Source organism: Nyctereutes procyonoides, unplaced genomic scaffold (genome assembly GCF_905146905.1).
Source record: "Nyctereutes procyonoides isolate TBG_1078 unplaced genomic scaffold, NYPRO_anot_genome, whole genome shotgun sequence".
Taxonomy (NCBI): Eukaryota; Metazoa; Chordata; class Mammalia; order Carnivora; family Canidae; genus Nyctereutes; species Nyctereutes procyonoides.
Genome location: NW_026575135.1, coordinates 34,474,851 through 34,546,939, shown reverse-complemented (window position 1 = coordinate 34,546,939; position 72,089 = coordinate 34,474,851).

Below are 72,089 nucleotides of genomic sequence, written 5' to 3'. Positions count from 1 at the left end.
TGCTTCTCCCTCTGCCTGTATCTGCGCCATTCTCTCTCTCTCTGTGTGTGTCTCTCATAATAAATAAATAAAATCTTAAAAAAAAAAAAAAGGACATGATCTTTTTATAAGCCTCAGGTGACGATACTACTGAAATAGGATTTTCTTCACTTTGCCAGACTATCTGAATGATTCTCTTTCTTGGAGCATTTTAAAGACAGATAGTGACCTGAGGTTTGGATTTTTCAACCAAGTTATAAATCTCTCCATTGATCCATCTTCTTCCTTCCCGTTCTCCCCATCCACATAGCCCAATCCTGTTTCCCTTCTTATTCTTCATTTCCTCTTGGTACCATAATCTACACAATTCCTCAAAGTAGAAACCTGGCCTCATTCCTCAACAACTCAACCTCCACCCCAATAACAAATTCTGCCAATTCGGCCTTAGAAGTATCCTTAGGACCCGTCACTTCCTCGGGGTTCATCTGGCGTTACCCTCTCTCAGGCTCTCTTCAACGAACTCCCCTTGGACTTTCATGGGCTCCTGTATAGTCTTGCTGCCTATCTCCCCCACCACAAACCCACTTTATACTGTGCTCCCTGAGTATTCTTTCTAAAATACAGATATATCTTCATGTAACTGTTGTGTCTCCCACTTCTGCCACCAACCTGCGTTTATATACAATCCATGGGTCCCTGTAGCCTGGAGAATAATCTCCAAATTTCTTAGTGTTCCATCTGAGGCTCCCTATGAATTCATCCTTGGCTGCTTTTCATCTTCATCTCCTGCCGCCCATGAACCTTCAGACCCTTTCAAACTCAGTCAGTGGATGATTCGCACTCATAAGCCTCTGTGCCCCCACAACATACTGTTCACCCTCAGCCTAGAATTGTATTCTCCTTTTCTGTATGGAAAACTTCTATTTATTATTCAAGTCTTAGTCTGTCCATTTATTCAATAAACATTTATAGAGCACATAAATGCTCCAAAGTTCTTCTCAGCAATGGGAGTACAAAGGTAAAGAAAGAGTTCTCGCTCTCAAGGAGTTCTGTCTCACAGAACTGTGAAGCCCTGGGCAGGATTAATCACTCTATTCCTCATGCTATCCAAGTACTTTATACATAACTTTTAGTGAGGCCTTTATCACATTATAGCCTAGATCTATGCTTTTGTTACATTTTCCTCATCAGATAATAAATATGCCTCGAAACCAGGGAATATCTTATACTCTTACAATCTCAGAATCCACTCCAGAGCCTAAAATCCAATAAATAATGTCTGCTATAAGAATGAAAGTATGAACTATGTAAAATGGAATAGCTTAATCTCAGATTGATTTCAGCAGGACCCCTATTACCAAGTCCAGGTCAAACTGTTTATTTAAATCCTAAGTCTGGTGAAAGAAGGAGTAGAAAAGACAGATGATTCATGTATTTTAGAAATGATTACATTTTATATTCCAAACATTTTTTTCTTCTCCCCTCTGCCCATTATTCGGTTCTTAGGATTGTGGAGGGACTGGTCAAGGAAGAGATAATCATCTTCAAATGTGGCCAGATAAGAGGTATAGGCCCTGAGAGAAACATTAACCTAATGTTTATTATTGGATCATATGTCTTAAAAGACTGCTAAGATTCATGTAAGTAGGGACTGTCTAGAATTCCTATTATAGTTACTTTTAATAATAATGTCAATCATCTCAGCAGGATTTTTTTTTATCCCAAACCATAGTAATTATAATTTACTTGACTATGAGACTGCATTCTTCTGATGTGTTAAAACCAGATTAATCATAGCAACATTCAAAAGGTAGCCTGAAATTTTCTAAGGCTTTTTCCCCCAGGATTTCAAAATGTATTAGCAGTGTCTCTTTTTTTTAAAAAAAGTACTTAGATTTGCTATAGAATTAGGAGACCAGAAATAAATCCATATATCCATGGTCAGTTGATTTTCAACAAGGATGCTAAGACTACTCAATGGGAAAAGAATAGTCTCTTCAACAAATCATGCTGGACATTACATGCAAAAGAATGAAGGTTGAACTCTACCTCACACCATACACAAAAATTATCTCAAAGTAGACCAAAGACATACAAGTTAAAACAAAACAAAACTAAAAAACAACAACAACAACAAAGAACATAGGGATAAATCTACATGACCTTCGATTTGGCGAAAGATTCTTACTTATGACACTAAGAGCATGAGCAACAAAACTAAAAATAGGTAGAATGGATTTAATCAAAATTTAAACCTTTTATATGTCAAAGAACACTTTTTGTGCATCAGGAAAATGAAGATAATTCACAGAATGAAGATAATTGCAACTTATTTATGTGATAAGGATAAAGTATGTAGAATATAAGAATTTTTATAAGACAGCAACAAAATGTCAAACAAACCAATTTAAGAAATGGCCAAAGGACTTGAGTAGATATTTCTCTCAATAGAAATAGACGTACAAGTGGCCAAAAAGGACATGCAAAGATGCTCAATAACATTAGTCATTAGGAAGTGCACGTGAAAACCATAACAAGATACCATTTTATGCCCACAAGCGTGGCTATGTTTCAAAATAAAAAAGCACAGGAGTTGGTAAAGGTTACGTAGAGAAGTTGGAACCCTCATACGTGGCCAGTGGAAATGTAAAATGGTACAGCTGCTGTAGAAAATTATTGGTGGTTCCTAAATAAGTGCACTAATCAGGATTCTCTACAGAAAGAGAACCAATACATTTGTTTTAAAGAATTGGCCCACACAATTATGGAGGCTGAGAAGTCCAATGATCTGCCATCTGTAAGCTGGAGACCCAGGAAAGTGCCTCGTCTAATTCATTCTGAGTCTGGGGCCCAAGAACAACGGGAGCCGATGATGTTGATTCCAGTCCAGATTTGAAAGCCTCAGAACCAGAAGCACAGAAAGTAAAAAGCAATCAATGTGCCAGGATACTTAAGGATATTCATGAACATAAAATATATGTATATGTGTATGGATGTATAGGTTGGATGATCCCACCCATATTGAGGAGTACAACCACTTTACTGACTTCACCAATTCAAATGCTAATTTCATCCAGAAACACCCTTAGAGACACATTCAGAAGTAATACGTAGACAAATACCTGGGCACCCTGTGGTCCAGTCGAGTTGACACATAAAATTAACCATCACAATAAGTTCAACACAAAATTATCATAATACTGAGCAATTTCACTCCTGATACTAAACCAAAAGAATTGAAAACAGGTGTTCAAACAAAACCTTTTACAAGAATATTCATACAGCACTATTCACAATAGCCAAAAGATAGAAACAACCCAAATGTCCACCAGCTGATGAGTAGACAAACAGTTGGCCTATCCACCCAACTGGATAGTATTCAGTCATAGAAAGGATTGGAGTACTGATACATACTATGGCATGTGGGATGACCCTTGAAAACATGATCTGAAAGAAACCAGACACAAAAGGCCACATTTTGTACGATTCCATTCATATGGAATGTCCAGAATAGGCAAATCCATAGAGACAAAAAAGAAAAAAAATAGATTAGTGGTTGCCAGGGTTTGGAGGCAGAAAGGAGAACAGTGACTGCTTCTTGGGCCTGGGGTTTCCTTGGGGTGCAAAAAATGTCCTGGAACTAGACAGAAGTGATGATTGCACAATACAGTGAATGTACTAACTGTCACTAATGGTACATGTGATGTTATGTGTATTTTACTGCAATTTTTTAAAAAAGGGAAAGATTTCCCAGCAATGGATTTAAGGCCTGCAATTCCCAGTTCAGCTTGATGCTGGTGTAGAAAGATTCTTTGCCTTTGGATCTAAAAGTTAGTCCTCCCCACACACACACCTTTTGCCAGCTTTATGGCAACTCACTTCTCCCATGTATAATAAATCTAAGAATAGCTAATAATAGTGTATGCCAGGAATTTTTTTTTTTTTACTTCTTAAATATTTGGAAAACTCCTGCTCTGTGGCAACCTCTGTATTAGACACTGGAGACACCGTGGTGAGCAAGACAAATGAGAAATTTACTATCAAAGAACTTAAATTATGGAAAAGAGACAGGCAATAAATGAAACATAATTTCACAAGCATCCGTGGTTACAAGGAAAATGAAATAGAGTGCGGTGACAGAGCACGATAGGGGAAGAGGGGCAACCCAGTTAGTTGAGAGCCTGAATTCATGAAGGAGTAGGGCTGGCAGAAGAGCCTTCCAAGCAGAGGAAACTGCATGTGCAAGAGCCTAAGATGGGTAGGCCAGGGCTTATTCAGAAATGACCAGAGTGGCCAAAGCAGAGTAGGTGGGAGCCGTGGGCATTAATAAGATCCAGTAAAAGCTGTTAGTCATTGGGAAGCCATCATGAGGTTTTTAGGCACAGGAAACCATGATCTGATCGGTGCTTTAAACAGATCCTGGCTCCAGCCACTGCGCTCTGGGAGGATGCTTTGTAGGACACAGAGCAGAAGTAAGGAGGCAGTTATGTTAGAGCCCCCATGAGAGGCAATGGTGACCCAGAGCTGTGAGGGAGCAGCAGAGATGGGGGTAAAAAAACCACCCTAGATTCCTCAGTCTGTCCCCTGCCTCCCATCTTTAGCCACTTTTGCCTTTTGGATACCACCTAAAATGCCTGGCCCTAAACCCAGATTTAGGACCCTGCCCCAGCATGACTTTGCAGCCAGCACCTTCTCAGGACTGACTGTGTCCTTGTCTCCTCACCCGGGCTGAGAGACAGAGGTCTGAGAACACCCATGACACAACAACAACCAAAAATCCAAGAAAGAACAATAGCCTGAGATTTCTGCTACTTTCCAGAATGTGGGCTCCATTACAAGTACATTTATCTAGACACTTCCTGTTTATAAAAGGAGGTCCTGCAGTTCAAAGCGGGTCTTGCTTTAGGGACAGGCCATATGTGTTCCTGCACACATGAGAGCCAATGCTTCTGGCTCTGTCATGGCTCCATGCAAGATGGTCCCTGGAGGGCACAACGTCTTACCTTGGACAGTAGTATATTAATCCCCTTGTCAATGGTGAACCCCAGACCGGATGCCCAGAGTCTGTTGTTTCTGCTGTTCACCCTTGAGGACTAGCTAAGGAACTGGACCAGAGACAGAGAAAGTGGACAGAGAATCCAAATTAGACAAAGAATTTGGATGAAGGGAAAAGGACACCTGCCTGTCAAGACATGCCTTGGAAACCAGAAACTTCTGTAGGGAAGGCCCAAGGTCCTAAAGGAAGATGCCTCACACAGAGTCCACATTTAAAGAAAAGTAGAACTTTTGTGTACCAAGAAATCGAAAGCCTAAAAAATAAGATTGAGGAGCTTTTGTGAGAGGAGAGAAAGCCGGCAGTGCTAGGAGGCTTTGATTATAACTATTTCATGGGTGTAACAGTTGAAAAGGAAGAGAGGCCAAAAAGCTGGGGAGCTTCAGTTGACTCTTGCAGAAGGTTCAGGGGTGTGGCAGTCAGAAGCTTGTCCAGGCTCAAGGGCCTTCCCCTAAGTTTTCCTAATTTATTAGCAAGTGATCAGGCCCCACATGCAGGCTACTGAGCAAAAGAAGCAGTAATCTCAGTAAAATTGTCCTACTAGAATAGAATTTACCGGCAGGTTAACCTGACATACATAGCTAATGGGGTGCATAATCATGACTGTGCTTTGGGCTAATTAGGCATAAATGGTAAATAGTTTACATAATTAAGTGTAATTGGTGTGACTATTATATAACTAAATACATTTTAGCTTTTCTTTCCTTGCCTTAAGTTTTCCAGGATGCACATTGCTCTCAGTAGGCCGAGTGTCCCTGACACTCACACTGAATGATCACCATCCCAAGAAACGAACCCCCAAACCAATGGGTGTGTGAATGTCACAGTTGCGCCTCTGCTCCTCCTAAGTCTTGAGGTCTCCCTGGTCCTCCAGCGAGGGTCCTTCTTGGGTAGAACAGTCATTTGGAGCTTTATCATGCAGAAAGAGAAAGAAAAATGACACAGAGTCTAGGGCTGAGAATTGGGGAAAAGTTTGCAGGGGAAATGACAGAAGTGCTACGAAAGGGAGTCAGGCAACACATGAAAGAAGCATTCTTTTAGAAGTATTCCTGTGATTCACTTGATGATCTTACCTGCATCAAGAAATGCAGGTAAGATCATCAAGTTATTTTGAAATTTTTTTGATTGCTGGATATTACTATTAGTTTTTTACCGTGATAGAGTGCTGAAACTGGATCGTGTGGATCATGAGATTAGAAGTATGTTCATCATTATCATTATCAATGACACAAATATATTTTAAAGCTCTCAAATATCACTCCATAATCACTTAAATTCTGTTTTCTGTAATTCCCATACTATTTGTCAGGGCTGAGGACCCCTGTGCTGTGTCCAATTCTACTCTGCCAGTCTCAATCAATTAAAGATTTTCCTTTTTTTACAAATGTGGAAGGTCTTGTGCACATAAAAGAATATTTGCAACTATTTGGTTGATTATAACTGCTAAAATCATAAGTACTAAAACCTAGGTTTTCTCATGTCTTTAGGCTCATTTTATAAATTGAGTCAATCTATTTAAAAAACTCATAATCCTATTTAAAAAACTCAAAAAACTAGTAATTCTACCTTAAAAGAAAAATATAATGTATGCCTTTACTTTGTGTTGTGTTTAATTATAAATTTAACAGATTAAATCCCACTAAAGGGTACAACTCATGCATAAATTAATTAAAATGTCTTAAACATTTTGTGACAGTTTTTGATTTGTCAGGTTCACTAGGCCACCAGTCTTCCAGGTAATTAGTCAAACATTAATCTAGGTGTTGCTGGGAAAGGATTTTGTAGATGTAATTAGCATCCTTATTCTGTTCAGTGTAAACCAAGGAGATTATTCTGAATGAGCCTGACTTTGTCAGTTAGAAGAAGGCCTTAAAAGCAAGGGCTGAGGTTTTCACAGGAAGAAAAAAATCCATTCTCTGGATGAAGCTTTGGCCGGTGTTTATGAAGTTACAGCCCGCTCAGGTCGCAATCTTCTCCCCTCATGACCTGCCTTGCAGTCTTTGGATTTGCTCAGCCAGCCCCTACAATTGCATACGCCAGGTTCCCTGTGATAAACCACACACACGCATACACACACTCAGCACACACTTCCTACTAGGTCTGCTTTTCAGATGGACTTTAACTAATACAATAATGCATTGCAAATTTGAGATAGCCGAAATTCTCACAAACTTCAAATACCTGACAGGGCAGGCTTACAAACCCCACCAGCAAAATTTCTATTAATTTGATAAGTTTTTAAAGTCAGAAAAAAGTTAGGTTTTCTTAAATATGAGATGCTTTTTCCAAAACTAATCACGGTCTTACGTTTTTTTAATTTAAAAAATTACAAATCGGGATCCCTGGGTGGCGCAGCGGTTTGGCGCCTGCCTTTGGCCCAGGGCGTGATCCTGGAGACCCAGGATCGAATCCCACATCGGGCTCCCGGTGCATGGAGCCTGCTTCTCCCTCTGCCTGTGTCTCTGCGCCTCTCTCTCTCTGTGACTATCATAAATAAATAAAAATAAAAAATAAAAAAATAAAAAATTACAAATCTAATAATAACATTGCAAATTAAAACCGCAAAGCAATATGCCAGTTACTCGAAACTGTCAAATTTCCTTATTTCAAAAAACTAAAAATAACAAGACAATGGATTGAGAATTGTTTTAAATTTTTACCTAAAAGCACACAAAAAAATAACTGTAGGTTTAATTAACTTCGTTGTGTGTGTGCATATATATGTGTGTGTTTGTATATGTATGTGTATAAATATGTATATATGTGTGTGTGTGTATGTATATATTTGTGTAAGTTGCCAAAGCTATAATGTCACTTACCTAACTCTCTAAAGGTCATAAAAGTAAAATTGAATTTGAATCAGGGTAAATAGCTTTATAATTCAGACAAATGGTACACACAACTGACAGTAATCTCATTCAGACTCAAATGCATTCAACAGATTTAATTTCACAAATGTGTCAGAGAGAGTTTTAAAGACAAACACTTAAGAGATGTATCTGAATGTGAATTTTGGTTTAACCTAATTAGGTAAATCCTGCTTGAACCTTCCTTGTTTTGACAGAGGGGAAATGGTTGAAATGTTGGAGGTGTCTGAAGTGAAGAGAAGAGGATGTCAATAAGAAAATACAGGGGCAGCAAGTAGAGGACAGAATTTAAGGAATGGATCCAATGGTGGACATGTTTCTGTCAAAGCCTTCATGAAAACTATAATCCAGGCGAGAGCTGGAGGAATGGAGAGCAAGAAGGATAGTTAAGGAAATTTCTTATAGAAAAAGTGGCAAAGCTTGACTAGGCCTAGGAAAATTCTAGTGTGATTTGATAAGCAATGTTTTAGGTCAATGAATTGACTCTAAATCCTACCTATATTTCATCTTTAAAAAAAAAACTAGATATGGGGTGCCTGGATGGCTCAGGCAGTTAGGTGTCCAATTCTCGATCTCAGCTCAGGTCATAATCACAGGGTTCTAAGATCGAGCCCCTTGTAGGGCTCTCAGCATGGAGCCTGCTTGAGATTCTTTCCTTCTCCCTCTGCCCCCACCACACTCTCCCCCACTGTCTTGCTCTCTCTCTTAGGAAAAAAAAAAAGAATTATATATTATGAAGTTAAGGACTTTTTTAAGCAAAATTTGACCAAATGAAATAATTTTTCAATTTTTATTTTTAATTAATTAATTCTCATTTCTCCTTAAAAAAAGACAGAGGGAAGAAGGAAAGAGAAAGAAGAAAAGAAAAAGAGAAGAGTAAAAGAAAGAGAAGGAAACTTCCAAAGGTGAGGAAGAAGGGTCTGAGGTCGTGGAGGCCAGGAGTCTGCTTCAGGAGAGGTGAGGCCACCGGAACTCCAACAAGGGAAAATGAAGAGAGGCCTAGGTTTAAAGACTCTAATGGAATTTGGGGTGAAATTTGAGAATGCAGATGTAGAGACCAGTGGGAATGAGAGCAAAGATGTAAGAAAATTGGAGAAGAGAGAAAGGGGAGCATCTTCAAAAGTGTCATTAGATTTCCTTTAATTTCCTTTGAACAATTCAAATAAAGCATAGAACTACATTTTAATGACTTTTGCTTGCAGGACTGTGAGTCTAGCTGCACCAGCATGCTGAGTCTGGGTCCCTGGCTGGCGTGGGATTGATTTTGATCACATATTTTGGAAAGGGATTCACTAAATTCTTAGAACAGAAATGAGGAAGAAGACTGTGCTGCTTGCAAAACTACAGAGATATCAGCTACTTTTCCAACAGAGTCAGTCTGTTCTACAAGGCTCATCTTTTTCCTTTTATTCAGGGATAAGAAACCTATCTGCCTTTTGTAGATTTATATACTTTCCAGGCACTACATTATGTGTGTTTCAAAGGAAATTTATAATACTGGTGGCAGTGTCCATTTATTCAGTAATTCATTTGGCAGACATCTGTTAGGAAGCTACTATGTGCTCCGCACTGTGCTAGCTTCTGAGATCAGGGAGATAAAACACAAATTCTTCCTTGGAGAAACATGCAGCCTGCTGGACTGTGAATTCATTCCTCCAATCTTTTTGGAAAGTAATTCACCAACAACTATTAAAAAGCATTCAGGCGCACCTGGGTGGCTCAGTGGCTGAGCATCTGCCTTTGACTCAGTCAGGATCCCAGAGGCCTGAGATCCAGTTCCACATCCAGCTCCCCACGGGGAGCATACTTGTCCTTCTGCCGATGTCTCTGCCTCTGTGTGTGTGTGTCTCTCATGAATAAGTAAAATCTTTAAAACAATTTTTTAAAAGCATCCACATTTCACTTTCCCTAGTAAATCCATTCCCAGAAATTTAACCAAATGAAATAATTTTTTAGCTTTTCTTTTTAATTAATTTCCATGTAATTTAAAATTTTAAGTTTTGATAGCTTTAGTCAGATGTCAGTTCAAATCCTGTTTCTGCCACTTATTAGACTGTTGCTTAGCTTCCCACGGGCAGTGCTACTTATAATACAAAGATAATAATTCTAGACACTTCGGGTCACTATAGGTATTTCCTGAGACAGCATGCGTATCATTCATCACTGTGCCTAGGATATATGGCAGATGCCTAATAAACAAACCTGTCTCCCTTTAAGTGGTAACCACAGAAGGGTTACAACTACAAAGACATCTATAAACTTGTGAACATGCTGAGAAAATAGGCACTCAAACCATTCTGCTAAGGTGGTATGGTTATTGGATTGGCTTTTGTTTTCCCTAGAATGTTCTTCTGCAGATGAAACTCTGAGCTCCAAGTTCCAAATTATATTCATTTATTTCATTGTGTTGGGGAATGTGATGGTTTTTCTTTTTCCAAAGGCAAGACACTTTCTGAAGCATAATGAGAAAGAGCAATACTTCTTGGTTTCCATGCATAATTGGGGTTGGGTATTCAGCAGCACTACATGAGCCATGCATTTATTCACAACTCAATAAACATTTATTGAAGATCTATGATGGGCCAGACACTGGGCCAGGAACTCAGCATTCAGAATGAAATGACGTGATTCTTGCCCTCAAGGGGTCTATTTCTGGCCTTTACGGACAAATAAATCTATTATTACGGAACAAGTAAATCCTACCACAGAGTTATGCCCAGTGTTACCACAGGAGCCTGGAGGAGTGGCTTCTACAGCAGACGGATGAGGGAGGGCTTCCCAAGGTGGTGCTTAAACTGAGCTTCGAAGGATGATGAGTAGTTAAATAAAAAAACAGAGGAGCCATGCCAGGAAGAAAAAAAAAAAAGTATATGCAGAGAAACAGCATGAGTGACCATGGGTGCCAGAAACAATCATTCCACACTTAACATTTACATTGTGTTCTTCTGGAATTGTTCTTTAGATGAATTTAAACCGGTTCTCTCAATTACTAAGTTTTCTCACAAGACAAGAAAGAAGCCTTAACTCTGAAACTACCTCAAAATCTTCACCAATCTGCTTCTTGATTGTGGCCTCTCTCCAAGGAATACAGAACAATAGCAATGATTCAGGGGAGCAGGGAGACAGACATCTCCTAAAACAGTCATTTTCCTGGCCAAGTTCATCTGGCATAAGATGAGCTTTGCTAGAGGAACCAGCAGCACGGAACTTTTACCCATGATGCATCTGCACACTCTTCCCCTTAGCGACTGCTCACCTCCTACCACGAACTTTTCAGTTACATTAAAGACAAGAAATGGGCATGGGCAAGTTGAGTGTTTTTTATTGCCAAATGGTGTGTTTTATTATAATTGACACAGAGCTCTCCGATCCATAGACATAGTGAATGGAGTCACATCGGGCACAGGATTTAGTTCTGAAGTTTAGATAGAAGGCACAGGAGTGTGCTCAAAGTATTCTTGAACATCCCATAAGTCAGCCACAAAGAATAATGGGCATGTTTTGCATTGACAACCCTGTTTAGTATTGTGTGTGCATAAATGTATAATACATACAATTGTGTGTATATAAATGTATAATGTATGTAGCAAATGGCATACATGCAAAATCAAATTTAAGGTATTCTCATATAAATTATTTAAAAGAGCACTTGTGTAGTAGAACTTAAAAACATAACCATGTGATGGGTCCCTACCTTATAAATCAATACTTAATGCCAGGCCAGGAGCCTAAGATTTTTACAGGCCTAAGGAATTTATTCTAGAAGAGAGAGTACTGGACTTAGGATCAGAAGACCTGGGATCAGGTCCTGCTACTGTCACTTATTGATAAAGAGGGCCTAAGGATTTATAAATCTAAGCCTTTATAGGGTTTGTCCAAGGTAGTCTTGGAAAATATTCATGTCTGTGTTTGACATTTGATGTGTTGGTACCATGTACCCGATATGGTAGTAAAAGATCCATGACTTCTCTCCCTTTCTATACTTAATAAAATTCAACCAGGGACCTCTTTATTTCCCCTGGGTACCTTCACTCATTTTCTCCTTCACTACTCAATAAATGTTTAGACTATTTTTAGAGCAGACTATTTTAAAACTGTACCAAGATTTTTAAACAGAATTAAAGAGGCTTCCCCACAACTTCATGTATGGAATGAAAGATAGCCACAGGAATCATAATGTATACTATATATTGCCCACGGATTATTTTTCAGAAAGCCAGTCTCATTCAGCACTGACTGACTGAGTTTCAAAATTAGGGAACAGAGCAAACAGCCAAGTTTTCAGCCTATCTGCTAAACTGATACTAAAAGGAGAATCAACATTATCCCACTGGTTCCTGCCCTGGGGTTCCCGGAGGTTATGTGTATGATCGTCACTGTCACTGGTCCCCTCACCTGGGAAATCCTCGAGACTTAGGAAAATCAGATACCTACCTTTTTATCTTGAGCTCTGTACACTCTGACGGAGACAGTCCTTTTCCTATGAATGGCTAAATTTCATTTTTTAAAGATGGTCCGTTCGTAAACTAGACTCCACTAGGGATTTCGAAGGTATCACGGGACTGTTTTCCAAATAATTCAGGCTCAATAAAACTGCCAAGTATGCTTTGTCATTGGATTTTTTTTCAAATATAAGTAATTTAATCCATATGTTGCTCATTCATAAAAATTTCTACAATGCAGTTTAAGATTTTTAAAAGCCACTTGTTTTCCCAGGAGATACTGGGGCCTACTTAATACTTTTCTTGAAATTATTTTTAAATCAAATTTCCAAACAGGCAGCTCCCTTTTCCTTATGAAATCTGAATCCTGAAATTTTAGGCTGGGTTGGAAAACAGATTCCAAATGTTTTTCCTGTTATTTTGTTTGTAGACTACTTGTCCTAAGCTCCATTTCAGTGGGAACTCCGACTCAGTTTTGTATGGAATTTCGTCTCTTTTAGGGAAAAAAGGACTATTAAAGAATGTAAGTAATATTAGTTAGATTCCACTGCACAGTTTTTTTAGAAGCAAGTAAAACCCTGCATCCCAAGAGCTAGTGGAAAGATCCTAAATTTCCTTCCTCATGTAGAAACTGTGTTTTCCCAGGGAACTAAGGTTTCATTTAGAAAATTACTTTTTCAGGGTTCTTATTATTTTACTGCCCTGGAAGGTTAACTTAAGTCCTGCAGACATGAAGTGACATCTTTTTCTCAATAAGAAGAGTCCTTCCCCTGTGCATGTGGTTCAAGTTCTAACCTCCGCAAACTTGTTCCACTCCCAGGCAAGGGCCCCACCCACCATGCCAAGTCACGGGCTCTGCCTTTTTCTCTGGTTTTCAGCGTATGTCTTCAGAATGATAAGATCTGCGTCAAGAACAGCCTAGAAAGCCCCCCCCCCACACACACACACACTTCTCCCTGTCTCATAGTCACCCTCCACTTTTCTTTGGTCCGAAACCAACTGTGAATTCCTGTCTGTATTGCTAAGTGCTACGAAAGCTGAGAACTTAAGAGGCTGCAAATATTTTGTCTTTGTTTTGCTTGTCATTTTGAAGTAAAGCTGGTTTTTTCCCTGCTTTGGGGGAAAAAAAACTCTACCACACAAATGGAAGAGGCCTGTGAGAGTTCCCATTTAAAAGAAAAAAAGAGAAAAGGCGCCTGGGTGGTTCAGTCAGTTCAGCATCCGACCCTTGGTTTTGGCTCAGGTCATGAACTCAGGGTTGTGAGATCGAGCCCCCATGGGGGGCTCTGTGCTCAGTGAGGAATCTACCTGTCCTTCTCCCTCTGCTCCTCCCCAACTCTTACTCTCTCTCTCAAATAAATAAAATCCTTAAAAAAAGATAAAAAGGGAAATGAAATTATATATCTAATGAATGAACACTGCTGGGAGGAGGTGACTTTTTGTTGGGTGCATCTAATGATTCACCGGTGTTGATATTCATTGTATATAGTTTTATTTAATTCTCATCCTCATTTCCCTTTATTTTGGAGCTAATGCTGGCTGCATGTCTAGTTTTGAGAGCAATAAAATAGAATCAGCCAAACACACTCATTTTTCATCCTTTTCCAGGACTTTTGTTTTTTTCTGTAGCAGCAACGTACACCAGCTTTTCCTGTATATTGCTCTTTTGCCAGAGAATGCTGTATGTTAAATAAAATGTTCGATAAAACCTTAAAAAAAAAAAAGGAATTCTGGAGGCCAACTGCCTGTATTAAAATCCCAGCACCAGCACTCACTATGTGACCTCAGACAAGTCATATTAGGCCCTCTATACCTCTGCTTCCTCAACTGTAAAATGGGCATGACAACAGTGCTTACCTAAAAAAGATTATTGTGAGCAATGAATGAAATGAAGGAGTTAGGACTGGGCCTGGCATATAGTCAAACATTCAAAAACCATCAGCTTTACCAGAATCTCTTCTGTCTCACTAGCTTCCCACTCAGTTAGCAGTTACTCTTCAGAGAATTCCCAAACGCTTGTTTAAAGAGACGTGTGTTCTACGCGTGCTTCTACTACCTGCCGTTTATTCCACAAATACCCATAGAGCTCTTGTTATGTGGCAGGCCCTGTGATAAACACTGGGGTATTATTTCGTCCCCATAAAAATATAGACTCAAGACTCATTTTCCTCAACTGGTAACAAAGAAAGCCAAATGCTCTCCTCCGCCCCTTCCCAGCTTCTATTTGAATCAGAGTGCTGAGGCTGGAGAACTAAATTTGTCCCAAAGGATTCTCACACACCAGAGAACCATTAAATTAAAAAGCACTGGTGCTTCGGAGAGAAAAAGACTGGAAAATATCACTACTTTGCATTAACAGCGTCTACCCAGCAGACCCAGGCTCCTGACCCAGCTAAGGAGCCCCTTTTGCGTGGAAAGAGCCCATGCCACTGAATGAGAGCAAGTGATGCGTTCCCCTCCAGGTGCCCTGGGACTGACGTGTGCTGCTCATTAGTAGTAAATGGTAGCTACGTGTGGAAATCCCAGCACACTGGAAAGAGAATACAACCCTCAGGAACCATAAATCACCTGCATTGATTCTGAAATTGACTGAGATGTGGCTAGAGAGTTGTTTGTTCAGAATTTAATTTGATTCACCAGCCATTGGACAGGCCTTTATTTGGTGTTAAACTGCTACATTTCCAGCTACTGAAGCTGACTCAGGTGTTCTTGAGTTTTTGTCTTCTTCTTCTTCTTCTTCTTCTTTTTTTTTTTTAATCCCTCCCCAGAACTGCAGGCAAAGAGAGCCGAATACATTTCTTTCAAACTTGCTCCTGCGTGTGTCGAAACGCGCTCAGGTCAAGGCTGAGCTCCACTGATCGAGCGGCGCGGTAAGCCGCCGCGCCTCCTGCCTGGGCCAATTCACAGCTGGGTGCAGCTGGATGTGGGTGAGGTTTGGCAGAGGTTTGGCATCTTCCAGTGGTGACCTTTCTATTCCTTTATAAGGACCAAGGCACGGTGGAAAATGCAGACCGGTATATTTATAGCCATTGGATGCAATTCCAGTTGGCAAGCTAAAAAAGAAAGAAAGAAAAACACAATAGGAGCCCTTTATTGCCAGCACTCCATGAACTAGCCATCTGAAACCCTGACCTCCGAATTTCTTATCCTCTGCTTTGTACTTCTTTGAGTCTCCTTCCGTATTAGCAGCTCACTGTACCCAGCCTAGCCTGTGCCATCCCATGGTCATGCTCCATCTCCAAGGTCGTGGTGTTCTTCCTCTCCATCCACAACCTTCCCCTTCTCCCAGTTCCTCATGCTGGCATAGGCCATTCTTCTCCTGCTCCTTTATTCACTCCGTCATGCCTCAACAGTCCATTGGCAGGCTTCTGGTTACATTTGACCTCCTCACTTAGCTTCTGCTCTGAGGTCAGCCACATCCGGGCAACCTTCATGCATTCATGCCTTTAAAGTGCTTCTGTGCCCAAAGAGTAATGGCTATGCCCACCCACCCGCACCCCCCACGCTAGCCATCTGTAGAATGTGTTTCATTTCTGGGCCTCTGCTGCAGGACTTAGAGGGAGGTCTTGAATTAACTATTGCTAATTACGATGTGCCCATGTACCAGTCCTTCTAGACTCCTGCCCACAGCCATCTCCTTCCAGAATAATGGTCTCAGTCAGATGTGGCAGCTCCTATCTGCAAATTCCCGCAGTTCTTTTCTCAAGGACCGTTTACCTCGCTACCCTCCTTTGTGTTTCCATTGTCTAAGTGATCTCATCTTCCCTGCAAGATTATAACTCCCTAAATGCAGGAATTACGTTTTATTCATCTCAATAATATTCCTTCTTTTGCCTTTTGCCATAGTAGTTGTGTTTTGTTGGATTAATTTGCACGGAGCAAACTCACTTGTCAATACTGGTAATTATCTGCCTTCACATATCAGACATTCATAAAGTAGTGTCTTTACACGTTATATTTGTAGCAAGTATTTCTAAACATCTCTGTGCCGTTATGGCAAAATCATGTAGCTTGAATAAGCTACAATTGAGGAAAACCCCAACCCAATAAGAAAGAGGAATAGCAGTCCTTCAGCAAGGAAAGGGGAAATCGAAGAGAGTAAGAGGATGGAGAGCAGAAATGTGAAGATACAGAGTCCCCCAAGGTTTGACTAGTTTATATAATTAGAAACAAGAAACCTTAGATAAATTGGGGAAGAAGATAACAAAGAATAAATCCTAACTTACTAAGGTTATGCCATGTACTACAACCTTCACAAAGAAGACATGATCCAACATGGAGTCACCTAGCAGTGGTGTGTAGGTGGTGGCTTCATGGAATTGGAAAGAGAGAGAGAGCCTGAATTAGTATCCCAGCCACCCTTTGCTCTCTAAGAATGGAAGAGACATATACATTCCCTCATGCCAAGAGACAGCCAGAGATACAAGCTGGGAGACCATAATCCAAAGGGTGCAGTGAACTAGAGCAGAATCTTCTAGGTGAAATGGGAGATGTGAAAACAACACAGAGAAGTGAAGAAAATTCAACCATAGGAGGTCACTGAGCCCTACCAATTTAAGAGAATTGCTATGAGGACATCAACTGTAGACACAGGCTGAGGGCCCAACATCCAGATCTAGAAGACATATACTGCACTATGAAATCAGAGCTGCATTCCTTTCTTTCCTACAAGTCTTGATTGCTTCCCCATCTATACTCTCTTCCTTATTCCCTTCCACTGTTTCCAGAGACTGGATCCCACAGTTATCCTCATTCCCTCCAGGACCATTCATGGTCCTCTCTTTGTTACAGTTTTCCTCTTGATCATCTAACATGCCCTCACCTTTCCTATCCTGAATAAAGCTCTCTCGAGCCACAACTATTTTGGTTGGGTGTCTCGTTTTCACTTCCAAAATCACTGTTAAGAGCCTTCTACTTACTACCTGCTGACTCTACATCACAGTCTCTAAACTCCTTATTAACTAAAATTTAGTTTATATCCTAACTATTCTACTTGGAAAAACCTTTCTCTTGATTCTCATCAATGACCCACCCTTCCCTTCCTAAAACATCAAATACTTGAATCATGACATTTGCCTTTCTAGAAATGCCAGTGCCTTAAGGGTAAAGTTCTGATTCTTTACTTTAGCATTCACCTTCCATGACCCTAATCTATCTTTCTATATCTAAGATTCCCATAAGGACAAAATTAAAATAAAGAATTCCATGACCATGGAAGCATAGAAGGCTTTGCTTACTATTCCTTTCTTAGAGATTCTTAATGCATATTATGATATTAAAGTCTCTGTGAGGAGTTCCACAAGAGGGGAAAAAATTGCCTACTTCTTAGTAATATCCATGAAACACTTAATTTTATTATTATTCAACTTTTTACTATACAAATCATAGCTCAAGTTGTTTTTAAGGTACTAGAAAATACACATTGGGCTATATACTTGTATCTTTCCCAAAACCTGTTCTAGGACTTGGATATAGTGTGTGCTCACTATGATCTGGAAAGCTAGGTTATGTCCAAAGGAGGCATTAATTTTTCTTGCTTTTAAAAGAAATTAATTTACACCACATCTGTATGAAATGAACAGGAAAGCAATGAACTATAAAATCTCTATGACACCAGTATTTTCTTTTACTCTCTCAAAGGCCTCATTTCTCCATAGGACTTAAAGAAGGAAGAAGGGGGCATATTTTTAACCACTCACTAGAGCCAGGAACCAAGCGTCAGCCAAGTATATGATCACATGTAAGGTTCATAACCCTATGAACTACACAAGATTATATACATTTTTACTGATGATAGACCAAGGCTCAGAGTCACCCACCAATGTATTCAAATTCAGGTATGCTGATTCCAAAAACCTTTGCTCTTTGCACAAAACTGAAGCTTTCACAAATAATGAGGTGAAAAGGGACATGCAGAATGTTCATGATGAAAACAAGGGAAGGAAGCCAAGATAAGAAAAGCATTTGTCCAGTGGCCTGCGTGATAAGTCTTTGCCAAGAACATTATAAGAAGAAGACACTGTAGCTACTAGCTGCCAAGTCCCAGTCTAGGCCATGGAGAACCAAAAAAGAAGGAAGACTAAGGAAATGATGATGGGCTCGTATTGCGTCAGGTGTTGCAAAGCTACCTGCCCTGGGGAAAACATAAACTGTAAACTGTTTTCCTTGCCTTGACTTAATGCTGATCACCTGGTATCATGAAAAGTCAACCAGACTATGCCAAGCAGATTGTCTCCTACAGAAGATGAGGAAAGAAGAAATGGAATTTCTATTACAGCCACAGACTGTGCTTTATACTTTTTCCCACATGTGTTTCCCAAGCTTGCTAACAATTAAATCATGAGTAGTCATTGAATGCTATTTGAAGAATGAATGAATGAATGAATGAATATAGGTTTTGCCAGAGAATTATTTAAATTCCCTACCTCCCCTTAATTAGTTACACTAGCCTCACTATCTATGAGGAACAAGGCATTTATAAGTAAAATTATTTTGAAATTTGTATTGTGAGAACATAGCAACATTCCTGTGGGTAGTTTAGTACATCAGTCATCAAATGTCAATATTTTCTACACATATGACTATGATATTTTGATGTTGCTTTATCATAAACGCCTAATGTCCACTCAACAGTACTATGCATTTCTAACCTCAAAAGCAAATCCAAGTGTATCTTGCCAATCTACATTGATTGCAAGCTCCACCGATGGAGAAACCGCTCCCTCTGCATGACACTGATAATGCTCCTTAGATGTTACAGCATGAGTAAAAGCAGAACAATGAGAAGAACATAGCTGGGTGGCAGTACTTCACTGGACATTCAGATGATACGGTCAGAAATAAAATAAGAACCCCTTTGTTCTTGGTGTTTTTCTGCAGAGGATTCTTGGACCCTCCATGAAAACCCAATTCTACAAGACTTTTTCTGCAAAATTACTGGCAGATAGGAACTTCTCAGCTAGCACATGTCAAAGCCTCTGCCAGGAATGTAAGCTGTACAATAATTTTTTTATGTCTTTAGACACCTAGAACAGAAACCTTAAACACCCAAGTGTCAAAATAAGACAGATAACCCAATAAATTTGCTAGAGCAGGGACAGGGAAAACAAACAGAGCCTTCTGTTATACGGATGTCTTTTAACTCTCTCCGACCACTAGCCTGAAATCTTAGCCTGCCACACGTCTTTCCTGTCGAGCTGTTTATTTAGACTCCCGTAAAGCCTCTCGGCACCCATTTTTAATTTTCAGCTTGCTTCTTGTCAGCCTTCTGAAAAGCTTAGCAAGATCCACTGTTTAACAAAAACAGACACAAATCAGGGAGGGAGGAGATGGATGGCGAGAGGTGGTGGGTGCAGGCGCCTCCCAGCAAGTATGAGAGAACCACGTTCCTGGTCCCATTTGTTTGTGACTGGGTACAAGGGTTGCCAATCGAGGTCATGCAATCTTGCTTGCCTGGGTTTGACTCTGACCATCCTTCATTTGGCACATTCTGCATTCATTCATGAAACACTCTGTAAGTGTCCTTAGGTAACGTTGGTAAGAAAAGGAATCTTCATTTCGTTCTGGTAGTTTCCTGTGCTTGCTTAGAGGGTTTAAGGAAGCTGCAAGCAATCATCTTGTCCTTCTAAAGAGGAAAGATAAGAGGCTTGAATTCAAAGATCATCATCAAGTGGTGTTATTTTTTTTCAACATCAACGATACCAGGTAATGTTCCATATAAAGTGCTATGCCTAGACCTATAGGTAGAAGAAACATACTTTGTGAACCAAAAATTAGAAATTCAGAGTCTCACATGAAATAACTATGGCAGGTTCCAATTCAAGAGGCAGTTAGGGAGATGGAGTGTGGGTGCTTCTAGTCCTGGAATTCACAGGCAGTTTGATGACTTAAGAGGAACAGTGGTAAAGACTCTTTAGAGTGGACTGCTTGCTTTGCAAAAGCAAGATTTATGGTCTCGGTAGTTGTGGGAAATAGGAAATATTTCTACCTCTTCACTGTCTCTAGACTCCCACTCCCATGTAGTTGGAAGCAATCTCCATTTCGTAGGAGGGCATAGGCTCAGTTTATACTTCTCTGATAGTATCCATTCATTTCTACAGTGCATAGTAATTTATCCTAGAATAATTTATAATTAAATTTATCCTAATAGTAATTTATCCTAGAGATTTTATTTTTTAAAAGATTTTATTTATTTATTTATTCATGAGAGACACACACAGAGAGAGGCAGAGACACTGACAGAGGGGAAAAACAGGCTCCATGCAGGGAGCCCGCCGTGGGACTCGACCCCGGTACTCTGGAATCACACCCTGAGCCAAAGGCAGATGCCCAACCACTGAGCCACTCGGGCATCTCTCCTAGAGATTTCCTTAAAATTGTAAGGTTTTAGGACACTGGTAGACAAGAGGTTCTTAGAAAAAAAAAAAGTAAATTGCACCCATGATCCCATTGCATGTGTATGTGAATGTAGGCATGTATATGCACATAAAGGATGAGGTGAAAGTCTTAGGTCATCTCCAAAATATAATCTCAATCTCACCCTCCCCTCAGAGTTAGCCACTATTGGCATTTGAGGGCATTCTTTTCCTGGATTTTTCTTGTGCTTGTATAAGAATATATATGTACATGTACACATATATGTATATATCATATACAAACAACCACATATATGTGCATTTCTTTTGCACAAAAGTGGAATCCTGATATACCTATTGACATACAACTTATTTTTATAATAGCATTTTTATGTATATCTTGTATGTATATATATCTTATCAAATCAGTATATACTGTTTTATGTGTTCTTCCTAATGGTTGCTTAGTATGCCTAACTAAATATATAATTTTTATTTAACCAGTCCCACAACTGAGCTCATTGCTAATCTGTGGCATTAGAAACAAGGCTGGAAGGATGCCTGCGTGGCTCAGCAGTTGAGCATCTGCCTTTGGCTCAGGGCGTGATCCTGGGGTCCTAGGATCAAGTCCCACACCAGGCTCCCCACAGGGAGCCTCCTTGTCTCTCTGCCTATGTCTCTGTCTCTCTATATATGTCTCTCATGAATAAAGAGATTAATAAGATCCCTTAAAAATAAAATAAAATAATAAAATAAACAAGGCTGCAATTACCATCCTTTTACATATATTTTCACTGATTTGTGTAATTATTTCTAAAATATAGATACCCAGAAAAAGTAAATGCTGATAACTGGGCCTGGTCTTTAGTTACTAATTTATCAAAAGAAAGAATTTGAGGTTGAGGGAGAAGGGATCATAGGCAACAGAAACACAGAGTCTGGAAGACAAATATTGGAAGGGTTCATTCAAACACTATAGAGAGAAAAGGAAGTCTGAGTCTCTGACATCAGGTATCTGGTTCCATTGGCAAGGATCTCAAGAGATCTGTGTCCAGCTTTCCTGGGTGATAACTTTAATTTTAGGTAATAATTAGGTAAATTTAATAGTATCTAATTCTTATAACTGACTCAGATTTTATGCTCACTAAGCAGCATTCTGAATACAATATGATTTCCCAAAGATCTAACTTGAGAGAGAGTTGAATATAGGAAAAATGTAGATAATAAGCTCTCTGCCAGTCTATGTTTTGGGTTCATATAAATCTGCTCCTGAGAAATGGATCCTCCCAGCATGCTCATAAAGCTAGTTTTTGAATCTATAGAATTACCAACCTGTGGGGTTTTTTGAAAGACATCCTGTCATTTATGTGATCAACATCTCATCTCCATTATGTATGTGCACTTTCAAACTTGGATAGACAGTAAGTTTGTAGAAAGCAAGACCCACCCTTATATGAGTTTGTCATCCCTACATCTAGAGGACAATGGCAGAGTGGACATCAGTTACCATGTTAATTTCTCAATGTTCTTAACGTTGAGTTCTCCTTATTCAGCCTCTTAACCACAACATCAACACTACCTGCACCTGACGCCACTGTCTTCAGTCTCACTCTCCTTAAAAGCACACAAAAATATCATCCTGTTGTTTATCGAGCAAAATACAATTCTCTAAGGGCTGGCATTTAACACCCAAGATCTGGACTCATCATGACTTTGCAGTTCAATTTCTCGCTATACCTTTTCATATCCATCTCCAGGTCTCTGCTTATGTTATTTTCTTCACCTGAAATACCTTTTCATTCCCACCGCCCTCTCCTTGAGAAATCTAAAATATAGATTATAGGAATAGAAATCCAATACACTTGTAAGATAGAAGATATAAATATTTCCCTGATAGACAGGGGCTTCCATGGTAAAACTACAGTTGATAAGGCAAAGTTAGGGGAGAGATCTGGACTCACCAGTCAGGTGGGCCTGTTTGCCCCTCATCCATCCCTGGCTTTTATTCTGAGCTGTCATGCCCGCCAAAGAATAAGATTTAAAGGAAATTGTTTCCCTAAATGGTCATGCTTGTGTATCCATATTATTATTTTTTATAAAAGTCAACTTGGCATTATATTTCAACCTTTTTTGGATGAGGAAAAGAAAAGAAAGCTTGTGAAACTCAGAAGTTAAATCTGTATTGTCAGATTGATATTAAACTGCCTCTTATGACTGAATCAAAAGAGAATTCTTCATGGGGGGGATCTTTGTTCTTTCTAAAGTTGACCAATATGACATTTGTTTTCTTTTAGAACTTGGTTACCTGACTATATATATATATACATATATATATATTTAAACCTTGGTTACCTGATACCAACACCAAGCAATCATTTATAAAGTTGGTTTAGAAAATCTTCGGTCAAAAACTCCATGGTTTTTATAATACTCATTATAAACTTAACTTTTTTCCTTCACCTTGTGAAAAACAGAAAATTTTAAAAATTGTTAAATATTACTCTAAGTCAATTCAAGATCTAGAGCACCTTTCTCAGGATTCTTATTTCACTTTATTATAATATATGGAACACACAATGCTTTCCAAGTTCCAAGGATAAATCTTTGTCTAAAAGTTGCCCTGACTTGCTGTATACCTTGCTGCTAAAGAACAGAAAAAGTCCCAACCATGAACCCCCCTCAAATGAAATATAGACTTATGTTTGAATGTCTTTGCTACCAATCAGTTCTGCCACAAAAAAAGAAAAAAAAGAAAAAAAAAGAAAAGATCCAGAACACTTCTCTCCTCTGAATCAGATGTCCAATCCTCTCAGTGGTGTTCCCACCTTCGGAGTTGGGATACCCAAATCTGCTAGGTATATATATTTAAAAAGATAAAAATTTCACAGAGGACTGAAACCCATGTGGTAGGAATAAGTAATGAATAATAAACTTTTTAGACAAAAATAAATGGGCAACATAATAATAACCATTTTAGGTTTCTTGATGTCTGGAAATATCTCATTTTAGAAGTAAAAATTGGGCCAAATCTAGAGAAAAGAGCTGGTCCTGAGTTTGGCAAGTATCCAGTATATATGTACAATAAATATTTGATCAAACAGAACCCAACCCAAAGACTCAAGCATTAATCTGAATTAAGAATTTCTTTTACAAATAAAAGTCCACCTACCAATTTCAGAGGACATCCTGTGGTCATTACCTTATTATACCAGTCTTGAGGAAATAGCATTGCAAAAAAATCAAATTAACCAGGATCAAAGAGAACTAGATTTTATATCCACCCAGTATGACTTCCTTAGGTAAGTCACTCAGTCATTTTGATTCAGTCTTCTTATTTATGAAATGTGGAGGGACACTTGAGTGGCTCAGTCAGTTAAGCTGCTGCCTTTGCCTCAGGTCATGATCTCAGGTTCCTGGAATCGAGCCCTGCATAGGGCTGTCTGCTCAATGGGGAGCCTGCTGAGCTGAGAACCCTTTCCCTCTGCCTCTCTCCACCAGCAACCCCCCCTCGTGCTCTCTTCTCAATTAAATAAATAAAATATTTTAAAAATAAAAAATATATGGATAATAGCTTTGCCTCCCTGTGTCAGAGGACAAATGAGAGTATTAAATGAGAAGGACAAACATTATATGGTCTCATTCATTTGGGGAATATAAAAAATAGTGAAAGGGAATAAAGGGGAAAGGAGAGAAAATGAGTGGGAAATATCAGAGAGGGAGATAGAACATGAGAGACTCCTAACTCTGGGAAACTAACAAGGGGTAGGGGAAAGGGAGGTGGGCGAGGGTGGGGGTGACAGGGGGATGGCCACTGAGGGGGGCACTTGATGGGATGAGCACTGGGTGATATGCTATATGTTGGCATATTGAACTCCAATAAAAAAATACAAAAAAGAGATTTTATTCAAAAGTACTGACACTTGATGGGATGAGCACTAGGTGTTATACTATATGTTGGCAAATCGACCTTCAATACAAAAAATAAAAAATAACAAAAAAAAAGAGTATTAAATGAGGTAATACATGTGACTGCTCTGTGACTATAATACATTACTGTTGTTATCACAATACCAATTTCTTTTCAGCCCCAAATCCTTTCGTGTGTTCTACGTTGTTAGGCAGGTACTATATGGGCAGAGCAACTATATGTCCTAGATTTTCCTGGGTAACCTAACCTTCAACAGTTCTTTTCCACCATCATCACGAGTACGCTTCTCAACTCACGTGTCCTTAGATTGGAAATCATAGCCACTCAATCTTTAGTGAGATGTGTAAATATGCATCATATAATTAGAAGTCTACATGCAGATAATATTCTAATAGTAATCTCCTTCTGAAAGACATAGAATGCTCAATATTTTTGTAAGTCTTTTATAAGAAAACTGGCCAAATGCAAAAATAAAGAATGAAATAAGGGCCCATCTCAAGAGAAGAAAGGGAAAACAGCTATTAGAGGTGTCTGTTGCCAACCCAGGTCCAACTTACCATCTGAAATTAGATGAAACTAACAAAATTCCTATACTTTTGACTATGGTATGAAGCCATGAGAGCCACTTCAACAAGAGATAGATATGAATTATGACTAGTTTAGAAGAAAATGCCTTTCAGAGCAAGCCTTTGGCAGCTGTGGAAGCTGGATTAGAAAGGAGTTAATTTAAGTGCACAAATAAATAGAATCTATATACATGGGTATTAGAAATGTCATTTTTGACATTTAAAAAGAATAGATCTTGACCTCGGCTGGAATATGTATGTCTGAGCCTCCCATCTCGTGCCTAGCATTACTAACTGGTGCATTATTGCTTGGACACTAAATGAAGAGAAATGGCATTCCGTCACTGGATCAACGCATTACTTCAGAAATCCCAATTTTAACACAAGGAGTATGTTGACAGTAGATGAAGCATACATGGAAAACCTCACAAAGTGCAGCTGGTAAATCACCCAGCAAGCCAATTCTATTTCAATGCTTATGAAACCCCTGAGGAAAAATCCAAAACATCTTTTTAAAATCAGAGTTGAAAGTAAAGTGCCCTCTTCCAGCAGCAAGAGCCAGGGGAAGGAGATGGCAAAACCTGGGGTTTTTTTCCCTCCACTTGGGGATCCATGTCTGGAATGAGGGCTTATGTCTGCAACCAGGTTGATACTAAAACACTGGGCAGATTTATATAACAAATGTTCAAGGAGGTGGAAGATCCCAGTGAGAAACTGATATGGTCTAGCTGACCCCTGCAATGTCTAATTCAGGCAGCCTGAATACTGGTACTTTCAACGGCTTCCATCTCGAATTCCAGTCTGATTTGGCTGTTGGGTCTCAGTTCTCACTGTGCTTCTATCCAGGGCTCAGCCATAGCCACAGGGACTACATACATGCACCATGAGATTTTTTTAAAAAAAACCTTTCTTGTCTTGAATTTGATAAGCTGAATTTGAAACATCTAGGAAATAATCACTTCCCAAAAGGTGATGAGGGGGAGGGGGCAACCATATTAAAATGACTATGATTTTTTTTTTTAGGGCCACATCTAAGATCAGCAATTAGCAAAATTTTCCTGTAAAAGCCTGCATAGTGCCTTCAACTTTGCTATTGTAACACAAAAACAGTCATAGATAATACTAAACAAGTAACACTGGCTGTGTCCTAGTAACATTTTATTTATGGAAATATATGAATTTCACATAACTTTTTATGTGTTAGACAATATTATTTTTCTTTGGAGTTTTTCCAACGTAATAATAATGTAAACCTTCTTAACTAATAAACCACATAAAAGCAGACAGCAAGACACATTTGGCCCTATAGGCCAATTTGCCGGTCCTTGGCTTCGAAGCTTTGAAGGAAAGAGAGCACTAACAGACACTTCTAGAAGACCCCAGAGGAAGTTAGCTGTGGGTGCAGCCCCATCCTCAAAGATTAAAGGCCAATCAGGTATGCTAGTCACTAGTGTTGTCTGGGATGGTTTCCTGGTCTGCTCCTAGGCCCCGGGTAGCATTGTCCTTTCCCACACCCTTGTAGTCAGGGTGGTCATATGGCTTACCTCCGCCTAGGAAATATGAAAAGAGGCATGTTCCCTTCCAGGCAAAAGGTTAAGGAGCAAAAATTATGATTTACCATATTCCCTTCTCAAGGTTAGAGCAATTATGAGCGGGCAAAGCAACAACTATTGACCCGTAATACAAGGAGACTGAGCAAGAAATTGAATTCTGTTTATTAAGCCACTGATATTTTGAGATGATTTGTTATCATTGTTTAGTCCAGCCCGTACCACGTGCAACCAGCTTATTCTATACTATGATCAGGGGATACCTAGGGTTCCTTAAAACGAAACATTTATACCCACTTTGGCAGAAAGACAGCACTTTGGCAACTGAAAATTAGTTAGCAGATATATCATGGATATATTATCCCTATGTGTTTTGTTTGGACTGTGGAGAAAACTGTAAAATGCAGTAGATAATTTTTTAATACTATTCAACGCAGATGAAAGTGTGGTAAGACAGGTCATCTCCTATTCTGTTAGTGGGAAAACAAAGTTCTGTAACCTTTTTTTTTTTAAAGATTTTATTTACTTATTCATGAGAGACACAAAGAGAGAGTCAGAGACATAGGCAGAGAGAGAAGGCAGGGAGTCTGATGCAGGACTCGATCCCAGGATCCCAGCATCATGACCTGAGCTGAAGGCACACTCAACCACTGAGCCACCCAGGTGCCCCCTCTTCTGTAAGCTTTCAAGGAAGCTGTTTTCCTATACTCATTGATGTCTTTTACAATTTTATAAACTCTTTGACTATGAATTCTACTATTAGGAATCTATCCTAAAAAAATAATCAAGAATAATCAATAATAACAGGTAAATACTTATGAATAATGAGATCTGTTTTTGTTAAAATAATGAAAGAAAGAAAAAATCCTGGAAAAATCCTGTCCAACCTTATGGGAAATCCCAAAAAGTATGCTATATTCATATAATGAAAAAATTACAGAACAATTTAGAGTAAGTTTATGAAGAATTTTAATCACAAAAACAGATTATATATTATATATAGTACAAATAATATACAAATATACAAATATACAAATAATATAATTCAGTGATTTATACATATGTTACATATGATACTTGTAGAGAGAGACAAAGAGGATTGACATGAAATACACCAAAATGTGGTAGGATTACAAATTGTTATTATTTTATTCCATTGACATTTTTACATTTTCCAATTTTTATACAAGGAGTATATATTACTCTCATAATCAAAAAAGCAATAAAATGTATTTTTAAAGTATTCCCAAGCCAGCCAGCTTTGACTCTGCCTTAGAGAGCACCAACTTCTTTTCCTCCTTCCACAAGCTATGAAATGCCCAAGTAGTCTGTTTATTGAAGAAGCCCCCCCTTCCTAAAACTTTTACTATGGGCCCCAAATTAAGTTGTAAGCATAAAACCAGCCAAAAAAAAAAAACATGACTCATAGAGATCCACACTGAGAAAAAAGGACTTATGCTTATTCTTGATCCTGGCTTATATTAATTCGAACCTTATTACTATTTAATTTAATTTATTATCTTAATTCTTGTAAACGACTTGCTTCCAGAGGGTTTCTTGGGCCTTTTACACGTACCTTTTCAGCCTTACCGTCTCTAATGCTAGCTCGCAAATCTCAGTGGCTTACCAAATAATTCCTGTTCGCTTCATAGCCTCATCAGCTATTGGGTGAGCAGCCTCCTGTTTGATGATTCCAGCACCCTGGGTTCTTCCACAGTGTGAGACCACCATGTGCCAAGGCTTCTTCGGAGGTCTTTGTTGGAATCTGTGAATTCAGCTGGCCAACAAGTGAACAGAGAAAGTTAGAAGAAAATGGCATACAATCACTCTACCTTCATTCCATTTGCAAAATACAGCCACATAATCTCATGTAACCACAGGGTGGCTGGGGAATGTAGACTTTCTGTATGTCTAAGAAGAGGGGATGGGGTTGAAGGACATCAAGCCTCTCTCTGCTGTACTCACCACAGGTAACTGAGAGGAGCTCTCAGCTGTACATATCACCTATTCTGTTTACCTTAATCCCCTCACTGAAAGAACTCCTCCACCCAGCTAACATTTTTCCTTCCAGAACTCCCAAATTCTCTTTCAATCTCACCTTTAACAAGCTTTCCTAATTGTCTCAGTCACAATGAACATGTCCTTTTCTCCATGGAATCTATACCACATATATGCTTTATATAATCTCTACTATAGATCTCCATACTATAGTACACTATAGTGTAGTGTACACATATAGTACACTATAACTATAACAGAAATCGATACTAGAACAGTTCCCAGAGTCTGACCTGTGTTAGAGAAAAATCTTACATGTTTTTTCATCAGAGTAACGGGACTGAACTAGGTGTTATACTTCATGGTCTCCCCTGATGCTCCCTGAGCATGATGCTTTCACACAGTAGGCACTCAGCAAATGTTAAATTTCCTTCCACTGCTTTCCAATCAACATTTGTAAAAGCTCACTGAACAAAAACGCCCTGGCCTAGTGTTTGACATAAATGCTGGGTTTAGCTCTCTCTCTTAGCTGATATTATATGAAGAACATTTATAGGGATGTCCAGAAGAACCATCCAAAAAGTGTATAGCCTTTAAAATCTCTTTGGGGACTGATTTAAAAACCAAAGGATCTAGCATAATATTTCTTATTCCTCTGATAATCCTGTTGTATTTTGGCGATTTTAAAACTCTCTGTGGATTCTTCCTTTTCCTGCAAAGTCTAAGTTCTTCAGTAAATCAGCTTTTCAGTCCAGTGGGTATAAAAGAACAGACCATGTAGTGAATGGGCTTCAGCTTTGCTGAGTATGCAGGCAAATGGAAAGAAAAGCAAAGAAATAAAATAAAAGTGAGAGGTGTGAACTTTTCCCCATCCATCTTAATGGAGTGCTAACCTTCCTGCCTCACGGTGACCAGTTGAATTCTCGAACTATTAAACAATGAGTTGAAATCCAAACATTCAGTCTTGGAGTGAAATCTCCTTGAGAAACGACAGCTGTGTCCAGTTTTGACTACAATTTGGGCTTAAGAAAGCAAACACATGCCAAATAAAACTGATCTTGGCTGTCCTCTGTCAGTTTTAGGCTCTAGAATCTCTCCTCTTTGCTCTGCCCTGAAAAGTTCACCTTGTTTAAAAGGTAGATGGGGGGCAGCCCTGGTGGCTCAGCGCTTTAGCGCCGCCTTCAGCCTAGGGTCTGATCCTGGAGACCCAGGATGGAGTCCCACATTGGGCTCCCTGCATGGCGCCTGCTTCTCCCTCTGCCTGTGTGTCTGCCTCTCTCTCTCTCTTTCTCTCTCTCTCTCATAAATAAATAAATAAAATCTTAAAAAAAAAAAAAAGGTAGATGGGGGGTACCTGGCAGCTCAGTGGTTGAGTGTCTGCCTTTGGCTCAGGGCATGATCCCAAGGTCCTGGGATGGGATTGGGTCCTGCATCAGGTTCCTTGCAGGGAGCCTGCTTCTCCCTCTGCCTATGTCTCTGCCCCTCTGTGTGTGTCTGTCATGAGTAAATAAATAAAATCTTAAAAAAAAAAAGTTGGATGGGGGACAGAACATGGCCTTGCTTTTAAAGATGACACCTGAGATAGGGAACATTAAATCAGAGACTATCATTCATCCCGGAGTGCCTCAATACTCTTAGAATTTAGGATCTCAGCAATTGTTGGTGTTCACCATTTGGAGTGATTTGTATGATGTTTAGTACTAGGTCCTGCTCCTTTAAAATAAGGACTCCACAAACACATATGGATTGCATAGAAGGAAGAGGCAGAAAGAGGCCAAAGACTGGCTGTAGAGCTTAACAAGGACCAAGAAAGAGCAAGAACATTCATTTCCAGAGCATTCTTCTTGATAGTCTGCTTTCCAAAATACAACAGATTGGAACTAAACGACCAACAATTGCCTGCTGGTTCTGATGGTTTGGTAATTACATAAAAGCACAAGAGAAAAAAGAATACCTGCTTTGTTTTTTTTTTGTTTTTTTGGTTTTTTTTTTTAAGTAAAAATTTTTAAAGATTTTTTTAAAATTTAAATTCAATTTGCCAACATATAGTATAACACCCAGTGCGCATCCCATCAAGTGCCCTCCTTAGTGCCTGTCACCCAGTCACCCCATCCCCCTACCCACATCCCCTTTTGCAGCCTTTTGTTTGTTTCCCAGAGTTAGGAGTCTTGTCTTCCTCTCTAACTTTTCCCCACTCAGTTTCCCTCATTTCCCTTATAGTCTCTTTCACTATTACTTATATTCCACATATGAGTGAAACCATATGATTGTCCTTCTCTGATTGACTTATTTCACTTAGCATAATACCCTCTAGTTCTATCCATGTCGAAGCAAATGGTGGGTATTTGTCCTTTCTGATGGCTGAGTAATATTCCATTGTGTGGAATCTTCTTTATCCATTCATCTGTCAAAGGACATCTCAGTTCCTTCCACAGTTTCACTATTGTGGACATTGCTGCTACAAACATTGGGGTGCAGGTGTCCCGGCATTTCACTACATCTGTGTCTTTGGGGTAAACTCTCAATAGAGAACACTTGCTTTGAAGCCAAGTCAGGTGTAGGTTTCACATCCAGCTTCAGGACTGAGCAGCTGTCTTACCTCAGGCAAACTCCTGAACTTCCCTAACCTAGGTATCTCATCTTTAAAATATAAAGAATAACATTGGTACTTAATTGTTATTTTGCAAACTAAAAGACATCATGAACACAATAAGCAATCAAAATTATATTTATTCTTCCATGATGAATTGGGGCTCAGGAGGGGCTTTGGGGAACCCTTTCCTAACATACATTCCTTTAGTTTCTCCTATTCAATTTTGCCTGGCCAATGGCTACAAATAAACAGAAACTCCCACTGAAATCTATGCAAAGAAAAAATTAATGAGAAAGTAAAACACCGAAAGGTTAACAGCACTGTTCCAGAGTATAGGGATTTGAGTGATTTGCATTTCTTCTTATCTGCCATTTCCAAATTTTTTATATAAGTATATTGCTTTTAAATGCTTTAATAAGTATTTTTGACTAGAAAAAAAGGGTGAATACTGAACAAATACAGTGTGATCAGACACTAGTTATCAAGCAACTCTTTGCAGTTTGCTACACATAAATTAGGCAAATATATATCCAGGTTTCATGAAATGCTTCTACATGTGGATATTCTATTCCATGTGTTTGATTTGGTCTGATATATACCATTACTCTGTATATCAAACGCTGTATCAGATTAGAGAAAATACACATAATCCCACCTTTCTGGGAATTTAGATCCTAAAAAGATCCTGTGTGTATATTAAAATAATAATAAAATCAAACTATGTGATCCCTGAGCAGGAAGCAAGCACACATGAAGGCGATGAGTGAGGAAATCACACTGGGTGCAGACAGCCCAGTGTGCTTAAGCAGAAAACTCCTCTGGATCTAATGGAGTGCTTCATGTTGATTGGCAGGAAAGATGGCAAAGAAATAGAGAATCTGGGAAAGGCTAAAAGGCAAGTGAGAAATGGCTAAAGGTTAAAGTGAGAAATGGCTAAAGGTTGAAAAAATGTCATAGGGGAGGGGTGCTAAGAATTCTGGAATTACAATTGTAGAGAAATTCACAGATGTTGGGTTACAAAAATGGAGAGCTGCGAATGCAGATACTGGTCAGGTAACAAAATGACCCATGATGCAGCTATAATTATATTAGCTTTTTTGCTAATTTAGTACTTTCTAAATGTGCAAAATTGGCTACCCTATTTAATTAAAATGTGGTCAGCTGTATGTAATAAACTGTGTAATTAAAAGTGATCTGAGGGACACCTGGGTGGTTCAGTTGGTTAAGCCTCTCTTAATTTCCGCTCAGGTCATAATCTCAGGGTCATGAGATTGAATCCTGCGTCAGGCTCCGCAGTCAGCAGGGAGTCTCCTTAGGATTCTCTCTGTATCCCTCTCCCTTGGCCCCTCCCTTTGCTCATGTCCATGTTCTCTCTTTCTTTCTCTCTCACACTAAAATAAATAAATATATTTTTTAACTGACCTAATACAGCCCAGAGGCAAGTGGTCTTGAGGTTGGTTCAGTGGCTCAGCAACATCAAGGATCTAAACTATTCCAAATATGTTTCTCTCTGCCGTCCTCAATGTGTCAGGGCTCTCTACAGAGCTACAAGACAGATACAGCCATTCCAAGCACCATATTCTCATACAACCTCCAAGAGAGTGGGAAGGAATGGTAGTAGGAATGAGGCAAGGAAGGCAAGAGTAGCATGGAAATTCTCTCCATGTGTTTCTTTATTCCTAGCAGGGGGAAAGACATTTCTCCTATGCTCCCCAACAAATTCCCTTTACTTTTAATGGCCACAACTGAGCCAGAAGGCCACCCCCACCAAGGAAGGCAGGAAAGCAAGGGTATGCATTTTTAATTCCTCATGTGGGTTCTTGTCTCTCCCCACATGAAAAAACCAGGGTAGCAACTAGCTGTTATATAGAGAATTAACAATGGGCAACACAGCTATTATTTTTTAAATAAATTAAAATGCCTTCCTCCTGTTAATTCACTTCCAAGTTTTCTATTCCTAAAGAATCACTTGCTGTTTCACCAAGTGATTCAATTGAATTAGTTATTTAGCAGATATCACTTAAAATAAATGTACTTATACTCCTCATACCACCTTTCCTATGTGTGTGTGCACACACACACATGCACACACACGCACACACACACAGCAAGCACTCCCAATACTGGTCTCTGATTTTATTTTTTTTCTTTTATTCTTCCTACAATGTTTGTCCCTTGGCTAAAATTACAGAACAAGATCCTCTCACAATTACAAAAGATAGCATTTATTTCTTGTTCTTTCGATTTTTGTAGACTTTTCCTTTTTTGTTTCAGATGTAACTAAAAGAATTGTAACAACAATAAAAAAACAGAGGCCAAGAATGTGTGGTTTCTGTGAATGTTTACTTTTCTTCTGTAAAGTCTGAAAGAAATATTTTATAAACACTTTTGAAATCATACAATAAATGATGAACATGGTATGCCCTTAGGCATGGAAAGAAAATTAAGCAAAATAGAAGTTACACAAAAACACAGCACATAATTGTGCTCCTATTAACTTATTCAGATGCCATCAATTTGGTAATTTTAAAACTGAAAGGTAAATATACATTCATCATAGTTCCATTTTTAAACAAATAAAAGTTGTTTCTGAGTAGTATTTGAAATCAAAAGCCAGCTGTCCCAGATGAGCTAAGAATAATTGAAAAGTGAAACTAAAAATAAACAACAAATACCTATCTGTTTTGTTTTGCTTTCCAATAAAAACTCAATGCAACACAAAATAAGGAGAGCAATTTAAAATTGTCATGCATTATAATAATTGCTTTGTAATTAGAACACTTCATCTTTTATAAGAGCTTATTACCTGTGTCGTGTATTCATCTGCACAAATATTCCTAAATTCCCTCAGGTAATTAGTTTCATGAAATATTGCTGGATGGCACATTCTCCCTCACCATTACTCCTGAGATTTCATAAAATACAAGCACTCCTACCACAATGATATGTTGAGAAATGTAATTAACAGAAAATATTATACGATATTCATGTCAAACATTACTTGGGCAAAATGCATGTAGACCCTAAGTATTCCTAGATGACCTAATTAGGCAAACCAAATTTATCTCACAAGCCTTGACACCATATTCCTTCTCCAGAGAAAACATTCAAGGCCTTGGGAAGCATTTGATTCTGTGCTTAACCTCATGGTTTCCCAAGACTCCATATCATACAGTGAATCTATGAAATCACCCAGGAGAATTCCCTTCAGTTCCTTTTCAGTAAAGTCCTCATCTTTCTAATTCACTGGAGCCAGTCTTGCCTCCCTGATGGCTCCTCTTTATGACATCTTTATTACTTGCTTTCTTGGAAGCCATGGGCCATATGAGATCTTTTGTTCCTCAGTTCTCCAGCTAAGGCACCCAGTTGCTGAATTCTCTCCAATATTCAGAAGAAGGGAAACTTCCTTTTGTTTGACAGTGGCATCATAGAGTTTTCTTCTCCTTTCTTGTTCACACTGAATCCTACACATGCTCATCCACCTACCTAATGCTCCACCAATATCTATAGTTTATCTGTGTAGTAGAGTCTTGCACCTTTGTACTGTTCTTTTAGCACTAAGTATAAGAAAGTCATTTCTATTTAAAGGTAACTATTGCTGGAGTACTGCAACACATCAATTAACATTTTCCCAGGTCAATAGCACAAGGATCAAGACCAAGGCAAAGGAAGGAAATCTTTCTATTCACCAGATTCAAAATTACAATTGATTTTCCAATTAAAAGTGGCTGTCATGAGAAATGATTGGCTCTGAAATTAGGATGTCTACTAAAGCTTCTATAACTTCTCAGCAAAGCAATAAGACAATTAAAAATAACTTTTAAAAACATTAGTTATAATTTTTTAATATCTACTATAATATTTTAACATCTACTAAGTACTCAAATACTTTGTCAAATAAGTAGGGAAGACACAGCAGGAATTAAAAAAAAACACATCAACTGTGTTAAAATGAAAAAGTATTTTTCCATTAAGGATAATTATATCCACTTAAATCAAATCTCCATACTAAACTATTAGATTAGCAAGAGGGAATAAGGAAAACTATGCATGACCCCTACATTTAGCATTACCTCAAAATACCACAAACTTTGAATTACCCATAATAAATAACACCAATTTTCAAATTCCCACAGGGCTCCACATTTACAACATGTTTATGAATGCAAAAAATAGAATAAAATGGCTTAAGAGACTCTGTGTAAAGGAGAATAGAGTATTTTGATAGAACACAGAAAAAAACACTCACAAAAAGATAAAATCTAACATTAAATGCTAAATTATCTGGGACTTGATATTCCAAACAATGCCTTTAGGAAGGTATTTGAAACTAAGAGATGTTAGAGATGGCAATTTCAGAGAAGCATTGCTTCTGTGGGAAAATCCAATAAATACAGAAAATAGTGTGACCCTTGGAGATATAACAGTGATGAGAAAGAAACAAAAGTAGAAATAAATAAAGAAAAGGGAGAAAATAAATAATCCTACAGGAATTAGAGAAATAAGATACAATATTCCTTCCTATACTTACCGCCATCAGCATCCTCCGTTAGATAAATAGCATAATACTCAAGAGGGCACTCTTGAAACTTAACCACAAACTACCTAAAAATAAAATCTAAAAAGCAACCCAATTTTATGCAGAGATCCTTTAAGAAGAATGTAAGCAAACAAAAACAATTCCAGTTGAAAATTCTCCCCAATAAACCATAAGGCAGAAAAAACAATAACTAACATCCAAAGTAAATTGAATAGCTGTAAGCAATCATTTAAAGAGTTCCTTTAGAGATATTTTTTAATGTATAGAATCAGAAATGTAAAAACTGAAATAGTCATAGAAAAAAACTAGGATGAAATGCAATGAGAATCACAAGAATTCTGAAAAAAACATGAAGAAAAAGACAAAGTCATGAAATGAAGAATAAGTTACTAGTTTCACAAGGGAGAATCAGTTAAAATAAAAATAAGATATTGGGAAAACAAAGCAAATAAGTGAGAATGAAAATGAGAAAAGAAAGAAGTAACAGTTAGCAGAGTAAAGAAAGCAAAGAAGGTCCAACCTGCATGTGACTGGAGGCTCTGAGGAAAGAAAACAAAACACTGGAGTCAAAGTAAATACTTAAATTATAACCAAGTAAATATAAGAATTTTTCCAGAAATAAAAGAATATTTGAATCAATATATTGAAAGGGCCACCATATATCTGGGAAAATTGACATAAGACTATTCCAATAACTTTCTAGACCTACCCTAGTAAAACTATTATAGTTTGAAGACAAAGGAAAAAAAATATCAGGGCCTCAGTCAAATGATCAAACTATCTATGAGATCAAAAGTTAGGCTGACATCATATACAAAATATGGCCACAGTGAAGATGAATTTTCAAGAAATTCAAAGAATGGAGCACAAGTCAAGAATTTTACACTTAAGTAAGCTTTACTTCAAGTATCAAAGCTAAACAAAATTAGTTTTGAATATCAGTAACCTCAGGGAATACTATACACATGAGCCATTCCTGTAGAGTCCATTAGAGCAATGTGTCTCAATTTTTTTCCCATTATTGTTCCTCTAAAAAGTTTTTTTTAGATATTCCTAGACATGCATTCCACACCATGAAATTTTAATATCTCACCTATCTTGTATATATGTTTATGTACTATCATCCTTTAGAAGGTTACATACCAGTGTAATATGACCCCAAGAACCAATTTTAACCTCTTGGATGTACTGAAGAATAAACATCTTTTAACCAAAAGACAACTGAAATTTTTGGAAAAGGATCAATGAAGCATATACTCAATTGTAGAGGTAGAGGTAGATCTAAAACGATGGTAGGGATATTAGATGAAAATTAGTATTTAAACATTTTATGTTCTGACAAAGTAGAAAGAATATTAACCCCCAAAAAAGAGAAAATGAAAAAGAGTAAAGTCAAATAAGATCATTTGCCATCATATAGATAACCAGTGGATGTCAACAGATAATACCTACTTAATACAGGCAAAGTAGGTAATAAAGCTTAATATGGAAATAAAAAAAGTACATAAAAAAATAACCACATTGGAGATCCCTGACTGGATGGAGGAAAAAAAAACTATAAAGAACAATATTGGGGCAATTAACAAAATTGGTGTATGTTCAATAGATTAAAGCATTGTAGCAATGTTAACTTTCCTGAATTTGAGAGCTGTATTTTGGTTTCATAGGAGAATATTCTTGTTCTTAGGAAATACATACTGAAGTATTAAGGAGTAAAAGGACATGATGCATGCAGCCTACTCTCAAATGGTATAGAAAAAAAATGTATTCATGAGTACTGATAGATGATAGATAAAAAAAATGTGGCAAAATGCAAAAAAAAAGATCAATCTGATAGAGAGTATATGGGACTTCTCTATATTATTATTTCTGCTTTTATTTAAGCTTAATTTTTTTCAAAATTAAAAGCTTAAAAGGGGACTTATGAGATATGACACCAAAAGCATAGGCCACAAAAGAAAAACTAGATAAATTGGACTTCATCAAAATTAACAAATTTTATGCATCAAGGAGCACAATCAAGAAATCTAAAAGTCTCAAAATGAGAGAAAATATTTGCAAAATCATATATTGGATAAGGGATTAATATCCAGAAGATATAAAGAACTCCTACAATGCAACAACAATTAAAAAAAAAAACCCTAGAGGTCCCTGGGTGGTCATGATCTTGGAGTCATGAGATGGAGCCCCACATGAGGTTCCACATTCGGCATAGAACCTTCTTAAGATTCTCTCTCCTTCTCCCTCTGCGCCTCCCTACCATATCTCTTCATTTTTTTATTTTCATATCTCTTAAAAAAAAAAAAACTGGTTCAAAAGTGGGCAAAGAACTTGAATCAATAGTTTTCAAAGAAGATATACAAATGGCCAATAAGCCTGTGAAGAGATGTTTAATATCTTTAGTCATTAGGGAGATGCAAATAAAAAAACACAGTAAGATGACAATTTACATCTCGGATGGGTATAATTTTTTAAACAACAAAAAATAACATGTTGGTAAGAGTGTAGAGAAACTATAACTTTGTACATTACTGGTGAGAATATAAAATGAAACAGCCACCGTGGAAAACACTTTTGTGGTTTCTCAGAAAGTTGTCAAACTATCATATGACCCACCAATTCAGCTCCCAGGTATATGTCCAAAAGAATTGAAAGCAGGAACTCAAATAGATATTGTACACCAATGCTTATAGAAGCATTATTCACAATAGCCAAAAGTGGAAACAACCTAAGCATCCATTAACAGATGAATACCACCTTTTTAAAGGTGGTATATTTATAAAATGGTACATTATTCAGCCATAAAAAGGAACAGAGTCCTAGTACATAATACATTTTGGATGGACCTTGAAAACTTTATGCTAAGTGAAATAAGCCAGACATAGGACAAATATTATAAGATTGGATTTATATGAGACCCCCAGAATAGGCAAATTCATAGAGACAGAGAATAGATTCAAGATTACCAGATGCTGGGGGGGACAGGGGATCAGAGAGGTAGTGTTTTATAAATATAGAGTTTATATTGGGCTGATGAAAACATTTTGGGTTACAGATGGTAGTGATGGCTCTACAACATTATGAATATATTTAATGCCACAGAATTGTACACTTATAAGTGGTTTAAATGATAAATATTATGTATATTTTACCACAATTTAAAAAATAAAAAAGGAAAATGTGTGGGAAAATTATTATGTAACTTCAGCTGCAATATGGGATGCACTAGAAACCCTTCAAGTGTTCTCTGCATCTTAAATACAAAGAATCCGGCTCACATTTTCCTTAAAACAAACAAGTAAGCAAGCAAACAAACAAAAAACCACTTTAAATCTACATGCTATTACTATATTACTTTTTATGATAATCTAACTATACTGTAAGTTCCTTTATGTTAAAAAACCATTACTCACTTTTGTGTCTAGGACTTATTGAATGAATAACTGAATGACGGAGGGATAAATTAACTGGACTAGGAATTCCAGGGGCTATTACAAGCTAGAAAGAAACTAAAATCTAAGAGGGTTAAGGAAGAGAACACAGAGGGGGTCTGATCTGAGATAGGAAGATAAGAAGGATTTAGAAAGGCAGAAAGATGAAGTGAGAACCCATTGAGTGTGAACAACAGAGAAGCATGGACAAGTCACATGGTTCCATGAAGTACAACAGTACTATAATTTTTTTTCTTAACCTTAGAGTCACTATTTTGAAAGCTTTTGCTTCTTGGGTAGAGCCTCAGTGAAGCTCAAGTTTGTCATATGATCAAATAAGAAACTTAAATAGAATAATAAGTCTTTTCTTCTACTTGGCTCCAAAATAAGGTATTTTCAAAAATATTTTCTGATTTAGTTAATTTTAAGTTAAGGTCAAATGATTTCTGATTCACAAAATTATAGATGTGATTTTAGTTAGCTGAATCAGATGGCCAATCAAACCACAGAGAAAGAATCAACACTCTAGTGGTCCAATCACAGACTATCCTAACTGAAATCTGAAGTACAAAAAGAAAGATCAACAAATGTTTAGGAGAGTAGTAAGAAACCTCTTTCAGAAACATAGTCATTAGGATAACTTCCTGTAATCTCTCCCCCTAAATAAGCTCTGGAAGGGTCTGGAAACAGCAATGTTTTGGGAACAGGGTGTACTATCTTACACATGAGAAATGCCAGCCATAGAAGGTGTTGAACATGATAAATTTTATTTCCAGGAGTCCAGCCAGGTATATGAGTCTGCTGCTTAACCGACTGAGCCACTCAAGCACCCCTACACTAAACTTTCAATAGCCATCTAAAGTGAGAGATGAGTAGGGTGGATGGAGAAGCAGAGAAAATTAGAGAGAACTTCCTTACTATCTATTGTTCCTCATGTGTTTTTTTCTTATTTATTTTAATAGTAGTAATATTTATTAATACTTCGCATGTATTAGACACTCTTCTAAGTGTACTTTAGATGTATTAATTCATGTAATATCCACCTAAATGTCATGAGGTTGGGGATATCTTTATACCCATTTTATAAATACAGAAACTGAGGCCCAAAGAAGTTAAGCAACTTGCTCAAGGTTACAATGCTAATAGATCAAGGAGCCAGGATTCAACCTATGTAGAATGGCTCCACTGTGCTGTACCTTCAAGCATATAATAATCTGATACTCAGAGATGAGGCAAAATTATAACTCATGAAAGGGGTACAGCACTCCCTTTAAAGAACTCTTACTACCCTATGGGAGGACTGGATAGGGCTGGTGCGGTTCAGGAAAATAACAGCACCCAACCCAAGCTGTCCAATCAGAATTGTCCTGCCAGATTTCTTCATCTAGATCTGGAGGGGCATGAAATATAATCAGCGAACAAAGAACAATGCATATTCACTTTAAATAAATAAATAAATGTATTGAAAAAAAGACTCACTGATTCACAGAAACTTCTATTTTGAACGATTAGCATGGTTATTTTGACCATAGGTCTCCATAAGAAATATTGGATTAACTGCTATTTATTTGTACTCATTTCTGTGAAATATTTTACTCTTTTCATTTCATTTCCTCTTAGTCTTCATAATATAGCCATTTGTTAAATATATATGTGTGGATTCAAGTTTTATATTTTCATAAGATTTTTTAAAGATTTGTTTACTTATTTTGAGGGCACAGAGGGGCAGAGGAAGAGAGAATCCCAAGCAGACTCAGGGCTCAATCTCAGGACCCATGAGATCATGACCTGAGCTGAAATCAAGAGTGCAATACTCAACCAACTGAGCCACCTAGGCACTCCCTTCATAAGAGTTTTTATATAAACTTCCAAAAATAAAAAATACCTTATCCCACCATATTCCTGGCTTCTGATCTTTTCAGTGGTCACCAGAAGCTATGCTAGTACCATATTTACTTCAGCTATTTCCCGGCTCACCATCTTTAGAAGGAAATATTCACTTCCTTTCTCTAAACTATTTCTCCCCAAGGAGCTATTTTGTCCTCTCTGCAGCAACGGAAGAATATCTATTTTAAAGCTTCAGATCAGAGCAGCCAAAGGAGTACAAATGACCCTTTTTCCTGAAGAGCAAGAGTCCAGGAAGAGGTGTCAGCTCTAGCTATATGATCTGATCAAATCTTGAGGGGAAGTGTATGGTATGTTTGGAACTTGCAGAGTAAGATGTAAGATTGGGAACCAAATTCTAACCTATAGTAGCTCCAAGTCTTTTTTAAAAAATATTTTTTCTTTATTCATATGAGAGAGAGAGAGACAGAGAGAACAAGCAGGGGCAGAGGCAGAGGGAAAGGGAGAAGCAGACCCCTCCCTAAGCTGAAAATTCAGTGTGGGGCTCAGTCCCTGGACCTGGAGATCATGACCTGAGCTGAAGGCAGATGCTTAACCATCTGAGCCACCCAAGCAATTCAGTAGCTCCAAGCCTTAAGTTGCTCCTTAAAGCTTCAGGTAAATAATAAATTAATTAAAACATATTCTAAGATATAAAGAAAATATGCAAGGCAAGTTTAAAGAAAGCTAGCATTTATTGAATACCAATTATACCAATATAGTAAATGTTCACAACAACCCTGAAAGCAAGAAATAAGCATTCCTATTTTGAAGATGAGGGAAACTGAGTCACAAAGAAATTATGTAAATTGCCCAGGGAGACAATAAGCAGAGAGCCAGGATTTGGACCCCTGTCTGGCTTCCTCATGAGTCCATACTTTTCCACTCTACTACATCACCTTTTGTAAGCCAATATGCTACTTCATCCATTCTAAGTAATTAGTTACTCTATCGTTTATAGGATATTCTACAGTATTAACTGTAGAGTCAGTATTAACTGTAGAGTACAGAATACTCTACAGTACTAACTCTAGAGTCTGGATTGATAAGATTCTGCTTATTTCTTTATTATAAGCTTAAATATTTCAACCTTATAGGTGCAGAAATTGAATTGTTCATGGTTTACTCCGATCCACAGCACTTCTTAGAAACAAAATCACACTGGTTTTCCTATGCCAATTTTGGCAGGACAAAATGTTTCTTAAAAGGCAATAAAGTCATTGTAAGGGTCCTGTAGCCCATCAGCTGTAACTGTCCTTTGCACCTCCTGTCCTTGGGTGCTAGACTGCTGTCTGCCTCCCCCGGTGCAGCCTGCAAAGGGCTTTATTATTACCAGCTGAGAGCCAAGGCAGCTGAAGGGCACATTGTCACTACAGTTTGCTTCCCCACATGTCAACATATTCTGAAAGCTAGTGACATCTGATTTTAGCTCTTTGCTGCCTTCTGTTCCTCTGGCTTTGACAGATTTTAATGAGACAAATGCTAGCTGTGGGTTTCCTTTATCCATCTTCCCCTACCTCACCCCACAGGAACTCACTTTCTGCAGCCATCCTTTACAAAATGGCAAACCCAACATGAAAACTGCTGATAAAGAGGAACAGTCTTATGCCCAGGAGGTAAACTTAGCAGAGCTTTCCCAGTCAGTCTGACATCAACCCCTGCCTCTACCTTTTCAGTACCAGGCATGCTTCTGATGCTCAAGAAGGTGGATCAAATCACTCATAAGAAAGAAACCACTGATGCTTCTACCAGTCTTTTACATGATGTAAATGCTAGGAAGTATATCAGGTAGTGCTTGGTTCTTCAGCAAGCTGGGAGATTTGGAGTTTCTTATAGAAACTCAAGCAAGTCAGCAGGTGTATTCTCAACACAGATACCTAGGAGGATTCTCAGAAGAGCAACCATTAATTAAGAATCAACCACGTGTCAGGTACTTTATATATTTGTTTTCAATTATCCTCAAAGTTGAGCCAGTAATATACTTCTGTGACACCGAAAGACCAGTATTGAGGTTTGGACAGACCCGTGTCCAAAGCATATTTATATCACTTGGAAAGAGTCCTTTCTGGTTTAAAAAATGCCCTTCCATAGGGCAGACCTCCAGCTGGGTGAACTAGAATTATTGTGACCACTTCCATTCCCTCATTTCCTAACAAGTTTTCTAATATCTAAACTTAGAAGTTCAAGGGTCGAGGGTAGCTAGAAGAAAGAGGAGATCATGTAAATTCTGAGTAGGTCAGGGAAGATCCTCTGCGCCTTGCTTGCTGGGAAAGCAATCACTCATACGTAGCTTGCCCTGTGGTACAGAGCCATGGAATGTCCTCAGGAAAATGGTCAGAGGTAATGCATCCTATTCTCTACAGCTTGAGCAGAGCCTGCTGGAAATTGAGATGTCCTCACATGCCCCAGGAAGATGACAAAGGGCCTGGTACATTGACAGGAGGCCCAAAATATGAGGTCATCATCACTACTAAAAGCTGTGATAGAATTTTCAAACATCAGCAGATGTTGGTCCATGCCTAGAGACGAGGTGGGATGGGTTTTATCACCAACATAGACTGGCCAAGGACATAGATAGAGGTCAGACAGTCCTCCTCCTGTGGCCATGATGCTATTTCTGAAAGCTTCCCTCTGTACACAGACATCTTCTGGAAGAAAAAAAGGGGCAGAGAAGGGGAAGGAGTCTTGAAAAACCCATGCTTAACTCCAAAGTGAATAAATTGGGACTGTGATAACACTTAAACTGACTAGAAAAAAAATCAGCATAACAAAATGGGATAGAATAGGTTGTGGGTTCTTAAGAGAAAAGTTTAATTCAAAAATAGAAAAAAAAGAAAGTTGTATTTTGGTACATATGAGTTGCAGAGTGTGCTAATATTACCTGATAAACATGTTGTTCATGTTTGTATCTATTGCTTAGTTATTGAACAAAACTGGACAAAGGAGAGAGTTCAGCATATACATGACCAAAGAACTCTTTCCAAGATGACACGAATCTATAAATCAATATCTTTTGATTACATTTGTTCAACCAAATACAATGCAATATACTTGTCATCCATTATGCCCCATACTTTCCATGAGGATATCGATAAAGATTTGGCCATTGCCTAGCTGAAATCAAGATACACAATTATCTTCAGAGAGTATGAGTAAGAGTATGAGTAAGTATGAGTAAGAAATATGTATAGGCCTTGGAGTCAGAAACCTCTTCAAATTCCATAATTTATTAGCCAAGGAAGACTGTATAAATTACTTCTCTAAGATTCCATTTTTTAAAGTTTTATTGTCTGTGAAATGAGGGTCAAATTCATCAATAATACCTGACTCAACACTTGTTATGAAGATATGAGGATCAATTGAGGTCACATAATATGCTGAATATTCATCAGCATACAGATTTTGCCTATTATCCCTCGACATAGGGACAAGTTATATTTAAATCTCATTATTTCAAAAGAAATGGTTGATTTAGAATATATCATTGTAACAAACCTATGTTGGCTCCTGGTGATCTCTGCTTAATTTTCCAATTAGTTATAAGTCATCCATTTAAAAAATTCATCCAGAAATTTTACCAAGGACAGTTTCAGACATCCCTTATCTTTTCATACCCAGTGGACAGGGTTTATCTGCTCTGTAGTAATAAGGACTTTTTTTTTGCCATCTCTCCAGTTCTCTATGATTCCATGAAGATTATTGATATATTCAACGTTTGTGTTCACAGTTCTTTTAAATTTCCTGAAACATTAATAGTCAGACCCTTGAAGACTTTTACATAATTATCATCCTCCTTTTCATTCCTCAACTAACCTGTTCTCTTCCTATGTCAAGTGAAACACACAAATCTCTCAGCCATATTGGGTTGCTCCTTTCCAATTTGAAGATAATCTTCCTAAGAAAAGGAGATGAGAAGTTAAGAGTTCTGCTTTCTCTTAGTTCTCTTGTAGCATAGCGTAATGTGCCAACTGGCAAGACCCGTACAGTCTGAACTGCTTCCAGCAGCATTAAGTCACCCTGCCCTTTCGGGCACATAAAGAAACTTAGTAAAAATGAATGAATGAATGAATGAATGAGTGAATGAATGAATGAATTCATATCAGTACATAAGTATAAAGGTAGGGACAAAATTTTAAGTAAATAACCGAAATCTTAGCAATTGATATGCTTGAGCCATGATCTTCTGTTCTTCTTTCTACTCGTCTGAATAGTCTAAGATCTCTTTAAGAGGCAAGAATTAGGGTGCCTGGGTGACTCAATTGGTTAAGTGTCTGTCTTCAACTCAGGTCATGATCCCAGAGTCCTGGGATCAGGCCCCACATCTAGCTCCCTGCTCAGTGGGGAGTCTGTTTCTCTCTCTGCCCCTCTTCCCACTCATGTTCTCTTGCCCTCTCTCCCTCTCAAATAAAAAAATAAAATCTTCAAAAAAATAAGAGTCAAGAATTAGTTTTTAAATTGCTTTATAAAAATGACTAAACAGTTCTCTCTACGTGATGGTGATAAGACAAGTTTTTTGGTGTTTTGATTTGTTTTTAAAGCTACTCTGTCTTAAAAAGTTACTTACAGGAAATTCTCCCTGGAGAGAATGCAATGATGGACTCAACCTAAAATCTAGATACATGTTAGTGACTCATAGCTGGACTTAGGAAAAGAAATTTCATTTTCATTTGAGTATCTATGGAGATTGAGGGGGTAGAGGATGAGAGGCTAAATATAATATCTGATTCTTGATCTCAAGGAGCATCTGGTACATCTGAAAAAAAGATTATAATATAAATAAGTGTCTTATTTTGTATTAGGGATATAAGTAGAAGAAAGAAGTTCAGAGACAAGGAAGCTATGCATGGACGGGAGCAATATGTTCCCAACCATTTTCTACAGAAACACGAGGGATCGCCCTTTGGAGAGTCATATTGTTTGTTAGCATATTTAAGCTTCTGAGAAGTCTGCAGTTAAGGGAACTGTTTAACTTTAAGTAACCATTGGTTGAGTAACCATTACCCAAATGTATTTGACAACAGAAGCTCCTTTTTCAGAGAATACATTTAGCATCTTGCAGAGTTACTCCCCACCCCCAAAGATAATGTTGCCAGAAACACAGTCATGCAGGATATATACTTGTTTTGGATGAGCAGAGGATGGAAGAGGCTTCAGAGAATGGAAAGAATCCTCTGGGAGTGAAAGAAGACTCAAGACATCATGTCTAGGGTAGAGGTTAGTCCCGAGAGCTAGAGGCAGGGCTGCAGAGAGAGGGGAAGAGTCAAGTGTCACTGTAAATAATTTTTTTAGTGCCTACACCCAGGCCTGTCCCTAGATCTTTTGGTCAGGGGTGGGGTGGGAGACTGGCCCCCTGAACACCCTCAGGATGTGGCCCCTTCAAAGAGGCGATATGCTGACTAGGTTACTGTTGAAGCTAACATGAAAGATAGGAGAAGAGGTTTAAAAGCAAGACCTTGAGACAGTGTCCCTTACTGGCCAGTAGAGCAGGTCCTGTTCTCCCTCATCCATGCACCCAGGCTTATTTCCAATGGTCAGGACCTGGTTGGGCCCTGGCCACTATTTCATAATGGAAAAGAGCTTGGCTGACCTCAAATATAGCAGTGCCCTGATATGCCCATAGACTCTAAATAAGGTCTATTTTTTAAAGGCTAAGTTTCCTGTCATTCACTTAATTGCCCTAGGATTTGCCAATCAAAACAAAGGGTACATTTCCCAGAATAGGTAGTAACAGAGATAATTCTGTCTCCTTTTTCTCCTTTCCCTTAATTTAAAAACAAACAAAAAAACAAACAAAAAAACTTCTCCACATTGCTTATTCGACAAAGCCCAAACTTCTTAGCCTGGTCCTACACAGTCACTCATCTCATGCCAGTCCCCTAGCTTTCACTTCTGCTGGCATCGTGTGATTCTCGCCATTCTAGAACTCTCCTGTCTCCTTCCCTTTGTACGTGCTGTTCTGTCTGCCTGCACCCTTTCCCCTGTTTCTTTGCCTGGAAAACTTCTATTCAAACTTGTCATTTCCTCTAGAAATCATGCCCCATCCTTCGCCAAGCCTTGGCTAGATGTACTCCTTTGTGTTCACAACATTTGTGGATTCGGTGGCAAAACACTTATCTGATCATATCACAATTAATCATTCGTGTAGGTCAGTCTCGCCTAGATACTTGCTACTCGAAGTATTAGACATGCAAAATCTCCAGGCCTACCTCAGACCCACTGAATCAGAATTTTTTTTTTCTTGACGGGGGGAAAGGGGTAGAGAAAAAGAGAGAGAGAGAGAATTCCAAGCAGGCTTCCTACGCATCATGTAGCCCGACTTGGGGCTTGATCTCACAACCCTGAGATCATGACCTGAGCTGAAATCAAAAGTTGGATAATTAACCAACTGAGCCACCCAGGTGCCCCAGAATGTTCATTTTGACAAGATTCTCATGTGATTCCTATGCTCATTAAAGCTTGAGAGGCCATTCCTTATAGGTAGACTGTAAGGGGCTTCAGGAAGTGAAACTGTTTTTCGGCTCTGAATCCCCAGTAACTACCATGGTACCCAGCATGTCATAGGAGCTAAATATGGCACTGTGCCTATACCTGAACCCCACCTGACCTCTTGGATTGGCTTTGCATCCCTGCCAAGAGAGGGTTAGAGCCAGAAGCTGCTTTCAAGGGAAGTCTTGAAGACCTCTCACAATAGTTTGTGGGGCCTACATGACAATGTGGAGCCCCAGTACATTCTCGACATCTCTCCCATGGGATCCAGCACGGCTCTGAGAGGCCCACATTTCAAGTCCAGGCCCGGTGCCATGGTGAAGCTTCCTCAGCTCACTTTCTGAAAAGCAGCCAACCTTAACGAGGGGGAGTCTGTTGTAAGCAACTGGTAGGGGATGGAGGCACACCTAAGAAACTTCAGATAACTATAAGAACAACTGAGGGGGTCAGAGTTTCTTTATAACAAATGGGAGCACGATGGTGTGGCAGGCAGAAAAATGACCGTCTCAAATAGGTTCATGTCCTAGTCCCCAGAATCTATGAATATTATCTTATATGACAAAAGGGACTGGTGAATGTTAGCAAGTTCAGAATCTCAAGATGAGGAGATTGTCCTGCATTGTCCAGGTTGACTTGATGGGATCACAATAATCCTTATAAGAAGGAATAAGAAGGATCCAGGGGGAATCAGAGTCAGAGGAATAAGAGAAATAAAAACAGAAACAGAAGTTGGAATGACTTAAGACGGTGCCATTAGCCAAGGAATGAGGACAATCTCTGGAAAGTGAAGAAAGCAAGGAAAGAGAGTCTTCCCTACAGTTTTATGAAAAAACTAGCCCTGATGGCACCTTGATTTTAGTCCAACGAGACCTGTATGGGACTTCTCTCCTACAGAACTATAAGAGAATAAATATGTGTTGTTTTAAGTTACCAAATGGGGGGTAATTTGTTACAGCAGTATTGGAAAGCTAGTAAAAGTGGGAAATCTCAGTTATTCATATGAATGTGGATTCCCTTTTGCACACAAACTGCACCATGTGGTAACGTCTGGGTTACGCAAACTCAACTCCTGCCGTCCTGGGCTGCCAGAAATTGATTTTATTTCCAGCTGATCAGCTCTTGGAAAGCTCTAGAAAGAAACACACTCCCTTGGGTGAGGGGGAGGAGTAAGAGGTTGGTTCTATCACAATTTTAAAAGATCCTGCATTTTTCAAGCAGATGTACTACTTCATAATAAGAATGCTCTCCCAAAGGCATCCTCCAAGCCTAAAACCCCAAGTAGTTCTTGAGAGCCAAAGCTTCCAGAGTACAACAATGAACTTGTCATCCTGTGTTGATAAATTGACTGCTGGGAGCTCTGGAGGCTTGGTGGGGAAAGCCAGTCATCATAACCATGTAGCAAATGTCCCTGAGGCCGTCAATGCAGAAAACCAGTAGCTTCTATTAATAAATCAATCCCTTCCCAGAACTTTAGGTTTTTTTTTATTACTATTGGGGAAACCTTAAAGAAAAAAAGGGGGGGAGGAACGTCAGATCTGTCTAGACCATGAAATCCACCTGACATTATGATTCTTATGAACCATTTGAGCTATCCCCTTTGAAAGATCTCATTAAAAGTGGAGCTCTCAACAGCTTTGAATTCACAGGGCAGGAGCCTCCCTTCGGAGAACTAACAATGGTCTAGATGCCGGAGAATCGCAAATGCTGAGCAGTTTCCTTGGTGTCCACAGTTAAAGCTACTTCTCAAGATTTCTGCAAATCGCATTACTTTAGCCACGGGCAACTGACTTGGAGTCTCCTAGAAGAGGTTTTTCTGGAATTTCCAACCCTAGAAACAAGTGACAGTATGGCACGATTTAGCATCTGAGAGGCAATGCCCATCTTACCTGCTCAGGGCAGTATTCTCAGTTTGGGGCACCTGGTAGGGGAGGGAAGATGGGCTTCTGTTCAGAGTCTAAGCAGCCACAGAAAGGGGCCGATCCACACATCCAAGAGGAGTGACAGCTTAATTCCTGGCCCCCCACCAGGAAGCCATGGCAAGGGTTAATTAATTTCCTCTCTGGCGATTCCCTGGGAGAGTTTGCATTGGTTCATAGCTGTGTGAACCCACAGCACTCCCTGCATGAGGCCTGGAGAAGGAGGCAAAATGAGCTTTGTGCTTATTGGTATCTCCGTGTCTCTTTCTCTGGGAGTAAGTCAGGTAACTCATTGACTGTGCTTAGAAGGGGCAGCAGCCATGACTATCTTCAGGGAAACTGCAAAATAGACTCCAGTTGCCTCTGACTTCTCAAAGTAACCTTTGTAGGGCCCCTGCCTCTTCTTTACATCCTCTCACCTCTCTCAGATCAAATTAATCTGGAGGAGACTTCAGACAATATCTGAAATTCTTACATCACCTATGATATTTATTCAATAAATATAAATCTACTTGTGCCAGAGATTGGAAAGAAAAGATCTCCTAAAGAAAGTAACATTTACATTTACCAAGCACCTACTATGGGCTGGATATCATGCTCACTTATACACACAACTCTGGAGTACAGATTCCTGGCCCCACTTTATAGATGAGAAAAGGGAGGCCCAGAAAAGTAAAGTAATTCACCCAGCAGTTTATAACTAGTAAGCTAGTTACAAAACAAGAAATTAAATCTGGTTTGCCTGCTTCTAACTAAGCCTGTGCTTTTTCTGCACCTAGCTATGAGCTTGAAATCTGGAATGAAAAACAAAAGGAATTTTAAAATCAAGATTCAGCTCTTGGCTTTGCTATCTAGTAGTTGTATGGCTCTGGCCAAATTATTTAAATTCCTTAAGCTTGAGTGTTTTCATCCTTAAAAAGAGATGATAATTTCTACTTCATAGGATTGATGAGAAATAAATAAGATAATGTTTGGTGCATTACTTAGTATAGTACTTGGCGTATAAGGTCTCAAAAAGTGTTAACTATACATGATGATTTTTCCTTGGTATTCTTAAGGAACTTATCCTGTGATGGTAATTCCCTCACCGACACACTTCCTCTTTTCTAAAATTTTAATATTGGTGAATTGACTTTTGAGGATTGTTTCTCCAATAGCAAAAATCTCAGATTGAGTAATCTGGAGTTACTCAAGACCATGAAATGGGCCAAATCAAACTGTAGTCACTATGTTTTCTAGATTACTTTTTCTTGGGACAGACCAGACCTTTGGATCTCTTACTCTCCCTCATTGAATTATCTATTATTACCTTTGGTTTATAAAATATCATTGATGATCTCCTCAGTAAGTGTATGGTTTTTAAAATTATTTCTGTAGCAGACATAAAAATATCTCAAAGGGTTTTTGTAAAATTACAACCTCAAGATCCTGACTCATTTTTTTTCTATATGGTCTTGAGTTCACAAATGATGCCTCCCCTTGCCAGGGCGGTTTGTTTAGAGGGACAAAGATTAAGACACTCACCCTAGGAGGTGAGTGTCTGAGACCAGACAGGAAATGCAACTGCAAAGCCACCTGAAGGATGTCCTGGTAGTGTCTGGTGGAACTGAGGCAGCATATGTCCTGTGACTAAGTAACCCCATCCTTCAGTCAGTGTTTCAGAGAAATTCTCACACAGATCCATCAGAGACTGCCTCTGAGAATGCTCACTGAGGTATCCTTGAGACAATGGAGTATTAGGGGCAAACTGGCATCCTTTAAGAGGGGAACAGACAAGTAAAATGTGGTGAATGCCCCCTAAGGGATACTATGTAGCTAGTAGAAGTAATGAATTGGATTTGATTTTTAGCACTGTGGATAGATCATAAAAAATCTGGTAAAAAAATAAAAAGTGAGGTTTACAGCATAAAACCATTTATGTAAATTAAAAGCATCTATACACAAGGTAACATGACTTATTTTAGGAGGATACACACATATTTTCAGACACTCTTCAAACATATTAGAGAGGCCTTGCTTTAACCAAGGAAGAGAATGCACTGTGCATAGAGGAGTATGATTAACTCAGCTTTCTACAGCTCAAGTCCATCCAAACCAAACCAAAGAGAGATACAGCTCAATTGCAATAGGCTTATAGAAAAAGCATGAATTATCCTAATTTAGAAAGATCAAAATTTCATGAAAGTCATAGTATTCTAGCTGCTGAAGAAGAGGATTCAGTGGGTCAAGGTGCAAAAGGCTTATGCAGAGGTGACTGCCTAAGCAAAGGTTCTGAGAAGGCAGAAATCACTGCAGGGAAGGGTTTAATGTGCATGTTAGGAGAGGGTTTGGGATGGGGTTCCCTGGTGGCGGCTCAGTCAGCTAAGCATCTGACTCTTGGTTTCAGCTCAGGTCATGATCTCAGGGGTCCTGAGATTGAGCCCTACTTTGGGCTCCTCACAGCAGGGAGTCCACTTGAAGCTTCTCTCCCTCTGCTATTTGCCTGCCTCTCTCTCTCTCTCTCTCTCTCTCTGTCTCTGTCTCTCTCAAATAAATAAACAAATCTTTAAAAAGAGAGAGGGTTTGGAATGGAATGCTTGAGAAGGTCAAGTAGTTGGATGAAAGCTGGAGGTGGGGGAAGACCTTCAAAGCCACACTAAAGACTGTGTTTTTAATACAGTGGGCAACCAGTGAATGTTCTAGATTGGGGAAGGGATAGATATTTAAGAAAGATATTCTGAGAGCCAAGTTAAAGGCAGTAGGGGAGAAAATCAACTACAATCAGACCCACCCTTGAGTAGAACATGAATCCTTTACAGCACAATCATATAGAGAAATGCAGGTTTTTAGACTCTATCCTAGTCCACTATGTCAATACGGTATCTAGGCAGGGCCCTGGAATCTCTAGTTTTAAACTAGTCCGAAGGTGACCCTTACCTCAGTGGGGATTGAGAACTATGTCATGTCATTTTCAACGGTTGGCCACATGTGAGAATCATACTAGTTGGAGAGATTTTTAAATTCCTGATGCCCAGGCTATTTGTCAAACCAAACTGAACTCTCTAGGAGTGGAATGCATGTATTAGTATTTTTAAAAAAAAAAAACTCTGCAAGTAATTCTGCAAAGATGAGAACCACTGCACTCTAAGAAGCCTCCTTTAGAAAACTCAGGAGCCAGCAAGACTTCCCCTCATTCCATCTTCATTTAATCTCTAGCTAATTTGATTCTCTACTTAATTGGATAAAAGCCTCAGGCCCTAAATCACTTATATTAAAAATATAAATTACCCACCCTTTTATTTCAAGAACCCCCAGGCACACAGTACAGTGCTTTTCCATCCCTGGTCCTGGGCAATTGACATTTGATTATCATAAAAGGACTAAAGTTGGAATTAAATAAAAGTACTAAGATTCCTGCTCTGGTTGGGTCTGATGAAAAGCAACATTGACAGGTGCTAGAACATGCCACATACTTTACATATTAAGTACACCATGAAATCATATACATTTAAAACTCAAACATACAGATATTAGATGCATATATCAATTAACATGACAGGAATGGGTTTGAAATAAAGAAAACAACAGACTAGGTTTGTGACCTTGAGCAGCACTAAGACACATAAATTATTCCTTGGAAGTCTATTATTTATTAGATTTCTCATTTAAAATGGTGCCTGCCTAGACTTTCCTGGTATATCCTCCCTACCTTTCTACTAGATTATCTATGGAGACACAGAAAAACAAGAAAAGTTGAAAACTCCTACCACTCTAAACAGATTGTCAACTTGGTGCCAGAATCTGGGAAGATTTTCCATTAAATAGAAGGAAATATAATGTATTAAAAACAAAAACAATGATGACAACTGACATCTCCCAATGAAATGTAGCTAATCTTTTAATGTAGAAACAAATAACTATCAAAGTTTTTAAATTAATGCTGACTGCTAAAACTGATAAACAAGATAGTTTATTTAGCAATGATAGGATATTGATAAAGAAAAATTTAAAAAAAACAAGAGAAATATACAAAAATAACCAAATGATTAGAGTACAAGTTTTTTTAAAAAATAAGAATACTGTGTATTGGTGCACCTGGGTAGTTAAGTGGGGTAACCACCGAACTTCAGCTCAGGTCATGATCTCAGGGTCCTGGGATCAAGCCTGGTGTTGGGCTCCTCACTCAGCGGGGAGTCTGTTGGTCCCTCTCTCTGTCCTTCTGCCTCTCTCCCCTGCTGGTGCTCTCTCTGTCTCTCTCTTTCTCAAATAAATATATAAAATCTATTTTTTTTAAAAAGGGAATATTTTGTACTTCTAAGAGTTATCTGTAAATTCAACAATATCCCTATCAAAGTCCCAACAGGGTTTTGTTTTGTAATATGGCAAAATGGTTCTAAGCTGTATTGAAAGAATCATCAGAGGGGAAGTGCCAAGAAAATACTGACAGGGAAGATCTTCCCTATTAGATTTTTAAATTTATCATCAAACTATGGTAGTTTTAAAGATAGTGGCAGCACAGAAATAGAATCCATGGAATAGAATACAGAGTATATAAATGTGAAATTTAATTTACGATTAAATAAGGCATTCAAAATTAAACGAGAAAAAGATTGAGCTGGCTTTCTGGGAAAACAAAATCGAGCTCTTCCCCTGTCTTTACACTAAGTAGAATTCTAAGCAAACTGAGGATTTAAATGTCTTTGAAATAATAAAATATCTTTCAAGCCAATTATGAAAAGCCATTAATCAAAAAATAAACACTTGATTGTAAGTTTTAGATTTCTGTATGGAATAAAGAAATAGAAGGAGGAAGAGAAAAATCTTGCCATAAATTAATCTCTATGAACATCAGGTAAGCCACCTTTCTTTGGACACTCATAATCATTTGGCTTAAGTTCCTATTCTAGATCCTGGGAGACTGGCCACCCCTCACCTCTCTCACAGAATCCTCAATCTAAATCTACCTACACTTTCCTCCCATTTTCATGTCAACTCAGTTACTTTTATTTCCTCAAAAATCTCAGATAAAATATTGATGTGTTTAACAACATTTATTGAAGGTTTAGAGTGAGAAGACATATACCAACAACATCAAATTGAATATTGGACTTGTTTCATCCTAAAAAGTCCCTTGTACGCTCTCCTCTTTGGAAAAAAAAATAATATTTCCCTGCAGCTTTCAGCCCTGTTATGTTGTCCAGCCCTTTCTATTACAGTAATCCTCCTTCTTATTTCCTGTATCCTCACTTTTCTGCTTTTTCTAGCTCCCCAAGTTCCTATTTTATTGTTAAATATAACATGAGGTACAAATGCAAAACACATAAATGTTAAATAGCAAATACCTACGTCAAAGACAACATCATTGATATCTTGGGACTTTTCTCAAACACATGCATGCGTGCACACACACACGCCCCTCTTCCTAACACAACTACCACTCTATCTGCTAAAACCGACCAGGATTCCAAGATAGTAATCACACCCTCATTTTTCTTTATAATTTTACCACCTGAGCACACATCTTTAAACCATATAATTTTGTTTCTTTTTGAACTTCTTATACATGGAATAATCTCTGTGAATGTTCTTTGTGTCTCACTTTTCTTGCCCAACACCTATTGGCAAGATTTATCCATGCTGGCTCATGCAGCTTTAATAGGTTCATAGTCACAGCTATATAGTTTTCCATATCACAATATTATGTTTATCTATTACATGTTGATGGTTATTTGTTTCTAGTTTGGGGAAGTCATAAATAAGGCTTCAGTAAACGTTATTGAATATATATACACAAAGCACAGAAAATCTCCCAGGTCACAGTATATGCATGTCTATGCTGGGAACACTACCAAAAGCTTTTCCAAAAAGATTATATAGTCGGATCAGTGATAATTTTTTTGTATCAGTGATTTAGATGAATTCCTGATATTCCACATCCTCAAAAACATTTGGGGGCAGCAAACATCTGATAGGTGTGTTTTAATTGATGTTTTAATTTACATTTATCTACTAGTTAGGTTTTAGAAAATTTATATATACTTATTGGCCATTTGGATCTCTTATGAAGTATTTGTTTAATTCTTTTGTCTATTCTTCTATTGGCTGTCTACATTTTTTTCTCTCAATTTGTAGCATTTCTTTATATAAACTGAATATTAATACCTATGAATTAAGTGTGCTGCAAAAGTCTTTTCCTACTTTTCTCTCTTTTTATTCTGTCTTTTGTTAAACATTTACCAGCACTCCACTGAGTTTGGCTGTCCCTTTGTTTCACTGTTTTTGTACCAACTACACTCATTGTCTATAATCTAAGTGATTCCTTAAGCTATTCTCTTAAGCAAAATTAATTTCCCACTCAAAATACTCTCATGACAATTGTTAAAATAATAAAAATGTTACCCTATTATATAAGGTTAAAAGACAAATGACAAATTTTACAGTGTAATTCATCTGAGAGAAACAGTTAATATCCATAGTACACAAAAATAAAAAGTTTATATAAAACCATAAGAAAAAGACCAAGACACAATTCTTAAATGGGCAAAAAATAGGAACAGGCAATTCATAAAAGTAAAAAATACCAAAGGTCAATAAACATACGAGATCTGTTTGATAACATTAATTAAACAAATGCAAGTTGATACAATTTGGTATGAACATTCATCTTTAAGATCAGTGATACGTAAAAACTTGAGCAAACTGTCCTGGTGAGAGTATGGGAAGTGGAGAACAGTTAATGAATAGTTAATGGAAATGTAGATTTGTTTACTTATGGAAAAACTATTTGACAATATGTGTCCCAGGCTGGTGGATGGCTCCCCATGAGTATGCTTTCACTGTCTAATGAGTAGGTTTCAGAAAGATGCCCAGCAGGCTAGATTTTTTTTTTTTAGGCTAGATATTTTGTTTGCCCAACACATTTAGCTGATTTTTGTTTAATGTGAGTTTGTTGCCTTCATTTAAAAATCAGTCAATTTCAAGGTGCCTGGGTGGTACAGTCAGTTGAGCATTTGACTCTTGATTTCAGGTCGGTCATGATCGCAAGGTTTTGGGGTCCAGCTCTTTGTGGGGCTCAGTGCTCAGCAAGGAATCTACTTGGATTTTTCTCTCCTTCTCCCTCTCCTCTCCACACCATCTCTCTCTCTTTTTCTCTCCCTCGGATGAATCTTTAAAAAGAAAAGAAAAATCAGTCAATTTCACTTAAAAATATTGATTTAGGATTTCCCTAGAAAAATCTGACTCAGTAACTCTGAGCCACTTATATTTTCACATGATAAACATCATCAGCATTGAATATAAGCTTTCCTGTGGTTTGCCATTTTCTTATACCAGTCCTAGCTCACTCATTTATATTACCTGCCTAATACCCACACCATTTTAGTGTATAATCCCTAGGCTTATAATTCATTATGTCCCGCCAAGGGCACTGATCTACCAAGGATTTTATTTTTTCCCCTTTTTAAAATAACTTATTTTTCCTAATTATAAAAGTAAAGCGTACTCACTATATAAAATTTAAAAGCACAGAAAGGCCTAAAAAAGAGACAGATAGTAGTAATATTATCCCCTTCTAAAAATAACTCTTGCGGAAGTTGTATATATGTTCTTTTAATCCTTTTGCCCATACATGTATCATTGCATACAAAGTTGGAATCGTTTTGTATTTTGGAATGTTCCAGCACAGCATGTCCAAACAATTGCACCTTAAACCGTTCTCCGTCATTTTTCATGACTGTAAAATGCATGATATGAATATTACATTTATTAACAGTTATTTACAGTTATTTCTCTAATGTTGGGCATTTAATTAGATTCTTTAGGATTTGTGGGGGGATTATTCTTTTTACTATAAAGCATAATGCTGGAGTGAAGATCATCACTATAGTGTAGTGCATTTCTGTATTATCTGTAGGAGAGAGTCCCAGAAACACAACCTCTGGATCACAACATAGGGGCATTTTTAAGGCCCTTGATGTCTAGAGGACTGCCATGTGGCTTTTCTGAGGGTTCGTTGGGTCAACTGATATTCTCACAATAGGGCAAAGGACCCCTTCTTCAGTGTATATGCTTTCCCCTAGATACAGATAGTACGGGGCCATTCTTACCATAAGGGCTTCTAAAGTCAATTTAATTCTGTCAGTTGGGGTCATTATCCATATCAGTTAATACCTTAACAGCCTTTGTCAATCAAGGCCTTGCCAGACTATAGAACAAACATGGGCAGCATGGATTCAAAAGACCAACATCATGTCTAAGGTCAGCTCTGCAATCACTCATGAATGTAAACGTGAGAAAGGAAAAGATATCCAAAACGCTAACCTTGACCTCACTGTTTTCCCCTATAAATCCTTACTGCATGAAGACCAGAGAGCTCTCTCCCAAGGAAGAAAATTGCTGAGGGCCCCTTTGCCACTTGGCTGCGTCGCCGGTAAGAATGAAAGGAGGTCACAAAGCCCTCCATTTCCAAAGGGAGTTACCTCCAGATGTGCCCGCCCCAGGTACTAGGGCTGCCCCGCCAGATGTGATCCCCTGGTAGTTGAAGGGTGGGTGAGCTCAGAGCACACAGCTGCAGATGATGAGGTCATCAGCACGATTTGGGGAAGGGATGAGTTCACTGGGGAAAGAAAAAAAAAAAACATGTCACTTTTCTTTTTTCTTGTTTGAAGTCACTAAGCTTCAGGATTCAGGAGGGAATTGTTGCCCTGACTTTATTCTTCGGGAGGCGGGTGGCTGCCTGCCAGAGGCAGCTGCACGCGGGGTCATTTGCATTGCATGCAGGCGCTGGTTTTAGAGGAAGCTCTTCCTTTCCTTAGATCGGCTGTTTCTTTAGAGTCAGGGCCACTGCCTCACACAGATTGTGTTCACTCTTTCATCTTTTCCCCACCCCTCCTTCTCCCTGACTTACTCGGTACAGTTTAACAAGCTTCCCAGACAGGTCCAGCAGGCTCATCCCGACAGCTTTGAAAGCCAGCTGGTGGACAAAGGAGGAATTATTTCATACACTCATGGCTGGGTGCAGGAGAGAGGCACTTTGCGGAACACACGGGTCCCCCTGCCTCCCTCCCTCCCTCTCTCCCATTCTCTCTTTCTCTCTCTCTCCTCTCTCCACTGCAGCCCACCCCTAGGTGCTAACACCTTATAGCCTGGACCTTGACCAGATCTGACGTCCTGAAGTAGTTAAGATTGCAGAACTTTCAGCTGGTTCTGGCAAACCCGATGGGGCCCGGAGGAAGCAGTTTCCCAGAAGGAGGAGCAAATTCTCTTTTGTGTATGGGCACATTCTTGAAGTTTCACCAAGGTGATGCTGGGGCGAAAAGGGCTGGGGATCTGGTTCTCCAATGTGGGGAAAGTTGCTTTCAGTAAAATGAGGCACCTCTTTTCTTTTGGACGTTGCAGGGGGAGAAAAGCAGAAAAAGTGTAACAGAAGGTAGCCTGCGCTGAGGACCAGGCACATGGCCCTTCCCCGGCAGAGGAGAGCTTGTTTCTAGCCTGCCTGCCCCTGGTTTAGTAACCGGCAAGACTGTTTCAGGTGTGGTGTGATTTTGTTTTGTATCTCTCTAGTTAGGGACCATTTCAGCCATTACTTTAGAATTGAAGACAAATGGTGAGTAAGTGGTCCATTGCAATTTCACCTTTAAAGCTCAGACTGGAGAGAGGCCATGGACCGTGAGCCAATAAAAAGAATAATCAGAGATGTGAAACAGTCCATGTTGGGCGTCTATGTCATGGGACAGGCACCATACATGATTAAGCCCCAAATGTATTTCCTATTCCCAGGGAATCTAGCAACAGAGAAAGCAAAAGCTGCTTAACAATATTGGATGTTGGGCAGCCCGGGTGGCTCAGTGGTTTAGAGCCGCCTTCAGCCCAGGGTGTGATCCTGGGGACGCAGGATTGAGTCTCATGTCGGGCTCCCTGCGTGGAGCCTGCTTCTCCCTCTGCCTGTATCTCTGCCTCTCTCTCTCTCTCTCTCTCTCTCTCTCTCTCTCTCTCTGTCTCTCATGAATAAATAAACAAAATCTTTTTTAAAAAAAAAAACAACAATATTGGATGCACTTTACTTCTTACCGGTAGCATTTGGAAGGTCTTAATTCCTATTACTCGTGTTGCCCTGAAGCACCTTGAGGCTGTTGAAATTTTTAATCCTTTAGAGTGACTGTACTTCTATTATCTGGAATCCAAACAACAAGTATCCTCAATATTTTCTCCCATGAGTCATTTTGAGGATTAAGAGGCAAAAAAAAAGAGAAAAAGGTAACATTAGATCTTTTAGAATATTATGTTTCAAGGGCTATCATAATCTCCCAGGTATCCTGATGCCTGGTTTTCATAGTGATGATGCCAAGATGTTCCAAGTAAGAAACAGAAGTACCTTTATTTACCAACCAGTACTAAACACCGGTTACCACTTCCAACACACCTTATTTTGTTTAATCTTCATTATAAGCTCACGATTATTTCATCCCCATTTCACAGACTAGTCCCTGGCTCTATACATTTTCTCCTCCTCCACTGCCCGTATATTTCCAGTGCCAAGCACCGTGGATTACTTTCACATGGAGAGTCGATTTCTGGTGCTGCCCTTTTGTGTCACAATGCCACGCGGTCAGCACAGTGGGCTGGAGGTGTGTGCCTAGAAGCCATTCCTACACCAAGACAGCCAGCAATGAAATGACCAGACATGGAAGGGACTTCAATCCGCATAAACCTGTCTCATTGAACTCAGATTAAATGTATCTCTAACTCAACTGCCTTGGATCACTTCGACCCCATGGAACAGGAGGGGAAATACATCAGAAGAGATGTAGAAATGGAGGTAGCAGTTGACCGTTGAGCTGTGGCTTTCACAAATTTTGCAACAAAAATGCAAACATGTGAACACATTGCCGGGATCCCTCTCAGGGCCTCAAAAGGGGCCCAGGAGCTTAAGCTTTATTAGCTTCATGGTAAATTGGCCTCTGCCCAGGGATCCTGCCATTGTCCAGAGCATTTGGCATTGACTTCAGAGCTTACTTCATGCTTGTCTGAATAGTCTCACTGGTAGCTTTAAGGGTTGATTGGACTTTTGGAAACAGCCAAAATCCTTTGGATTCAAGTGTTATGGTTCAGATAATTGGTCAAGCTATGGAGTCCTGCTTTCAGGTCAGAAGTTTGGGTGGTGTTCTATAGATCATTAACTATATCTGAGAACAGCTCCCTCAAACAGGGTGTTTGCCCTGAAAATAGCAAAATATAGCCCAGGATTATTCCAAGATCATTCCACAAAGAAGTGGCAGATTCCAGTTTGCATCTCCCAAGACCTAAAGTCCAGACTGTAACACAGCCAGTCGTCTGCCTCCTTCAAGGGCGCAGAGAGTAGAACCCAGGGCAGGAGTGCCCCTTGGCTATACCCTCCAGACACCAGAGATTTGCTTATCCTTACAGCTAACAACTATCATGAGCTGTCTTTGGAGAGGGTTTTGTTTTGCCCAAACTTCATCCCATGGCTTTAATCCCACTGCATTTGTCATCTTCAGCCTCACTGAATCCAGAGAAAGAGAGGCTTCAACCAGCTTGCCAGAGAGGTAAATAGGTTTAAACTTCACCACAGATGGTCTCATCTCCCGGTGCCAGATTTTCATCAACAACTGGTGTAGCTAGTGACATGGCAAAGAACCACAGCTAAGCCTGGCTCTTGTCCACCTCTCGGGTAACAGACCAACAGGGAAATGGAGAGGACAGTTTGAGGTGGAGGAAGGAAAAGGGAAAAGGGGGATTGAAGGGAAAAAGAGATCTATCATGTTATAAGCTGGGAGAAGTATCTTAACAGAACAAGAACAGGAACTTAAGCATATTGTGTGTCCCATTTGTTTACTTACTGAGTGCCTCAATCCACAAAGGACCGATGCCCCCTTTTATTTTGAATTAGGACTCTATCCGAAAACATTCTTTTCCATTCTCTCCCTTGGGTGTATGGAGAAGGGAACGGTAACATTTAAAAATTGTTATTTTAAACTTTCCTTCTTTCTCTCTCCCTCATGTACTCAACCCCCACTTTCTCACAGCTTTCAATTTCTTTACCTTAAAAACATGGGAAGGAGAGGAAGTATGCCATTGCTGTGTGGCCACACCTCAGTGTGTGGCTAGAATGGGGGAAAAAAAAGAGGGAATAAGAAAAGAAGAAAGAAAAGAAAGAAAAGAAAGAAAAGAAAGAAAGAAAGAAAGAAAGAAAGAAAGAAAGAAAGAAAGAAAGAAAGGAAGAAAGAAAGAAAAAGAAGAAAGAAAAGAAAAACAATGACTGGGCCTGTAATCTTTGGGTGCCAGGGTCCTTCTCCAGCCACGCAATCCCATGCCATGGCATGCATGTGTGCATGTGCACACACGTGCGTGGGTGCTACACATCTCTAAGCCTGAGTGAGCACAGAACACTCAGATCTCCCTAAATTTCTGGGATATATGAGGCTGAAGAAGTGCTACTAGCAGCCGTCACGGTCCAACCAGTTATCAAAGAACTGCTCTCCTGATCAGGTTTTGTGCTAAACACGCCAGAGGAAGAAAGGAAGAGCTGGTGACTGCTTGTTTGGCATTTCTTTGTAGTCGGGGGACTTTTCTTCCCCTGAGGTGGTTGTTGTTGTTAACCGGGGTTGTGTGAAACCCCTTCTGTGCAGAAACTGGAGCTTCCGCTTTGAAGCTGGAGTGTCTTTGTTCTTTACCTAAGTTGGTGCCATTTTCGACAGGAGCATTTGTATTGAAGTCTGGTCAATGCCCGCCACCCAGAATTCAAGGAGGCTATTTGCCAGGTGGGAAAACACAGTGATAGTGAGGTGAAGGGGACAGTTGTAGGGTGGGAGTAGAGGAGAGATGGGAAGGAGTTGCCTGCATATAAAAATACAGAATAAGATGCTGTAAAAGTTGGCTTGGATTGGTGGGTCAGAGTTCACAGCTCGCTGGAATTTGAATGCTCCAAAAAGGAGCATTTGGGGCCAGGAAAAGGAGGGGAGAAAATCAAGTGGGAGTATTATTGCATTACAGAAAAAGAAAAGGGAGCAAAGGTAGACATTTACAAAATTTGATCTTAGTAGAACCCCTTGATAACTGGCATTGAAACCAGAAATGGGCTTAGGAGGTATTGACACAGCAGTAGTTTCTAGGGATTGGCAAAATATGCCAATCTTACTTTCTGAAATTTATATTCAAATTTTTAATTTAGAAAATAATTCAAATGTATTAAATGCTAAATTTCTAATGCATTGAAGTAGATTTCCATCTCATCCAGAGTTAGGCTTCAAGGTTGGCAAATATTGCTTATTAGCAAAGTTGGCTTGAATATCCTTAAATCTCCCATTAATTACACACATCTCTGAATAATAATTCTTCTCTACACTGGTTGGAGAACCACTGACTTAAAAGGAGAAACAAACAAACAAACAAAAAGACTGAGTTAAACAGTCTTTTTCCTTTAATAGCACTTGCAAATCCAGGTGTGACTGGGACAAGAGAGGAGACCTCTGTAGTGCTCAGTGATAGTCTCCTTTAGCAGAGTCCCTATTACTTTAATCCATGTTATGATCTGTTTGTTGTTGTGACAGTTAAGCCAGTCCACGTAGTTCTTCTTATAGCAGGGAGTTGCCCCTAAATTTGGCATGTGAATTTGCTCCTAATTCAGCTCCACTGTACATCAAAGCATTAACTTGTTGGCTCAGCCCTACCACTAATTAGCGAGGGAACTCAGGCAAGTAACTTAAGCTCTCAGCACTTCCATGTATTTGTGGACTACATGGCTTCTAAATCCCTTGAGGACTAACAGTCTATGCCGCTACAATTAAAATCTTGTATTTAGGCTCATAGCATCAAACTAGGTTTTAACTGTATGCCATACATTATGACACTGACAGGGTCACGCAAAGTAGGGAAAGATCATCAGCATATGAGAGAATCAACTTGGCTCTACTCTGGAGACAGAGGCTGCTCCCCACATTGGTTGGACACCTACAATCCTGGACCTTGGGGCTCAGTGATACCTAGTAAAAATGGGCAAATATGCTATTACTAACTGGAAAAAAACAACTCAAACTGGGGCAGCAGCCCTTCTTGTTCATGTTTTTTGGGATGACCCGTGGTGTGTACATATTCACAGACTCATAATGTGGCACCCTTTCAAACCAATATTCTTTGAATAGTTACTCAAAATGTGGAGTTGGGGGGAAAAGCTCTTTCTAGTAACTAAATTTTTTTCAGAAATAGATTCATATTACTCATTTACTCTCCTTGGCTAAATTAGACTCAATACACACACATACACACACACACAAATTCAACAAAATATAGTGGGAAAAGATGAGCGATTTAAAAATAGGTTAAATATAGATGTATTCATCTTTTTTTTTTAATTTTTATTTATTTATGATAGTCACACAGAGAGAGAGCGAGAGAGGCAGAGACACAGGCAGAGGGAGAAGCAGGCTCCATGCACCGGGAGCCCGATGTGGGATTCGATCCCAGGTCTCCAGGATCACGCCCTGGGCCAAAGGCAGGCGCCAAACCACTGCGCCACCCAGGGATCCCTGTATTCATCTTTTAAATGCAAAAAAAGTATTGCTTACATCTTTGAACTATAAGGAAAGAAGCTCCAAAAGGTATTTCATAGGGTAAATCATCAAACTGCATCAACTAGAGAAGTATACACAGTAGCCATGAGACAATACAACCTACTGTAGTTGAAGTGCTGAGCGCCTGCTGGATGAAAAGTCAGTAAAAACAATTCACAGTGCTACCACTTTTCAACAACCCAATCACTGGGTGAATTAAAGATTGAGCTGGAAACAGGAAGACTGCGTTAGTCTCTCTTCTGCACACTGGTGCTTTTGCCTTACAAATGGAAGAATTAGAAACATGACTATACTGCTTGTATTTATCAACACTGAGAAATCACTAAAGAAGATCATCTTTATGTGAATGTTTGATAACAAATATAAGTGGTGCTGAAATATTCAAAGTGCCCAATACCTTCTTAAAAATCTATTGATTAATCCTGGAACAACCATGTCAGCAGTGCGCTGATGTTGCATGATCAATGATGGGTAACACTGCTGGTGTCACATCTGGGCACAGATCATGGCAGTAGCACACCAAACTGTGCCAGAAGCCGTTGTGTTCTTCACCATGACACGCGAAAAGTAAAAGCAAACAAACACCTGTTTCACTTAGTATTACGTTTGCTCAAACAAGGAAAAGTATTACTGTTATTAAGCTTGGCTCTTCAATGTACATTTTTAAATTCTATATGACAAAATGGGAAGTCCACACAAAGTACTTCTGCATGTTGAAGTATATGATAGTTTATTTCTGTGGATGTCTTGAAGAAAAGCACTTGTGTGCTTGAGTTATAGTCTGGACTTTTTTCATGGAATGCCGTTTTTACTTGAAAGAATGACTTCTGTAAAAACTGTGGCTATTTAGACTTGAGTATTTACCCAACATTTTCTAGAAAAGGAATAAAGTGAGCCAGTCACTTGTCACTTTAAAGAAAACAGCTGACAGTATCTGTTGCCAGTGATGAAATTTGAACTTTCAAACACAACTTAGAATTTTGGTAAACTTGTCAACATGAGCTTTAGAGCTTCCCAGTACTTATATACTTTTCTGATGAAGTCAGCAGTGATGTTGGTACATTTTAAAATTTTTTATATTTATGATGTTTCATTATGTTATTATATTTATATTACGTATATATTATGTAATATATATGTAAATATATACGTATATATGTATATATTTACATACGTATATATGTAAATATATACGTATATATTTATATTACGTATATTATTATATACGTAATATATTATTACGTATATATTATATTATATTATATTATATTTATATTACGTATATATTATGATGTTTTATAATGAAATGCATCTGTGGTTCACTCAGCAAACCAATTTTTTCCAAATGTCTAATACCTGATAATACAAAATCACACCTAGTTAAAAGACCCGTTCAAAATACAAGGTAGACCAATACACTTCTATATGTCAGAATACAAAAAGCTTATTAACAAATTTCAGATTCCACATTGCAACTAACTTTTAAGAAACTATCCCTTTTCAAGTTTTTGCGTAGTGTCAAAGAAGAATATCCATGATTATTGGAAAAGGCCATTGAAATACTCCCCCACCTTTTTCCAACCACATAACTGTGTGAGCCTGGATTTTCCTCGTGACTGTCAACCAAACAACATCTCTCATCAGACTGAATGCAGAAAACAAATATAAGAATCCAACCCTTGTGAAGCTAAGCTTAGAGACTTGTGAAAATGTGGAACAATGGTACTCTTTTCGCTAAATTTTTTATGAAAGAAAAATAATAAGAGAGTGTTATTTTCATTAAAATATGTTACTTATGTTCATGTGTAATTGGTTTATAATTTTTAATTAGTTAATAAATCTTTTTAAAATTTTTCTGTTTTAATTTCTAGCACTATGCATAGATAGTACTGTATATGCCTCATCAACAAAAGTCCTTTGGGATCTTCAATAATCTTCAGGAGAAAATAAAGGAGTCCTAAGACCAAAATATTTGACAAATGCTGATTTATACTTTTACACTTATTGTTTTTTACTCTTATTTATTCTTCTGTCTCCCTCATTATACTGAACTCCTTAGATAGGATAAACACTGTTTCTTACTTGAATCTGTAACTATCTTCAGTGCCTAGTTCTCAGCAGATACTAAGTAAACCGTAAGGAATGTTTAGGAACATTAAGGAAAGTAAAACAGGAAGGAATGAATGAATAAATTACTGAACATTAGTATCTGAAATTTTCCTGTATTTTGTAATATTGGCCTTGGTCTCACTGACCAAGAAAATCTTCAGCAATTACAATGTCCAGGTTGTAGAGAGAAACATAAAGGAAAACCACACATTCTTTTGTATATCTTCTAAAACCATACATGACTTACCCTTCACCTCACCATCACCACTCCCTGCTTCATGCTGCATGTCTCAGCAGCATCAAACTGCTACTGAATAATTCTTTATCAATGCCTCCCACCCCCAACATCTGGAAGCTGTTCATACACACACACTCTTCATAGTTCTAACTCTGAACTTTGAAGACTCAGATCAGGCTAGGCAATGAGGCTTCTCTCTGTTCTCTGAGCTACCATAATGCACTATGTGTATCTTTTTAATTGCTCAGGCAAAATTTTGCCTATAATTATCCCTTTGTGTGTCTGTTTTCCTTTCCAGACTGTCAGTTCACACATTTTTGTATCTTCAGTACCATACCTAAAGTCTGGTGCTTAATGGGTCTTAATAATATTAATGAGACTGAACTAAAATGCTCCCCATCCATAATATTAAAGTGGAGGTATGAGTCATGCAAACTCCATACAACTTGGCTTTTATTGAGCACTTATATGTGCCAGCCACTATGATTGGCACTGGGAGTTATGAATGTTTATATCAATGAGGGGGAAAGAGAGAGAAACAGCAGCATATAATAAACAAACTACATGCACATGTTTCTATAGAGGCCCAGACACGCACATTCTTTCAACAACTATTTAGGACATCTTCTATGTGGTAAGACATTGTGAAAAACACTAATGGAAGTATGTCCCTTCAGTGAACTTAAAGTCAAGTCTTGTGAAGGAGATGGGCATTAAACAAATGTCATGTAAGTAAGTATATAAATGACAGGTGGTGTGCAGGGCCAAGGAGGAAACATAGTATAAAGATATCATTACTAGGGGTCTAATTTAGATGGAGGAGGGGAAAAATTATCAGAATAGGTATTTCTGAGCAAATGATTTAAATGTACAAGAGTGTAGGCCCGTGCAGGAGTGAACCACAGGAAGACTGAGAAAAGGATTCCATGCAGTGGGCAGGGTGGTTAATTTGGCTGGAAAGCATGACATGAAAGTAGGCATTAGCCAGTTTCACCAGGCTAGCAAGCTAGAGAATGAGGTTTGGAGAATGGGAGAGGGATGGTATGGTATAGCACAGAGGCCTAAAGAAGCCTCGAGCTCAGTTTGGACACTTCATTTTCCTCTCATCATTTGCAGAACCACAATTCTGGGTGGTCTATATTCATCTCACATAAGCCCTCACAAGATAAATGGAGCCTGTTGCCTCAAGTAACTACCGCTAAGAGAAAAGTTTTCTTCAAATGTATTTCTCCATCAGCACTATCCCCATAGGGCACCTAAAAATCTTGATTTATCACAAATGTTTCACCCAGAATATACACACAGTTATTACAAATGTGGCATATTTAAATGCACTCCTCAGAGAAATTTGCTGGCAGTGATCACACACCATAAATAAAGGAAAAAATAGCCCAGCTATGGTTGTTCCCAGAATGAGTAGATAGACCCCTACTCAGGCCACTGCCTAGAAGCTGAAACATAACTCAAGAGAGTCATTGGCAGTGTTATAGGAACCACCCTCCCTAGCGCTGAGACCAACTCTTACTTAAGGGTCAACCATTCAACTGGGGGGATACCAGCAAAGCTCCATGAATCTCTTCAGCTGGTTTGTCAGACATGGGGAGAGAGGAAATGAAGGCTGGCTAATCAGCCGCATAGGTCCCATTGGTTATAAGGCACATTGCCTAAGCTCAAACCCCAGCTCAACTGTCTACTAGCTCTGTGACCTGATTAAGTTATTTGACCTAGCTGTCACTTACTTCCTTCTTTGTTAAAATGAAATAATACCTATTGTGAGCATTAAATGACATAATATAAAAACAATGCTCAGCAACGCATTCACTAAATGTCAGCTATAATCATAATTGCCCATAACCAGTCAAGAGTTTTTCCAAGTCTCAACACACCAGGCCTCAAGACTAGCTTCACTGCCTGTTTTATCTCCATCTGTAACCACTTGTTTGGCATCTTCCGGACACAGTTTTTGTAATGAATCACCCTGTTTTTAGTCTTCTTGCAAATATAACATTCATTTTATGAAATCCTAGCCAACGGCTATGCAAGAAAACTACTTGGTTTTTTTTTCCCCTTCCTTATTGCTCAGAGCCTTTATATCCTGTTAAAAACATTCTAAGAAAGCTCCCTCTATGAATATCTACAACATGATTCTAAAGAGCCCTTTCTTCACTGAGTTTGCCAACTGCCTCCTTTCTGCTCAGAACAGACACTGTAGTCTGAGAATAGCAATTTTCCTCTGCTGTCACTCACCAACGTGAACCCCCACCCAAATGTGGGCATGTCACGAGTCCTCATCTCACATCCGGCAACACCTTGAAACCAAACGCCTGCCACACTTATCCTAAGACTCGGCAAGGCATGAAGTAATCACAGGCTTTGATATTTTTCCAACCATGAGGCCCCTCAAAGTCAAATGTGTCCATGAGAGAAAAGTGACTCTTTCTTACCTAATCCACAGTGGAACAAGGATCAATAGAAACCACATTAAGATTGTGCCGGGTAAGAAATAAGAAAAACTTTCACAAGTATACATTTGGTTTAAGCATACCTAGAATATGAAATAACTAAAACAACACCCTTGACCTTTGCATGAAGACTTTCATAGCAATATCTCAGCATCTCAAATGAAAGAAAGTACTTAGAACCTTGAAAAACTTTTTAAAACCTGCAGACAGCTTAATTTAAGGGTCTTGTGAACAGTTCGTTGTCAGGAGTTTCTAACTGTTATTTCTTCCTGAATTCCAAGAACCAAGTACTCTGAAGTTTACGTTCATGTGAGATGAACAAACCCACCACAGCATGAAAAGGGATAAAATACTTGATGTGGTTTGCTTTGAGGGACAGGTTTAACACCCATACACACACACATGCAGACCCACTAGCTGGCAGATGGCAGACAAGCAGGTGGCCTCCGATGGTTGGGGCTATACGAACATCACACACACAATTTACAGCAAGTGCTGGCAACCAGAAAAGTCATTTATGACAGTAAACAAATGGCTCTCAAAAACAAAAAATAACCTGTCAGGTGATAGAAAGCAAGGACAAAAGACAAACATTGGACAAAATAGCTTTTAAAGATAAGAAGAAAAGGATGGACAAAAATCACCTTGCAGAAGATTTTTGTGCACCTGAAGGGTGCCACGCGATAGGGCTTGTAAGTAATGGGGGAAAGAAGTCTGACCTATGATTATCATCACAATCATACTGGTGGGCCCGGATTCTTCAAGTCTACCTCAATCAGAAAACAGTCAGCATAAACACTTTGAGCCTAGAATGTGTGCCGGAAAAGACAGAACTTCAGGTTTTATGAGGAGAAACTTGACTTTGGCGCAAGGAAGAGGGAAAACATCCTCCTGTGATGGACAGTAAACATACATCTGATTCTTGAAGACCCCTCAAAAATGTTTGCTGGTGCTAAATTCAAGAAAACATGTGCAAACTTTTAACAAGCATTTGCTCTCCCGATTGATATTGGCATTCAGCTTTTTTCTTTTTAAAAAAATATCCTTATTTTTGTGATTGTAAAAAAATACATGTTAGTTGAAAAATTAAGGGACTTAGAGTCAGCATTGACACCACTTAGCCATGCTTATCAATCCAGATAACTGTACCAAGTATGATTGCAAAAGCAAGGGCTTCTATAAATTACTCTTAAAGGATTAGATAGAAAAATATAAAAATTATAGTAATAATCGAATAAAAATAATATAGTGCTAAGCTCCCAAATCACATTTTTTTCAAAAATTGAGAAATAAGGGTAGAGCTTGAAAAAAATATAAGAATACTAAATTCCTTGCCTAGAAAAAGGGTCTCAAAAGATTCATGTGTATTTTTTACTTTAATAAAGAGACATTGGTCAAAGAACAATCTTTTTAACTTAAAAAGAAAGAGAGTTAAAATAGAAAATGAACTTTCCAGAGCACTACAGAAGATGAAAGAAAGTAGTCTCTCTGAAGGGAAAAAATGAGAAACAACAAAGAAGCCTTGAGAGAATAATTAAAGTATGACATTAGAAGTAAAATCAAAATAGTTACATCAATAAATGGGTGGAAATCCCCTGTTAAAGGCAAAGAATTTCAAAATAAATTTTTAAATTTCAATGATAGTTTATTAAAAGTGATAAACCTAAATTATAAAGACACCAAAATGTTAAATGTATTCCTTCTCCCTTAAAAATAGGTGCCACAATACTGATACAGAAAAAAAGGAATTTCAAGGCATAAGCATAAGACAAAGCATGATTTCATGCTGATAAGTGTTTCAATTCAATTCATAATGAAGATGGGAGTTAATAAATTTTATATGCCAAAAATTCATTGCATCCAAATATACAAAAAGAATATGTAGGTATCGAAGAAAGAAGAAAAACAAAAATTTTTTTTTAAATTAGTAGAAAGGATTAAGGAGAAAAACACAAATGACTTTAAAGCCAAAAAAGCAGAATCACTAAATACATTAGAGCATAAAATAAAACTTTAAAAAGTTCATGTAATTTACCAACCCTTTCTCTCTAAATCTAAAAAAGAGAAAAGTAAGTTAGAAAGAAAAAAGTGTAGGTAACCACAGATTTTTAAGTGACGATACTCTATTTTGTGCTAATATAATGAAGTGGGCAACATTCTCAAGAAATAGATATTACCAAAATTGGCCAAGGAACTTAGAAACTAATACAAACTAATAGTTATTAAAAAACTGGAAAAGGTTGTCAAATAATAGTAATAATATTTTTTAGTGCCTACTATGCTCTGTCTTGTTATCAGTATTTTTATTCATTATCCCTGATATAGCAATCCTGTAAGGTAATTATTACTATATAGATCTCTCTGTCTCCACACCACCCTGTATTTCTGTTAAATTCTATTGTATCACCTGTCTTCCCTACTAAAGTCTAAGCTCTACCAGGACAGTGTTGGATGTTTTGTGTCTACATGAGCATCCCCATATCCCCAGAACCTGTATAGAGCCTGTCACATAGAGAGACACAATAAACTATTAAAAGAATGAGAACTCTGGGAGATCATAGTAGAGTATAGAAAAATCACAATCTTATCTCACTTATATGTATGGATGCAAAGATCTTAACTTCTATGTCGTATCCAATAGATAGATCCTATTGTATACATATATATTCAACTATAATGCAATAGTTACATTTCTAAGAAACCTCATATTATTGAGAACTATGTTTAAAACTATTATTTCAATGGGAAGAAGGAGAAGAGTCACAATAACAAAGTTACTTTCCTGCAGGAAGTTTAATAATTTTTTAATAGAAAAAAATATGTACCGATAGCAAACATATACTGAGCAAATCAAGTCTTCAATTGTGGTATGTGCTTAAGTAAAGCCTTGTCCTTTATCTTCCAGTACTGTGATTACCCCAGGACTTCTTATACACACTTACAACACTATCATCTTTATCAGACCACTTTTCCTTTTTTCTTGTACTATTTCCATCAGTAAGCTGATACCTTCAGCTGTCATCTTTAAAGTGCTAGGCTATTGCTTTTGTCTGCCAGCGCCTCCTCTGCCCCAGAGGTGGAGGGCCCATGACCCAGGCTGGGCCCTGAGATTTCCCCAGCCCACAC